At 43.6% G+C, this 72089-nt stretch overlaps 1 protein-coding gene across 2 annotated transcripts; it reads left to right on the top strand.

Annotated features, from left to right (window-relative positions):
• The first annotated feature begins 23139 nt into the window (after positions 1 to 23139).
• On the top strand, positions 23140 to 65564 carry LOC135902233 (gastrula zinc finger protein XlCGF7.1-like). Of its 2 annotated transcripts, XM_065432203.1 has the most exons (6): positions 23301 to 23411; positions 23815 to 24010; positions 37332 to 37455; positions 51009 to 51085; positions 54724 to 55003; positions 65152 to 65564. In XM_065432203.1, the coding sequence occupies exons 3-6, from the start codon at positions 37400 to 37402 to the stop codon at positions 65357 to 65359; spliced, it is 621 nt and encodes a 206-aa protein (XP_065288275.1). In that variant the 5' UTR covers positions 23301 to 23411; positions 23815 to 24010; positions 37332 to 37399; the 3' UTR covers positions 65360 to 65564. The 2 variants fall into 2 exon arrangements, with proteins under 2 accessions (XP_065288274.1, XP_065288275.1); XM_065432202.1 differs by lacking the exons at positions 23301 to 23411; positions 37332 to 37455 and adding an exon at positions 23140 to 23259 and having other exon boundaries at positions 51009 to 51078.
• The last annotated feature ends 6525 nt before the right edge of the window (positions 65565 to 72089 follow it).

Raw genomic sequence — 72089 nt, 5'->3', positions numbered from 1 at the left:
TTGTAACACGAGTACTGAGAGACAAGGATGTACAAAGAACCATGCCAAGCACTTTGTGTGTTGTGCTGTGGGGGTTATCAGCGCAATACCTCTCTGCTGTGGCAAGTCCTATGCAGGTCAGAGGGACTAGTGTCTAAAGGGACACTAAAGGCAATTATTAAGTCAAGCTAAAGTAATAGATTAGTGCTCGAAAACGTCGAAGGCATCACTGTTATTGCGAACAGAGCTTCAGTAATTGATGAACGGAAGTAACTGCAATACACAATTAGAGGCTGCCCCAGCACATTAAAGTACCAGCCCGATGATGAAGGCACTCCTCATTAAAGTTCTGTCGCTAGGACTTATCTACTAGTAATAAAAAGATTGCTGCATTGCATTATAAGATGAAAGAAAATGCTATTCGTCTAGTTCTATTTGATATTTAGAAAAAAGAACCCATTGAGGTTACCCTTGAAAGCATCGCCCACGCTTACATGTTTTAGTAGTTTCGTTATCACATAGTGCTGAGCTGGATTTTCTGGCTCGCGAAACTCGCACAAACTGCAAGTTACAGAGAATTCGATGTTTATGTGATGTTGCGGGATTCCCGAACAGTCCGTGCTACTTGATCAAGAGCAGTTGCAGTGGCGAGTCCAACGTTCTGTCTTGGCTCGGTTGCTACATGGCCGGGCTTACGCATTTTGCGCAGAAAAATGTAGCACCGTCTGTAGGGTACTGTTTTACTCACCAATGGAAGTGAAGGGCAATGATGGCACAATGTCGCTACTCTGTCCTCAGGCGCAGGCAAACTGAATTGCTCTCTAGGTATGCGAACCCTTCAGATGCAATTTTCTCGTAAACTATCTCTTCTTGGCATGGAAGAAGCACTGTGAGGTTTGTGGAATGCTACTTTAATAGGCAACATCTACTTAGTATTTGCCTTTAGTGTCCCATTAAATGGCCATAATAAGAAGCACTCAAACAATTCAAATAAATTTCATGGTGTGCATCTTGGCACGCTTTGCAAGGCCTACTAATGTGAACTGTGCTTTTTGCGTGTTATGATCTTGGGCAGTGCATGAGTTCATGGAGGCATATGTTATTAAAACAATCCTGCATGTGTTAGTTAATATAATTCATTTTAATTGCATGTGACCTTAGAAGCAGGCTAGTAGCCAATAAACTGTTGTATGCTACCCCAAGGCATTTAGGCGGTCAAAGTTGGGGCCGTCGACCATTTGCCTGACCGATTAATGGCAAATCAGTTCTGTGGAAGCCCGCAAAATCAAGGAGGGTTCACGAAAAGGAAAATTCTCATCAACCTGACCTTAGCACAATGTCCTGGGTTCCATCCCAGGACCTGGAGAAAATTTTTTTTCAGCTATGAAGCTTTTTTTTTTTCGAAGAAATCCCTTATGGGCTTTTAAAAAACTGCTTTGGGCTGAGAAACCTATGAAGCCATCATTGTTTTAACATACATCACATGACATAGCCATAGGTACGTACGATTGTATAACACATAATCACTGATAACTTGACAATCCATGCTTCTCTTTCATATGCTCGTCCAGTACACATGTAGAACGCAACAGTCTGCATGTTGTAAGCTGACTTCAAATGGCCGGAGTAGAAATCATGCTGTCAGTGTCACACAATCATAGTCACTGACGTCTTTTTGCTTTTGTTACACACATTGTTCATTTTACACAAACATGTTGGTCCGCATAGCAACACTTCACGTTAATCATAACAATGTTGGGTTACCAGCAAAATGTTACCACAACATTGGTTCCCATAATGCATGGGAATCGCTCCATTTTGATTTCCGACTTGTGTAGTTGTTTAACCCTTTTGCTGGAATTCAAATTAACAAGTCCTCATTGTTAATTACATGAATGCAATAATGACTTGCAGGCTAAGGCAATGTTTTCAGACTTGCGACGGAAGCACTGTGAGCAGAGGTGTATGTACAAAGAAGTTGTGCGAAGGCTAGGTTTGGTCGTCCTGGTCACCAATTTTTGGGAGGCAGCATGAAGAGGTAATTAGGCTTATTCAAGCCAGCCAGCCATGGTGTCACGGGATCTTGGGAGCAGCCGTTCAGGTCGCGTGCACTAGCATGTTCTATTCTTGCTCTGCCTGTGCGTGAGCCCATCTTCTTTGCCTATGTTGGAAGTGATAGCCGCGCGGCTGCCCATCTCCTAGTGCGAAGTGCAATTGAAATAAAGTCCAATGGTAAAGCCCCCAGGTAAAATGTGCAGACGGTGTCGTCATTGGTAGTGTCGGGTTCTCGCAATCTGAGAGATATACACCAGGCAGCACCGGCAGCATAGGTTGTGAGTGAAGCGCAGCCACATATGATACCAAAGTGAGAAATCGCAACCTGCCACAGGCACTCGTAGATGCACAGGCCTGTAGAAGTCGGAGCTCCAAAAGTAGACCATCTGGCAGCTTGGGACTTGCGTGGAGATAGCGCAAGTGTTGGTCACTGATGCTGTTGACTTAGAAGTGATTCTCGAGCTGAAGAAACCAGATGGCAAAGTTGCTCCTGCAAAATTTCGGTAGGCCATGCATCTGCGGAAGATGTGAGCACAACATCGGAAAGCTTGCCTGCTGCTGCTTTCAGTGGAATCTCGAATGCCGATAGCATCAGGGTTGCAGTGGTCACTCAATGCATCACGAAGGTTGTGCCTGTGGCAACGCCGCGCCAGCGAGAGTGAAATTTGCGCCTTGTTGAGTCGGTGGCTGAGCCTCTGAATTGGCGATGAGTGAGTTGCCCCGAGTGTAAAGCGGGCAGCTTGTGGGGACGTCTAAGGAAGAACAGCAACGAGCTGTAAAGTAGCCGAAGGCGCTTGCGTTTAGCCCAGTGTATTTCTTGGAAAGAATCGTCGAGCAGCTGCCTTTGAGCTGGGGGAGGAAGCTCATGGACCACGTAGAGGTTTGATGCTGGGGTCGGCGCATGCCGACGACCGGCACGGGTGGAAGCAGGTGATGTGGGACGACCATATTCAGAATGACACGATAGATGGCGAGAGCTGTTGTGATGGAGCACCAGCTGGAGGAGAGTGAGTGCTCGAGGTGACATAGTGAGCAAGGACGGCTGCCCACGAGTCCTTGTACAAGTCAGAGCAGGGGCTGAGAGCCGGAGCCTGGAACCTTGTTAAGAAGGAAATGGTTCAATTCAATTCAATTCAGTTTATTTTTCATTGATAATAATTTGTACAAAGGAACTGTTGGGCCTGTAGCCAAAGGCTAGTGTAGGCCCATAGTCACATTTGTAGTAGCAGCTACAATGTCATGTGCTTATCTAGTTTTTTAATAATACAACCTAATACAGTTAGGTGGATACATACAATTAAAACCAATAAAAAGAAAAACAGTGCATATCAATAAATGGTAATAAAACAGAAACTGTCAGGAGAATACATGCACATACACAATGAAAAAAACCGAGATAGCATATTCTACGTAGAAGTGACACATTTGCAAGGGTCTGTGTTGAAGTGTTTAGGCTTTCTGAATAGATCCAGCACAGTATGAAACAGGTGGAGCATCAGACTGACAAAAAAATCACGTACTTTTTGATAAGTATAGCTTTTTAACAGCAGACACGAAATTGTTAGCCATTTTTACCTCAAGAGGTACTGTATTCCAAATTTTAGCACCATGAAACTCAAGTAGTCGTTGGCCATACGTGTTACGAGTGATCGGTAGGTTAAAATTTATATTTGTTGCACCCCTTGTATTGCGATTAGGTGTAATAAACAGGCTTGGTGATAATGAGTGATTCCCATGTAAGATATTGTTAATCAAAATGGCAACTTTCATTTCGCATGCCAGAGATAAAGGTAATATACGGAGACGACAGAACAGCATGTCAGTATTATCATGTGGGCTTGTGTATGTCATAATGCGCAAGGCCCTTTTCTGTAAACGAAAAACGGGATCTATGTATGTTTTATATGTGCTAGACCATGATTCAGAACAGTATGTGATGTGAGAGTGAAATATGGAAAAGTAAACAACTTTAGACTTTAGTTGTTTAGCGGGATGAACCAGATGTCCAGCATGTCAATGTAGAATTCCCATGCCCCCTACAATCGCAAGACTTCTGCCAAACCGTGCGAGGCCACGTCACTACTCGCCTTGGTAAAGTCGGTGCGCTCATGCTGGCATGGCAGGGCTCAGTCGTCCTGGTCACCAAGTTGTGGGAAGGCTGGGCTCGGTCAGCTGTGTCATCACTTTGAGGGAGGCAGAGCGAAGAAGTAGCTGCCGTAGCCACTGTTTGTTTAAGCCAGCCATGGTGCCACGGGATCTCGGGGCAGGCTGACACCGCGGCCGCTTTGGTCAAGTGCGCTAGCGTAATCTATTCTCGCACTACCTGCATGTGAGCTCATCTTTTTCGCCTGCGTTAGAGGTGACAGTCATGCCGCTACGAGGTACTAAACATGTTTACTGTTTGAGCATCTCTGAATTGCATGAGCTATTGAATACACCCATCACACAAGTGCAGAGCCCTTCCGTTAAGTCTATCTGGCAGGAGTCTTTTGTCCTGTAAATATTTACGTTTTCCCTGTCCATTGTACAGCTGTATCCTGCTACGTCTACTTGGTTAGATGCCGACGCCAAACTTGGAGGAAAAAGCGAAGCTAGATCCTTATTAAACGACTTCAATGTGATAGAATTTTTACAATTATCAGCATTCAAAATTAGCTCTCATTACAAACCACATTTAAATTTGCAAGAAACTCTCACTAAAAGGCAAAGCTTATACTTTCTGATGAGCCTACCTTGTGCATTTTCATTCCTTAAGAATTTGTGTACTTTTCCTTATAGCTTTTATCTTCAACATTAAGTGAACAGGGTTTTTCAACTTATGGTCAAAAGACATTTACACAAGAACTAAAATTCGTGCTATCTTGTGCTGTCAGGCCAAATTTAAGCTTTTCTGTGTTGTATGTCATCTTGCTTTTGTGTTCTACTTGGCGCTTAATAGACAATTTATGCACAAACAAACCATTTGTATTACAGACTCTTCAACTTTATATGCAAAAAGTATTGCCATTGCAGACAGAAAACACTGAAATATAGTAATTCTGAGAATTGTTTTCCGCGCAAGAAATTTGGTTGGCTTTGGGCAAGGGTCTAAAAATGTTGCATAATTTGGTTTCCTAAAGTCAGTTTTTCCGTAATACAGCTGTAGTCACAGGACATGTGTGTTCCTTAATTACAGACGTGCGCACCACATGTGCTTACACATGTGCTTAAGATACCCCGATAGACATTTTACACACAAACAAACCATTTGTATTACAGACTCCTCAACTTTAAATCCAAAAAGTACTACCATTGCAGACATAAAATACTAAAATATGGCAAAAAATTCTGGGAATTGTTTTCTGCACAAGAAATTCGGTTGACTTTGGGAAGTATCAGTATTTGAAACTCACGCCAAAACCTCGACACAGCTGCATCAGTGTGACGTCAGGGATTTCAAAGTATATTTTTGCATTTGGGCAGCGTTGGCTGAGTAAAAATTCCAGAAACTTCATATTTGGTTCCTTTAGAACACAATGTAGACAGTCTGTACCGCTATGTACTTAAGTAGGCCCTAGAAGATACCATCCAAATCCATGATGTCACAGCGACCAGGTCTGGGAACTTCAAGGAGGTGTCGCCACCCGTCTTTTGTTTTTGCACTTTTTCTGGTCTACCAAGCATCTTATACTGGTAAGAGTGGTGTTTTTGGTGTTGTAGAAAGGTAATTTACTAATGCAGAAGAAATAATTTTTCTCTTTATTGTCACTTTAAGGAACACATTATATGTCCCTGACAGTGGCCCCTTTCCACTTTTATAATATGCTTCGCCGTCGTACATTGCATATGCTTCACTGCATAACAAGACCGTATTGTGGCGAAGCTGATTTTAGGAAACTGAATTATGCAACATTTCTGGGAACCTTACATGGCTTCATTCTGTAGAGGCTCTAGGAAAAGGCACGCTGCTCTATATTCGCAGCAAACATAATCTGCGTCATAGAAAAAAGAAATGTTTGTGATGTTTATGCGCAAAATACTCATGTAACGTCAGCCAAAATATTACCTGCCGTTTTATTGTGGCACTTCTGCCAGTAAGCCTGAATACCTGAGTGGGTCTGAGTAGTCTGGCTCTGAAAATTGCCCATTGATAATATTTGCATTCCGTTAAGATCACTTTTTGCCTTTACTAAGATGCAAATGAAAAAATGTTACTGTGATGTAGCATTTAGCATGACCTTTAATACGTCCCGAAGACATGGTGGACCGATCACACTGAAGGCGCAGTTCAATCTTAAGCTGGGTCCCCACAAGAGATGAAGAACACGATGTGATGATGGTCATGTGCAGATGATGAAGTGCCTAAGAAATGCCCACATTATAATTATTTGTGTCAATAGAAGAATTATAAGCAACCTCTAAAAATCTGACTTGTTGTGATGAAATTGAAAAAGTTGGCAGGTATGTATTATGACATTGATGCAGAAAACATTCATTTTGTCATTAAAGAAAGTCATGTATGCATTCACTTTTTCATCTTCCCTCTTGTGCTTGGGCCTTCATTGGTCTGCATTGTGCAACAGGTAAAATGATAAGAAATATAACTAAAGACAAATAAAATCCTAGCCTGCTAACATACGCCTGCTCAGTACACTATTGACACGCTCTGGTTTATTAAGCGTGCTCACCTGTCAATTCAGGCACAGAAGCAGGTCCTGTTCTTGAGCTGAAACATACACAGCCATGCTTACATAGGAAACAACTTTCAGGAGGCCAATTATTGACACGCATTGCAGATAGTACTATGGATCAAGCATGAAGCTGACCACAATGCCCTCGAACTCTTCCCAACATACATATATTTTCTAGCATCCTGGGCCAACCTTCTGGCCATGCTTTGAAGCTGCTGTCAGGTTTCAAACCAAGCCCAATCTTTCTGGCTTTGTTGTCCTCCTTGTCGTACCATTTCCCCCCTCATTTATGTTTGTCTTATTGAGATAGATATTATGTGATGCTTTTTCATTTGTGTGTAGTTTGGGCAAAATCAATTTCGAATAAAACAAGCCACCCAGCTATTTTTATGGCCTAATTGTTTTTGCGCTCATTGATCATGGAGACCTACCTGCACGGTTGCATGTATATGGCAACTAAGTTCTCGTCAGATGTTATGTGAATATTTAATTAATAAACTTCATTTACATTTCTGCGCAGCACAGACCCATTGTGGCTGCAACTATACTGAGCTGCATGGCTGTTCACAGCATCATTACGGAATAAAATCTGCCACTCTTTATTTAATAAACAGTCAACATAGTGAATAACCGAATACTATTTTGTATATTCTAAATTTAAGTACTTTATGGCTTGCACTGTCGTGTTCTTATAACTTTGGCAGGCCTAAAAATCTCAACAGACCATCTAACTATGTGGGGTGATTTTTTAGCCATTGCATATTCATTGCGTTTGCTTGTTTTCCACATGGCTACCAATAATCAGTAGATATCATGTCGGTTATTTATATTTGGAATTGGTGACTTTCCGAAAACCTCATAGTACCCCCCCCCCCAAACACAAAAATCCATCGCATACATGCAATAAAGGTTTAATGCACCCATGGAAGGGGAAGTAAATCGTAAAGATTTAAGTTAGAAGCTGAGAGTAAGATGGTATTTCGACGTGAACAGCAGACTACAACAAATAAAGCAGTGGCACAAAACAAAGCGAATGAAAAAAGTATTGTTCAGCCAATAAAAACATTTCACTGTTGCTGCAAGGTGAGAAGAGGCAAGCAGCCCTGCACTCACCCCAGCAACTACAGGCTTGACCGAAGGGTCCAAGACATCTCGAACATAATGTCCACACTTGGCCAAAGAAGCGGGAACCATATCGAGAAGCTTGTGTTCTGGCCACAGAAGCGGGAGCTCACAGGCCTTGTGTTAGAATTCTGTAGCCTGGTGAAGTTACAAACCGTACTCTTGTAGCGATGTGTTGACCAGGTTTTGACTGGTTGCCCTGGTCCAGTGAAGTCTTGACTGCATGTCTTCAGCACAATCCATGGGGCAACCTTCCTATGTGTCTTTCATCCATGTTCCAGCTATTCCCTTCATTTTTGTCACCCGGGGCTTCGTGGTCTGCAGTGATTAGTCCCTTACTTAATATGTACAAATAGGTCCTTTAATTTTCCTGTTTTCTTGCCTTGAATGCCCTCATACCTATTGCAAACAGAAAAGGAAGAGAGCACCACTCTTCTATCATGATCGTTCACATTAGAGTTCCATTAAAGGAGCAAGATCAGGGTATCCATGGCATCTGTCTCGATTCTTTACATTTTGTGCCATAATACCCAGTGGCTGTAGGCGTCATCTGTAAGTTTGGGAGGTGGGAGCACCTTCTGCTTGCTTCAGCTCCTGTCTGACCTTGCCCTTCAGCACAACAGTCTAAAGTTCACAAAGCCAGGATGCCCCCGGAGGTGAATGACACAACCTGTCAGCCCAGCCCTTGGAGCAGCCAATGACCTGCCTATCGATGCGAAGGACAACTGCAATGACAACTGCAAAGCTTGCAAGGCTGGGACGATAAATTTCTTCAGTGACATCCATCTTGAAGGCCTAGTCCTTGAAGTGAATGGCGCATAGAGTGCAGACTTATCTTGCCACCACAACGATGACTGCTCCATAGCTCACAAGGCTGGAATAGCAAGTCTCATCGGAAAGCTGATCGTGCAGGCCTAGCCCTTGAAACCACCAGCTGTGTGTCTGCCAATAATCTGTGCCTTCATCGTGATGGGCTCTCCAAGGTCTGCAAGGCTGGAACGCTGAGGTCATCCCATCTGAAATTTGGAAGCTTTGCCCTTCAAGCATCCAGTGGGAGGAACTGCAAGGATCACTAGTGTTTACTAACAATTATGTAGCATCCTTGTCTGTGCACTCACAAGTGCCCTAGGGACCTAAAAGACTGAAATATGGGACATTGAGTGGCTGAGAATTATGGGAATATTCTTGCACACTGACATCAAAGAAAAGTAATAGAATACTTACATCTATGTCACAAATAGTTGTTAAGTTCAACTTAGTTTGCTTTCAACGAGAGTGACGTAGAGGCTTGTGAATACTTTGAATTGGACATCTGCTGCAGTAAAGTGAAGCTCGAGGTCCGATTGACCAAATTAGACAAAAAAGCGCGTTACACATCCGCCAAGCCAACAGGGATTTTAATAAGCAGGCCATAGAGCTGGGTTTGTTCACATGACTAGAGGATGCCCATTCATAAAGCTAAGTAACTCGGTCTAAAGAATGCTGCAGGAATTTAACACTACTTTAGTAGCGATATTCTCACAGCAAACAGATGCGTTGCAGAAGCAACAGTCATAGCTCCAGAAGCACAGAAACTCGGAGGCGAATCTGAATTTGTGCCACAAAAGCCATTCTGTTCCCTGTCAGCAGGTCTGCTATGCTGTGTCGGTCAATGGGTGCTGTGTCTGCCCTGAAGACGGCGACAGCTTACCTTTAACTGGGACTGATAGCCCATCTAGCACCACTGCTAAAGTAATGTTAAACATTTATCCTAAAGACAAAAACGCAAAACAAAGCAAGAGGGAGGGGGGGATGAAGCTTGCAGAAAAACGAGACAAGGATTCTTTGAGATAAGGTGTGGCAGTCATGATCAGAACCAGAACGATAAGTCAAAGGAGAGTTTTTGCACTTTCGTGTGTGATCAAACGGATAGGCATCATACTGAAGGCGTCAAGAGGAGCACAAGGATGAAGCAAAGGCACTTGGCAGCTTGGAAAGACAGTCACGCAATTGAATGCAGAAAAATTGCGGGAAACAACTCAAGCACCCGAATGCAAGAAAAGAGTGAAAATAATACGTTATGTTAAAGAAAAAGGATTTCCTTTTGAACACAATATAACACTGCCCCACTGTACGATACATCAAACATTATACACAGCTTCAAAATTGCATAACTGTGCAAACTCAGCCTGAAATAGATGGAATAGAATTTGTTCCTTGTGAGCAAATCGGGATTGTGGCTTGCATAAGCTGAATGTGTGCAGTTTTTGCTTAGCAGAAAGGTTATTAATTAGTCAAACTTCTATAGTGGTGAACAAAATAGGAGTTCGGCAATGGGAAAGAAAAGAACATTAACATTTGTGTGCAGTAGTGTGAGAGTTAACGTGGGCAAAAGTGCAATGTGTAAATAGGGTCTATTTTGGGCAGATATTCCGAGATATAAATTGCACTGGTATTGTACTGAATCAAGTTATCTTGACATGAAGCAATAGCCTGCCCTTTAATTTGCATAGATTTTGCCATACAGTTTGCCAACACTTGCACGGCTGTTAGACTACTGCATACTTTGGCAAAGCCAGATAGCTGTCATGCTAAATGTCATGTATAAGGCAGCCATGTATGTCTATCCACGAGCAGGCATATCTGTATTTTATGACTGTGCGCAAGTTTATTGTTGACAGATATCGTATGTTGTGCATAACATAAAGTATGTCCTTGCATTCATAATGGACGGCAATATTTCTCAGTTCTACCCTGCCCCCTCACTCTAGGTCTTTGTCCAGAGAAGGAATGCCCACTGCTTGAGTGCCCATGACACAGTTGATGCTGCTTCAAGCTTCAACAATTCTTGTGTCAGTTACAGCTATGCAAGCCAATATTTGCACCAAGATGATGTTACTTAGCTCCTTCAGGTTTTTTAAATAAAGTACTTTACCAACAAAAGTATGCCCGGGGGCTGTCCCCCTTCGACTTTTCTTTGGCATTTACAACACATCCTAAGACCATAAATGCTTATTCAAAGCACCCAATACACTTTAGGCCGAACATTGTCTGCAAAGTATATGAAGAGGTACTGACATGATATCTTCAATTATTCCTTTTTTTCTCTCATTAAATTAAGGCTTTAGAGCTCTAAAAATATAATAACAAGCCTTGGAGTGGCGTGATTTAGTATAATAGCTTTCCTAGAGCCCGTTTCAGTTTTGTTTTCTGGGAGGATACTGTGTAGTGATATCACAACACAGTATGTGGTCATGTGAGAAAAGGACATTGCGACGTTTTGACACTCTCTTGAGGCCTCCGGCTAGCTCAGTCGACTTGTGCACTGCAAATTTTGAAGGTCAATGTAGCAGCACAGTGGACGACTGAATGAGCTAGAGCGAGTGTCATAACATCGTAATGTCCTGCTCCCACATGACCATATACTGTGTCGTGATATCAGGGCATAGTATCCTCCTGGAAAACAAAAGTGGCTGTAAAGAGGCTACTATATTAAATTATTTACGGTGTTTTGAGGCTTCACCCCTCAAACGCTGTCTGTCGTCTTCTCTCCGCCCATCTTCAGCACTGATAAATTCCATTATAAACGTGCACTAATCAGCTCAGTTAAGCACACTCGTGCAGTATGTACTACCAAGCGCTTTTTTATCCCCTTCCATGTCGCACTGTTACCCCGATGGAGGCGAAATGAAAAGGCACCCATGTATTGTGCATTTGGCGCATATTAAGGAAACCCAGATGGTCAGAATTAATGCGGAATCCCCCACTACGGTGTGCCTTGTAATCATATCATGGTTTTGGCATGTAAAACCCCATAATTCATTTCATTCTGACGAGAAGTGGCTAATGTATTTTTAGAACCTCAGTTGGCAACGTGTTTTACCTGCTCAGAAAGAATAAATTTGCTTCTTCTTGTGCTGTCCCATGGATTATGCATTGCCTTCGATCAAAAGCCTGACTAAGCATTGAGACACATTTTGGCTTGTCCATGGCAATGCTAGAGAATGCTAAATACTGTTTATGAGCCGAGCTTGTTTTTGGCCGTTTTTAGCAAAAAGCCACGGACGAACCTAGCTCATCGAAGGCACGGAAAATGTTAAACATACCACTATGTGTACAAGTATTTCATTTCAGAATCAAGTAGGGGAACACAAGCTGCACACCTGGCAAGTATTGCTTGTACAATTGACGGAAAGCTAAGTCTACCAATCTTGCTAGAAAGCACGCCTGAAATAATGCACGTCAGCAATTCCAAAACTAGACAGCAAGGACAAAAGTCTAAGAATGCAAGGCATGCGGTGAAAAATGTTGGGTAGCTTTTGCAAAGAAACTGCGGGTAAATTATTAAGCTACTATGAAAATGCCTTTGGCAGACCAGCTCTTTTTAATAAGCTTGATGACACAAATTTGCATTGCTTAGACAAAGGAATACTGTTAAGAGCTTGGGGTCATATGGCTTTCAGTGAAAGGCAATAATGAAGAACAAGTCTTAGCACAGCCACCTACATGCTCTTTTTGTTTGGACAATGATTTAAAGCAAGGGGGCTGGGGGGCTCAGAAGCACATTAAGAATGATGTATGTAGGACATGCCCACACATCATTAACAATGGCAGACGACATCGGTGATATCTCTGGCTCCTGTTCCAAACATTAAAATATGAACCAGATTCTCTCTACAATGACTGCTTTATCATCAGGTTTATAATATTACCCTTTATTATACACCTAAACTGATAAAAAGGAGCTGCAGACAGGCTTCACACAAATCAGGTAGCAATGTCTTTTGACAAATTAGCTTAATAGCATCAGCATTAGACATATACTTCCACAATCCTGTTCATTAAGTACTACTTGGAACATATGCAGAGGAAAGGTCACTTATATTGATATTAATTAGAGCTGCATGAATCTCGGAACTTTCAAGCAACCAGGGGGGCTCCATGCTGTAACGTCTTCCTAGTTGTATTAGTATGTATGGAACACAGGTTTAGTCAGATAAGTACACTAAAGGCAAAACATTTTTATTAGTGACCATGGTTCTTTCTTTTGTGTTTCTTCTTCAACTTGGAAGGAGAGAAATGAGTGCAAGATGATGGTTGTCGGTACATTTAGATTGCCACAACAGAGTGATTAAGAAAAATGGAGTTGCCGTGAACCCGTTAAACGCATATCCAATATATAAAGAAGGGAACCTTAGCAAAGCTGCACAACCATAAGTCAAGTCAGTTCAAGTGCATATACTAGTTAAAAAAACAAGCTTAAAATATAATGTACCAAATATTAATTTAGCCGTCATATATACCACTCATAGGTGCTAGCGTGGCTGAGTTAGTGATCAGAAATGATCCTACAAAAAAACCATTGTTGTAGAAAAAACAAAATCCGTGTTCCTGCTAGGGTTTGAGTTCATGACTTAATTTATAAGCCAGGTGTTCCATACATGACATGGTAGTAGTTTCATTCTTTTCTTTCTAATGTAGACACAATCCAATAATTGTAACCCAGTGTATTTGACCACATTTGAATGTTTCAACAATTCAAATGCTGAACTCTTAAGAGTACTAAAAGTGAAATATTTTTATGTGGGTAGTTCCATCAGTCAATACAGTCATCCTTAGTCCACTATAACTGCTGTTGTCTTAAATATTAAATGATGTGCAATATTGGGAGATGTTGAACAAGTAAGCACCATCGGAAGATAAATAATTTTTGTACACCACAGGTCTTAGAACAGTTACCCATTGACAAAAAGCTAATAAAATTGACATTGTGCTTAAGAAGCCCAAGTATGTTAAAGTGAGCAAAGGCTTTGCAAGTTTAAAAGCTGTCCATCAAGAAAGATGTGTTTTCAGGTAACACTATATCATAGTAAATACAAAGGGCAAGTGGAACAGTAGGAGCTCCAGATTATATTTGGTCATGGCCAGGACATTACGTGAAATGATTATGAGACTTTCAGCTGTCCACAGAGTTGACAGTGCAAGCATTACCTTAATTAGGTTTCCCTAAAAGGCTGCCACAGTAGGTTGACGCCTACTTGTATGTAATGGTTCATTTGAAGTTTTGAGGGTTGTTTTCGTCACCCCACTTGGAAGAACCCTTAGCACACCCCTTTTACTATCGCAAACTAATCCTTGCCTTCAAAGCTTTCCACTTCCCCTTTCCATAGCCTTCATTTTACTCTTACGCACCTGATATCCTCCTCGACCCTTGCGAGCGATGAGCTATGTGGAAATCAGTTTTTAATAAGGCAAGTCCCTTTGTCCAAACATTGACTCCAGGCAGAAGATTCTCTTGTTCAGTGACTGTCAGTCATTTAACTTATTGTGTGGTGATCTACTTTCTCTACACAAAGCCTTGCACAATAAGGTGTAATTTAAAACCACCATTAATTTCTGGCAAAGTGGTACCTTAGTTGGCCAAGTGTGCTGACCAACTAGCTATCTCTAGTTAAGTACAAGGGCATCTCAGTCATTCAAGTGAGTATGGGAAAGAACATTTCAACAATAACTTTGGTTTATTCTCACATAAGAATAAGTTATTCTGACAGGGCTGCCTTTGTGGAATTGCTGGATCAAAAAAGCACACATGCATGGATCACGTGCATGCATACTTTCATATGAAAAGCTGACATTTCTATTGCGTCATTCTTTCACGCTACAAGTAAATGATATATTTCATTAATGTGGAAAGCTGGGCTAGTTGGTGATTAATCATCATACCTTGCAGCTAGTGTCATAAATTCTTAGGTGTCTTCCCCTTGTCCTTGTCAGTGCACTGCTTCACCACCAAGATATGATAATCTATTTCATGTTTCGCAAAGGCTAACTATGAAGCTTTCGATGACAGTAGACACAGAAGTATCAACTGACAACTCTGACTACCTAAAAGATCAGAACACCAACATGATTGGGTAAAAATGAAGCAGAGCAGTTCCTGACTGCCACCTTTGTTTCCTATACCAGCGAACGTGCCACAAATGTCGGACACGTAAATTGGGCAGCCACAACACGACGGCTCCTGAATTTCACAGGTGCAAACACCTCGTCAAAAATTCTAATGTGTAGTGCGGAAAGACATTTTTATAGTGTATTCTGTATGTATTGGTAGTGCGCTATCAAAGAACTGCGGCACACAAAAATCGTGAAGCTATTACGAAATCAGCTATATTTATACATCCTTCACTGCAACCAAGAACGTTATTCCAGAAAGAAGTTCCTGCCGTTTACACATATAACCGAAGACAGATTCAAAACCAGGCATGTTTAGAGTGTTCAAAAAACAGAGCTATCTTAATAAATTTACAAGTACCGCATCGTTAGCCTGCACAACGCCTTGTATTGCATTGGAAATAAGGAAAAAATAAAGGAAATGTAAATATAAAACATAAAAATGAGTAAATCATTGCATATTGTCCAAGTTTCTAAGTACTAACACATACAGCTTTAATGGACGACTGCAAACAGCAGACAGAATGAATCACTGATTGGTAGTGCACACCAAGAGACACGTAGTATGAGCTGAATGAGTACTGATTTGCAGGGACTGTGAGATCACTGTGACCATTGTGAATATGGACAGCAGTTCATGGCGAGAACCACTAATTTGTTAGTCACTGTGCAACGAGTAAAGAATATGTACTTCTGACATGCAGCTTCTTTGCAGTACAAGGTAATAATGAACCTCACTGACAAAAAACTAGAAAGATGGAAACATCTCACTTGCACGAAGACAATAAAACTACGAAACTCAAGCTAAACAGCTATTGGCTTAATTTTGTGGATAATTTATTGTACCAGTGCAGTCGGATATGTATAGTACACGTCGAATACATTTTCACTGCAGCACAAATTTTATGCGATGAAGCCGATAGATTTTGGTGTAAAAGCTAGTTCATCGCAGCCACTGCAACTGCTGAGAACATATCGTAAAAACTTGATTTGCACACACACACACACACACACACACACACACACACACACACACACACACACACACACACACACACACACACACACACACACACAGACACACACACACACACACACACATATATATATATATATATATATATATATATATATATATATATATATATATATATATATATATATATATATATATATATACTGGCTACCTGCGAGACACTGAACATTGCGAAAACATGATGAAGCGCAATGTGTTTACCGGAGTTTAAAATTTTTACGATAGCGCTTCACTGCATAATACTTAATGCTGCTGCAAAGCCCATTCGCAGACAACAATTATGCATTGCAGCGAATAGCTGGGTTTATTGGTTTTATTGTTGTTCACGAGCGGTTGTGTAAAGAGGGTGCAAACAGAGAGGAATCCTGAGGGCAAAAAAACGGCTTAAAACACCACACCAGAAACACCTCTGAATGCATGTCGGTACACATATTAGAGGGTTCAGTGCTCATACTGTGACCGGAGACGACGTGTACGCCCGTGTGTAATTAGGCACTCTTATTATAGTCCCCGTGACAGTTGAACTGAGCCCCCTTTCAATCTCAGTATGCTTCAATGCAGTTTGTATAACTCACCACATAACTTGTCTGTATTGTGGTGAAGATAAAGCAAATCTGTCAACAATCATTAAGAAACACATACAAGACCTTTGCCCACGTGTAGGTGTGTGTGTGTGTGTGTGTGTGTGTGTGTGTGTGTGTGTGTGTGTGTGTGTGTGTGTGTGTGTGTGTGTGTTAGCACATATGCTCCTCTGAACTGCATTTTGTACAATTTAGTCCACAAGATGTCTATGTTGCGGTCAAGTTTGCCCCCTCTGTGTTGTATTTTGTCCCCAAACAATAATCGTCATTTATCTTGCCCACATTTCCTTTCTTTAATGCTGCGAGGCCGGTACTTCCTAGTCACGAACGGCTTGTGCGTAATCAGCTTGACACAGCAGTCTCGACAGTAAAGTATCGAGCACCGAGTTTTCAAGAAAGGAAATATGCAAGTAAGGCAGATATGACGATTATCGCTGTAGGACAAGACAAGCCCGAAAGGGTGTAAACTTTTTTTAGAGTGTACTGTGGACTGTCAGTGGCTGTGAAATCTTCAACGTCTAGCTCTTCTCTCTCTTTCGAGATAAAATTTAATTGCATCTACAGAAGCCCCAGCCCCAGGCTTGGAAAACTATTCTCCATGTTAGACGGCAAGGGACTAAAGAAAGGAAGTGAGAAAAAAAAAAGCACACTGACTTACACTTACATCCGTGCGAAATGCACTATCACAAAATTGATTTTCTCATTGCCTTTGTGGAGCACAGCTCACATATATTTTTGGTTGCATCACAAATCGTGTATTGTGTGGCTACTGAATTCCTAAAGACAGCCCTCACTGTTACAAAGCCTCTGCAAATATAAATCAATGGTCCCTGTTCTAGTTAACACAACAGGCGGGTACATGTATGGCATGCTAGACAAATAATTCTAAATAAATCCCTCTTGAGCTCATGGCCATTAACGAGACCTTTAGCATTTTGAAATGTAAGTTTAGCTCTGAAGTGGTTAAATTGGTGACACAGCCATGGTCTCGAGGTAGCATTTTCTTGAATCTATAGACTGTGTGCAAAACACACTCACGATTGTTGACAGTTGCATTGTTACAATTGCAATCAGCAGAGAGACCTAATCTCGGCCTACATAGCTACACATACTAAAGGGCTCAGAGCACATATTCAACATTCCACCATCTTGCTTGAGTACCATCTCGTTTGCTTGAAAGTGGTGAGCTCTCAGGCTACATTTTCAAGAACCATCGTTACTCACTAGCCTCCACTTTCAAAGATGTTTGCACGTGCTGCAACATCACCATTTCCCCTTCGGGGTGAGAGAAAGCTTTATTAGAACTGTTTATGATATCTGGGCCTTCTTTGTAACCCCTGGTATTTAGAGGCATACTTGATCAAGTGACTTTACAAATTCACTGTCCTTCGTTATTAAATGTGACCACTGTAACTGCAAAAAGACCATTGAACACCTCCCCTGTCAGTCTTTGATGTCCAATGTCAGCCCTTTTAGAGTGTACCCACACAACTGGATAGTCGACCTTTCACAAAGGCTAGGATCCTGGGTGCTTGGCCATATTAATGAAGAAAGCTATGCATACATGCTCTTATGACTTTCTAAAATAAACGAATCTGAAAAGATACTTATAGACACCATCTGTCTTTTGTGCGAGTGAACTGTCTCGACTTGCCTCCTTTTTTTCTTTTAAACCCTCATACCCTCACCCCCATTCAGGGTAGCCAAGTGGATGTACGTCTGGTTAACTTACCCGGCCTTCGTTGTTCCTTTTTTTCTCTCTCAAATGTAAACCCCATGCAGGAAAAGTAAAAACCACACAATATCTAGTCAGCCATACCTGTTGAAACTAAGATGCGACATGCTTAAACAATTTTCAGACGTGTAAATGCACCTAAAATACAAGTACAAAAGAAAGGACAACACACATGTAGCACATGCACTACTGATTCTTGTGCTTTCTTTTAATTGTCCTTGTATCTTATATACTTTACAAGCCTGCAATGCTGAACCAACTCGCCCGACTACCTACATTGCTTAAACCAATTCAATTAATATTTTGGTTAATGTATACCCAAGAATTCGTGCAATGACTGGCAGATTCTTCTCTTGCAGAACTTCATCCGACCAAACACCAGAAAAAAGAGTGATGCTGATTCAGACACACAAGTATTTTTGGCAGTGGAATATGTTAACTGGACAAACTGCTGCAAGCGTTGCATAGCAACATGCATTGAAGCTGGTGAGCAAGTTGAAGTGCATGATCTGCAAATTTTCTGCCAATAATTTGCATTGTCAGACGTCTGTGACGAAGGTGCAGAAAGGATTAATTGCTGGCATCTGGACCAGGTTCTTGCTAAGTTCGTAGCAACTGCTATTACACTGGAGGACAAAATAAAGCAACCACTGTGCCACATGAAGCAGTATTCTCGCTTGTTGCTTAATCCAGCAAGGACAGAAAAAGAGTGGGGAATGCTGCCTTCCAAGCTTAATTACAAGCAATGCAAAATCAACCTTGGAAATCGAATCAACTGCATCATTCTGGGCAGAAATGGGAGAAGTAAAAAGATAGGATGACATGCAAGAGTACAGAAATATTTGTACATTGGCCCAGCACATATTAATTTTATATTATTGCTGCAACTGAAGGAAGCTATGCTAAAAAAAAAAGAGCAGCAGCTGGGCTTGGAGTTGAAAAACTGCATGCCATAATCACAATAATATCAGCTTTTGCCATGACTGGCAGGAGCTATGTCAACGTGTACAAGCATCAATGACCAGCAAATTAAAGTCCACCAAACAGGAAGTGGACTAAACGAGACATTTGCTTGAGCTTTGGCAAAGTGTTATCACCTGGCATTTCTACTTTCATGGCCTCATCAATAAAATAATGTCGCATAAATAATACAATATTGCTTTTGCTGTAATGGACTTTTTATTGTGTATTTGCTTATGTTAGCATACAATTTTTTTATGTAGTTTTATAGGTGCAACAAAGCACAAAATTTTTTGTCATAGTTTGTATTGAAAGATTTCAATAATGGGGTTGTTACTCTTACATGTTTTTATGCCAACCCAGTAGACCAAGTTGTATATTAGCTTGTGCCACTAGGTGTGTGGATGTGTTATGTTTCTGATGCCATCGTGTTCGCTGCGTTGTCGTCATTCCAGCTTTGTCATGCGACTCTCACGCTACCTGCGTTGGAACCAGATGGCTCACATGAAAAGATTCAGGTGTCTCAGCAGCAGCACACCCACTCGTTGTTGGTCACCTCCGTTTGAGATTCAAGAGGAAGTTTCACATGAGTGTTCATTTCGAATCACCGATAGCAATACCTCACCTTGGCATAGCCAACTACCTGTAAAATACTTCACATAACATCAATTTTCACATTGCATGGGATTTACGCAAGTTTATCTCATAGTTTTCATGTAGAGCCTTTTGGACCTTTATGTGGGGGATAATAAAATGGCTTTTCAAGTCTAGCTCCTCTGAAATATATATAATTCGACACCTTGCATGCTAAGCTGCAGCTTCTTAAGTCCCAAACTGGCATCAAGAAAGCCAGGACTGTAAAATGATACTGGGCTGGACAAATCAGTTTCCAAAGATTTATGTTGCGTTCTTGACCTCCTTTCCAGAGTTCCTGTGATAAGTTTGTGTGAAAAGACATTCTCAAAGCTAACATATGTAGAGACCAGGCTGACAAGCTTTATGTCAAGAATGGCTTAGCTGGCTGATGGTGCCTTTGGTGGAGCAATGAATTGCATTTTTTTTTATTATGTTATGAAGATAACACCATAGCATGCAGACTTATGCTGCAGAAAGAAAGCAAGAAGCGAATGAGTAATTGCAAAGTGATCTGCATATTGTATCCCAGCTGTATTGTGCATGCCACATTACCAGAGAATCCTGCTGACCTTTAATTAACCTTTCCAGCGCAACATGTCTTTATCATGCCATACCTTTACATTGGGTTGATATATGCAGGGATGCCCTTTCACCTTCATGTAAGCTTAGCTCTGTCAACAGCAGATGCACTAAAGTTGAACACTCTTGCTACCTACTTCACATATTGCAACTGAAATGAAGGAAACACAAGTCTTAACTGTAAACTTCTAAACAGTGCATTTAAATACTTGTGCAACCTTCTTTTTGGAAAGACCATGTGGTGCCTAGAGATGTAGCTTGACAAGTAAGAAACTGATGTGCTTTTATCTAAAAATAGAACTGATTGATGTTTTGTGGGACAAGGTGCCTGGTGTCTCAATGAGCACACTTTATGGCTGAGAATATTTTTGCCATTGTGTCAGCTTTGAAAACTTGTCAGAATCTTTAATCTTGGTGCATTAGAAAACACCTTGACACAAAATGAATGTAACCCTTGATGTCATTGATAGAACAGTGCTGAAAACAATTCGATGAATACAGCAGAATGAAATGCAGAGAACTTAGGTGGGAAATAGGTAAGCAATTTACCAACCACATTATGAATGCAAGCAGCTGACACTTAACAGAATAAGCCCTAGAGCAAGTCTCTGGCTTGCAGTGCAAGACCTGTGCACACTTATGATGATATTGCAGTATTCATGGCAGGGACGGGACCATTCAACCTTACGCACTGTAACACTCTGTATATCTCTTTGAAATCTTCTTGTACCAACATGTACAAACTGCATTTTGCAAACAGTAAAATAATTGCTATTGTCCTACAGACAGTTTCCATGTTTATTGGATTCTCATTTTAACAGCTGACTTTAAGCTTCCATACTGAGAGCTGGACGAGTTAGTGCGTTTTTGAAAGAGTAGAAACAGTGCACAAAGTATGAAGGACAGTGAAAACGCAACAGGAGCACTGACTTGCAACTGAATTTTTTATTCAGGCATACATACAAGAATAATATGCACACGCCATGCAATGTGAAAAAAGCAAGCAAATGAAGTGCAAACTATTAATCATGATTGACATTGCTAGAAAACACAAGCATGAGTGACGTCGTGAGTTAACTGCGACATCATACTAAATCCAAGCAAAAAACCATGTTAGAAATTACATGGGCATTATGCGATTCAATGAATTCAACAGTATGCTTATAAACTACATATTCTAACATTTTGCTTGAATAAGGTGCTAAGAAGATCAATCTATATATAGCTACAAATGCCTTAGTCACCAGATTTGAAAAGCGGGAGGACTTTCGTTTGTTTCAGAGATGAAAGAATACCTGTTGTGGGAGAAGGCTGAGAAATAACAGCGATACTGAGGAGTCCATTGGGAATAATATAATGTACCAACATGCATTAGGAATTACGTCAGGATCTCCAAATTTATTAAATTTGCAGACATACTTCTATATTTTAACAATATTATTAAGGCATACAAATTTAAAAAAGAAATGCCACTACGTTAGTGTTTGCCACAGCAAATGATTTCCTAGGGGTGCATGTACAATGGTCCCCAATTGAATATTGTACAACTAAAGCTCTACCACATGTGTTTGACCCCTGTTGATTGCAAGCCGCACAAGCCTGCTCCCTTAGTGAGTGAAACTCAGTGAAAGAAACTTGGCCTTCTTTGAAAATGAAACACACAAAGGTAGAGAGGTTTTGGTATCGCCTGTACAGTGAAAGATCCACTCAAGATCCAGGTGCTGTACCGTATCTTCAGAAGATAAAGCATTTATCTAAACACGAGCACAGGGTGTAAATGATCGCACTCCGATGCATGTGATACATAATGACAATCACCACGAAAGCCTATCGCATTACTATTACTTCCACAGGTAATTTTCATGGCTGCTATGGAATGGCTGTCTCACTGCACCACAATCTATAGCAACTAATACACTGGGCATTTCAAATGGTTCATGAAAGCGGGTTGGGCCCTGGCCAGACTGAAGCAGCGGCACTCGAGAGACACTTTTCAACGCCCAGCCTCGTGTGAGTCACTTGACACTCGTTACAGACACTTGCCGACATTGCCTTCAGGCGGGAACAGGCCTTTCTGTTAGATTCACGTTTCACGTCCAGGCTTTCGCTACTAGGCTTCTGCGTGCTTAAGGCGACGCGAAATGTTTGAATGCACTTTGCTCATCGACAAAAGGCGCCCTTACTTTGCACAGCGATTTGGAAATGTGTATGCACCCTACATCGACGTCAATGCCGACGCGCACCACTTCTGCGTTTTCGAGCTCGAGAGCAGTGTGTCGACGTGGTGTCCAAGGCCAAACAGACATCCGACTTTGCCAGAAGGCGTACACACAACTTAAAGAATCGCTACATACGACACACCCTGCAATATGCATGATCCGTGTCGGCACCATATGCAGTCGGCGCTGTGCTACCACGACTCTTCGAAACCGACAGTCCAAATGAGGCGACATGTCGTGCTGTTTTGTGGATGCAGCACAGTTCGTTCGAAGCTTCTGTAGCTTCGTAACGGCAACGTTATTCGTACTCGCCGATATTACACAGTGATTCAATACTACAGTACACACCACACAGCCACAAGGAATCGCAACGGTCCTCCCATTGCGTGCACGCGTGTGTAGGCGTCGACAGTCATTTTCGATTTTAAAACGCAGCACAAAATATATGCTTTATTTATTTAGGCGTAGTGTATTTAACAACAAAACGATAACGTTAGCATTTCATGTATTTTTTACTAAGTGTTCTTTTTGTGACGTCATCATGCGTGGCAGCAGCGGACTCCACTTGGGGTCGTCTGCTGCCACGTGCGTGCACCCAGCGCCGGCCAAAAGTTTTCCATCCTCCAACTACCCGAACGTCTACGTTTACCTATGACGTCACGTCCGCTATAGCCCATGATGTCACATCCGTCATTTGCATGGCGTCTGTCTTTTTGGACTGGTGCCACTGCAACACGGTCCGTGTTCCACTTACAGCGTGAGTAATTTATATTTCCACTCTATATGGGTGTAATAAAACTTGAGGCTTTCAGCTGTTTGAGGCGTTACCGCTACGCATCTTGCGCGCATATTTTGCCTCGTGGCCCCATCAAATTGCAGCCGGCCTGTGCAATGAGCCAGGTGCTCCATGTGAGTGATATTGCCTCCGTCTGGACCGTCAGTGCGCGCACAGAACCATTCACTAGTCTGGTTCAGGGAAGTATGCGCAAAAGAACGAGAACGTAAAAAAATACACTGGCATGTTAGAAGTGCTCAGCCTTTCCATTTGTGGCTTTCAGGGGCAAAATTAATGCATCTTCGGCAACCTTCGTATTTACCAACCTGCCGAAGCAATTCCGATTTCATTAACACTCTCGCGTTGGCAATTAAGGAAAGGCCCATATCCCGAATTTTCTCTCGGTTACGTGTCTCGTGTTTTACAGTAATTTTTATTTCATGTTTTGTTTAGCATAGCCAGATATCAGAAAGTGCCTTAATTCATTTTGGTCTGGCTGTTTGGAGAAAATTCAGAGGATGCTTGCTTTGGTTGCAGTGGTTTGGCGTTGATTCTCGGTCGTTCCAGTGCACCTTCTCAGGGCCGAGCAGCAAGACCACCAGCGGAAAGAGCGGCAAATCCTAACCAGCGCATTCAATGTTCCCAGCTGTGTCTGACAGCTCAACTTCTGGATGAATTGTCCGGCGGCGGTGATGCTGCTGTGCCAGACGTCTTTGAGCGAGCAATCATTGCGGTTACTTGAGCTTCCCCGCATGCTGCCCAGCTCTATGTGCAAGATGGGTGAAGGACCCAGAACTAATGACTAACGGGGAATGCTCACCAACATTCAACACATTATAATTTGCTAGTGAAAAGGAATGCGACACGGGTGACGTTACCACATGCCCCCACCTTGTTCCGCGCGGCGATGGACCGCTAGCCTGTGTGGGCAAGGGCATTTAAGACCGAACCGGCCCATTGTTACATGAGAGAGTTGTCATCGGTCTGGTGCGCTTTTACCGCTATATTTTCGGCTATTTGTACGTATTGTATAAAGCTTTTCGTTTCCTCTTTCTCTGCTGCAAAAGTATGTCTCCCGTCCTCCATCCCAAAGTCGCAACAATAGCCCCTCCCCCCCCCAAAAAAAAAAGAAGAGTAAATAGTACATCCTGGTTCTGCACAGATTCAACCATGCCAATAGGGTGCTGATAAGGAACCCAAAAAGTACATTCCGTTTGAGTTCAGTTCAGGGGGAGTGGTGGGCACAAATGAGCGATTACACCAAAGGGATGCAAAGAATGTAATTAGCATAATTTGTTACGTTGCCTATGGGTTTGGACCAAGATAGAGTACCGAATTATTCGAAGATCACAGGGTCAGAGATTACATGTTAATGAGTATGATAGGACTGCTTGCCGTGAAAAGTAAGAGGGGATTTTTTTTGTGTTCGAAGACATCAACATTTGCTGCACCAAGCTTAAGTTAGTTGGAGGCCAGACAAGAGATGAAACATTGTTATTGTTACTAATTTTGTATAGATTCATCTGCTGGACTTCTATCAACACATATGGCCAGCTCTCTTACCATCGGCTTGGGTCTCTGACGCACCTTCCTATGGGTGTTCATTTTTGAAGACGTATGTATGGCCATATTTGGCGCTGATTTTCTGACCTACTTGGCCCTTAGTGTTGACCTTCGCGCTCATCAGTTCGTGGACACAACTAAGATGTCTATGTGCCTGTGACATCAACAAATAGAACGATACCATAGATACCATCATCTGCATTCACCTCAATTCTGTCAGACTTCCCAGCCATTACGAAACCTTCCAATCTTGAGCTGCCAGTAGGCCACAACATCATGCATCATGTTGTCACCCCAGGCCTCCCAGTGTTCTGCTGACCCAGATGCCTCGCTGGTGACTTCCTTGCCATTGCATAGAGAGAATTCGACCATATGCTGCAACTGGCTATCATTCATCGTTCGTTGAACAGTTGGTCTTCAGCTCTCCACATCGTAGCAAAGCATGACCCAAAGGATTGGCGCCCGTACAGCGACTATCATGCAGTCAACGCAAGCACCGTCCCTGATCGCTATCCAGTCCCTCCCATTCATCACTTTGCAGCCAACCTAGCTGGAACGGTAATATTCAGGAAGCTAGATTTAGTGAAAGCCTACCATCAAATCCTGGTCAAGCCAGCAGACATCTCAGAAACTGCAAGTGCGACACCATTCGAGCTTTTCGAGTACGTTTACATGCCGTTTGGGCTGACAAACGCTGCTCAGACGTTCCACAGGTTTATCAATGAGGTAACCAGAGGATCCCCTTTCATCTTTGCATACCTCGAGGACCTCCTGGTGGTTAGTATTATCCTCGAGCTGCATAGCAACCATTTGTGCCTGCTATTTCCTCAGCTCCAGGAACACACAGTCTTCTCATCAACCCCGCAAAGTGCGTCTTTGGCGCCCACGACATTAAGCTTCTCGCACACCGTGTGACACCCAAAGGAATCAGACCATTGGAAACGAAAGTTCAATCTTTGCGGAAGTTCCTTCACGCAACGTCACTGCAAAAGTTCCGTGAGTTTCTTGGGTTAACTTCCACTGCCATTTTTTTCCCAACATCGCTCGAATTATTATACCACTGACTGAGCTTCTCAAGACCACTAAAAGTCCGTCCGCTCCACTGTCCTGGACGTCTGATAACAAAGCCCTTCCAAGCTGCCAAAAACATATTGGCAGATACCACCCTGCTGGTGCATTCCCCACTAGTTGCAGCAATGCGTCTTATCACTGATGCATCTAGTGCAGCTGTCAGCACCATTTTACAACTGTTCCAGTGCAATGCCTGGTGCCCAGAAGTTTTTCCCCCAGAAGCTGATGCCTGCAGAAACGCGCTACAGGACGTTCGGTCACAAGCTGCTTGCGGTATACTTGGGAGTTCAGCATTTCGGACACCTGCTAGAAGGAACAAGCTTTCACGTCCTCACAGATCACAAGCCTTTGACGTTCACTTTTTTACGGTAATGAGAACACTTGAACAGTGAAACCTTGTTAAACCGAAGTTGGCAGGAGCTCGGGAAAAGTATGTACTAAACGGTAGTACTGCTGAACCGAAATAACGTGAGATCGACCACTTACCTGTCAAAAATGGAACTCAGAGTGAGTTTGATGAAAGGGCAAGAACATACAGTATTTATTCACTTCGTGAGACAAAAGTCTTATTTTTGTTTCATGCCATGGTGGCCTAGCAGCGAAGACAGCAGTCACAACCTCAAAGCTGCGAGCCAGCTTTTCAGCCAGCCCCCTCTTCTCGGCAAACACTTGCATAGCAGATTGCTCATTTGTGTTGCATATTCTTTGTACATGGGCGAGGTAGCACTGTTGAAGTCACGGACCACCTTTTTCTTTGCTGGGTGCTGCTCTTGTCTCGACAATTGCATTCATGAGGGTGACATAACGCATAGCTTCTGCCACTGTCGGGCCTGAATTGCTCGTGCTGTTGCTTTCCGTGTTGTCCTCATCACTGTCGTTAAGTGACGCTTTGGCAACAACAGAGGCAACAATGGCGAAAAGTCGGAACCCCGTAGCCAACATCTTTTTGCTGTCACAGCAGCGCTGCCGAGCAACTTCTTTGCATTCCAAATTCCACACACGGTAGTCAAGGGTAGATCCCTGTTGCGTGCCAGTGCCGATTTCTTCATGCCACGTTGTATAGTAGAACAATGTTCTTTTTTTTTATCTGAGCTTTGGCATGGCGCGAGTCCTGGCTTGCACGGCGCCGCAACCACGGCCACAATGCTCTTTGGCACAGCGCCAAAATAATGTTTATGTGGCATAGAGCACTTGGAGGCCGTTCCGGTCTCTGAGGCTTGTTCTGCCACGCTACCCAATGGGAATGATGTACTGCTGTAAGTGCGTAACAAAAAGTGGAAACACTACGTGCTAGCCGATACGTACGCAATAAGATGGTACGGTTTATGCAGATACAAAACACATTATGTTCAGTGGCTGCTGAGTCAGACACTTCACTTTACTACTTCTAAAACAGAACTATTGTTTAAGCAGGTATGGTTTAACAAGGTTTTACTGTACCGCACGAGAGATATGGCACCTCAATTTCATCTCCAAGTTCACCGTAGACAGATACATTGAAGGCCCAGTCAACTCAGCCGCAGATGCCTTCTCCAATATCTACGCAATATCGATGCCCACATTTGATGTCGAAGAAATTGCCCACGGCACAGCATTCAGATGTCAAGGTTCAGGACCTCTGGTCCTCTAGTACGTCATTAGCGTTGTCCAACATGCCCTTTCCATTTTCTTCAGGCACTATCACTTGCGACATGTCAAGGGGTCGAACATGCCCATTCGTTCCATTCCGACTCCACCATCACGTATTTGGCAAGCTACACGGCGCAAGTCATCCCGGAGTTCGTGCCACCTACCGTCTAATTACTTCCCGCTTTGTGCGACTGAGTGTGAACTGTGACTTGCGCCGCTGCGTTTGCGAATTCCTTTACTGTCAACGCTCCAAGACAACACGACACATGAAGTCGCCAATTCATTCCTTTCATCCACCTGAAGCCTAGTTCGATCACGTTTACATTGATGTTGTTGGCCGATGCTACGTACTCGCTTGTGTAGACCATTATAACCGCTGGCCTTAAACGTTTCTTCTCACTGGCATAACGGCACTTACAGTGGCTTCTGCATTTGTCATTGGTTGGATCTCGCGCTTCAGGTGCCCCAGTGTTGTTACGACCAATCACGGCCGGCAGTTCAAATGGGATCTCTTCCGTGAACTCGTGCCTGCTTGGCGTCCATGATATCCATACTGCCACGTATCGCCAATCGGCAAATAGAATGGTTGGACGCCTTCACCGCCAACTCAAAGCTGCCTTGATGGCCCATCAGGCTCGCTCTTCTACCTGCCTATCGTCCTGCTAGGCGTGCCCTGCTCTTTCAAGGAAGGCCTTCACTGCACAGCTGCGGAACTGGTCTATGGCACAATGCCACAGTTACCAAGTGAACTTTTCGCACCAGCTAGTGTTGCCATGCCCGATCCAGGCAGCTATGTTCAGCGGCTCCACTTAGCGTATACACGCTTGCGTCCTTCGCCTAGTAGGACTGCATCCTAAAGTAATGGTTTTGTCAGCAAAGTGGCACGAAGGCATCCAACCATCTTTTACGTTACCCTATAACGGCCGTTTCAAGGTACTCGAGGGGACAGAAAAGACTGTTACCATTGACCTCAACAGACGTGAAGAAGTCGTGGGGATAAACAGAGTCAAACCAGCCTACCTAGCAACTTCGCCATCATTATTCACTCTCAGTGACTTTGCAACCGCTGAAACGATGGATCTGCCGGATCACCTGGCATCAAAGGCTTTTTCTTAGGCGCCGCTGTAGTGCTGCTCTTCTCCTAAAAGGGGGGGTGCTCCCTAGCAGCCGTTGTCATCTTCCTTGGCCGCCTTTAAAAAAGGCACGTTCCAGCACATTTGTCTCGTGCCTCATGCCGCGAGCTGCAGGTAAAAAAAAAAAAGAGTTGAATAAAAATAGAGCTTCTGCACCTGCCATCAATCTGAGCAGTTCTCGGGCCTTTCGCTCACTGATTCTTGCATTGTTGTAGTGAATATAACCTCGGTCCAAGATCACCTGAATCAGAACTTCACACTGGCCTAGTTGGTGTTTACTGCATATCATATTGACCGCATATAAAGACGGGGACAGCGGGAGAGAACACATACTGTACGTGCTGTTTATGTGTTCTTACCCTCTGTCCCCGTCTTTATTTGCGGTCAATATGATATGAAGATCACCTGAATGTTTCCTGTACACTTTTTGTTTTAAAGAATGGAATACAGTAAAACCCCGTTAATGCGTAGTTGGCAAGGATCAAATAAGCACTAAGCGTTGTACTTATTAACGAACAATGTAAGATGAGCAACTATAGACTTACTGGCCAATAAAATATGTGAATTCTCACTCGAATGCACACGTAGACAAGATTTATTTGCGGGCAGGCAGCAAAAAAATTTAATTTTTACTTGCCATCCCAGCAGCCCTACAGTGAAGGTGGCAGGTCCCACTTCTGTGCGAGCACCCGTGGCATCAATGCACTCGCCACGTCGGAAGGGCCATCACCCACGTCGTCATCCATGACAACGATGGGGAAGGGCTAAAAGCTATGGAAGCAGGAAACACATCGTGACTATCATGTTTCGACGTCACTATTGATGGCAACAGCAGTCTGGGAAAGGTCCATGCGCCGCAGTTTCACCATCTATGGTCTGTGCGCACAACATTTCACCGATTCCTAGCTTGTACATGCCGAAAAATGAACTGAACACTACACACTTACCATTCGGCTTGTGTTAAATGACTGTGGCTTAAGGGGTCAGCATTAGGGTCAATGACGACAGGGCGGGAGATTTGTTACAACTGTATTTAAACTGGGATTACTTTTTAAATGAGTACGTTTAAACGAGGATTTACTGCAACCATGTCATACCTTATGTCCTTCCATTGTAAGTCATGGGCACAAGGTCAGCTTTCGTAAGCAGGTAATGTGTTTATTGGAAGCAGGTTTTCCTCTTGTTGCAATAGCTACTGTCTTGTAATGCTCAGGGGACTACATGTCCCACTTTATACATGGTTGCAAAAAGTACAGAGAATAAGAAGAGTCATACCTTTCATACAATATCTGTCGTATATACTTAAGTTAGTTATTAGTTATCTTCCCTCCTCATTACATGTCCTGCCCATGCCCATTTCTTTTTCTTGACTTCAACTATGACGTCACAAACTCGCGTTTGTTCCCTCACCCAATCTGCCCTTTTCTTATCCCTTAACGTTACACCTATCATTCTTCTTTCCATAGCTCGTTGCGTCGTCCTCAATTTGAGTAGAACCAATTGTACTCGTCTAATTGTTCACAAAATCCTCCCATGACGTCACACCATTCTGCCGGACTCGGCCTACAATATTGCACAATCGCCCCCGCACAAGGCATAACCACGTTGCAATGTGGGAACCTGATGTTGACTCCTTTCTCATGGAAGACGTTGGCCCCTTGCATCAAATAGTTGGCTCTGCGTGACTGTCAGCTTGAAGGGAGCTTCTTCGTTGACCCTTCACAGGCTATGTCGGGCCTCATCATCTAGGCGATGCTGATGGGATGTATTGTGCGCTTAACAAAGCTGATTCGTTGCTGCAAAGCAGTGGAAGCTTGAAAGTTGCTGCACCCGCTCGCCGATGGTAACAAGGCTAACTCGGTAGAGTTCACATGGTGTACTGTGAAGAACAAACTAACATTTTACTTGCTGCCATGTTTTAGCGGCTAGCAGTGTTGCACTGCTAAGCACAAGGTCAAGATCAAATTCAGCAGTGGCGGCTATTCGATGGAGACAAATTGCAGAAATGGCCATGTCCTGTGCATGGGGGGCACGTTAAAGATGGTCACAATTAATCAGGAGTCCCCCACTAAGGCACGCGTCACAACCAAGTCGTGGTTTTGGCACCTGAAACCCCCAGAATTCAATTCAAGCTAGCATTTTCATATAGCAGGCACGTACCCAGGATATTTTTCCGGGGGGGGGGGGGGGGGGGGGGCCAACCCAAGGTAACTTTTCTATGCAAATGAGGGGGGGGGTACCTTTACTAGTACAAATGTCAATAACGCCCACCATTCGCCATAAAAACGTGTAAAGCCACAAAAAAGAAATGAAATAAGGTGTACTTAAGGGTGCGCCTGTGCGATACGCCTCTCCTTTACTTGCAAACAAAGAACCATGCCAAATGGACTCGCGCTGGAAAGAAGTGTAGGAACAACACTGCCAAGAACAAGTAAAGAAGAGAAACCGTAAAATAAAGATTACTTTAGTACAATAGAACTTCAAAACAGCAGTTGGAAACAAAGGCACACGGACCACGCGGAGTTGTATACTCCACCAGCCAATGACAGAAGCAAAAAATATAGTCGTCATGCAGCCTTTTCAACGTGACGTCGTACTTGATACCTCCGGAGCGCTTGCTGTTCTTCAAAAGTCTTTTCATCGGCGGAAACCATGAGGTGTGCAACAGACATGGACAAAATGTATCGAATCTGAGCATTTCACTTTGCAAAAGTCTGCTGTGCAGTTCATTTCACTGCTGAGCCCGTTTTACTCATGAAACTTCACTGCCAACTGGAGTGAAACTTCACAACAAATAGTTGTAGTGAAGCAAGCATGTTATTTCAGTTCAATAATGAATTAGGCATTCGCCATTCCACTATAATAGGCGACGAGAAAGGCATAAAATTACGCGCTAATAATTTTATTTTTATAGTTACCGCCTTATTTGGGTAACAGAAGAGGTTTGAAGTACGAATTATTTGCAGCCTCGCGGAGGAACAGTGGCTGGCGGTTATGAGGGCGCGGGCAAGGCTTCATTGCAGACTTAAGAGGAAGATTTAGCTCGGGTGCTCCTATCTAAATACATGTAAAAGGAGATTTCGCTTTTTCTCAGCAACAACTGCACCAAATTTTACGAGGTTTGTTGCACTTAAAAGAAAAACTTAAACTCTAGGGACTGTTGGTTTCGAATTTTTGCTGTATGTTGTCAATATTTATTAAAAATTATCAAAATAGAAAATTTTTAGAAAGCGAGACTATCAAGTTTACAACTCTCTTTCGGCAACGAAAAATGATATCACAATTCTGTGAATTGCATCTAGTAGTACATTTGAAGCGGACAAAAGTGATATGTTACATATGAATCTCAAAAAAATTAGCAATATGGAAATACACCTTTTGCAGAACCCTTGTAAACAACGTAACAAATTCACATAAGATGTAAAACGATATATCGAATTTGTCCGCTTTGAATGGTCTAATCTATGCCGTTTACAGGACCGCGACATCTGTTCGTGATGCAGAGCTATGGATTTGTAAACGTTGTGCTTCTATTTTTTTCAAACTGTCGAATATATGGAAATATTTTTAACAACATTTTGGCACTAATTAGAAATCCCGCTTCAAGCAGTCACTAGAATTTAACTGTCTCTCTCAAATGCAACAAATTTTATTAAAATCGGTCCAGGGGTTATCTCAGACTAACGTTTTTGCTTTTTACGTGTATTTGAATAGGCCGCCTCAGAGTTGGGCCCGAGCTAAAGCTTCCTCTTAAATTGTACCCCACCATAGTAGCGCTTTTTGAATTATCTCTTGAAGAAATATACAGAAATATATATTTGCAGAACAATCACAGTTCTTTTGGATCCCGCGTTTACTGCTCTGCTAAGTTAAGAGCCACAACCGACTCCTATTGTTATTTGGGAAGTTACGTAACAATGCGTGGCCGCCAGTCGCGTACAACCGCGTATGGCACAGGAAGCTGCGACTCTGCACGTATTGCGCCCACCGCGGAAGGTTAGAAAAACATCTACACAAGCACAGCGGCGAAGTGGCAACGTTAAGCGGCTCGAATGATAACTGTAGAAGCGTCATTCAGAACACAAGGAATAGTCCTCCACTTCCGACAACGTTTTCTCTACTCCCTTTTTAAATTAAAAAAAAATGTTGATCCATAAATATTTTCATAAACAACGGTTGCATTTGTTAATTTTCGCTTTTCCTTCCTGTTTGGCTGTTGCCTTGGTTCTCTCCCTTAGTACATCACTTCATTTCTCAAGTCCTTGCGACTTTTGTTTCCAGTTGGCAATTTTGCACAAAGAGAGCTGTACCATTAGGGAAAAACCGGACGAGTTAACAGGTGATGGTCATATTAATTTGCCTATAAGTTTCAAGATTATTACGGGGATTGATGATGGATGCTATCTCGCATTATTTTCCACCTTATCTAACCCACATCACGGGTATATGGTTCCGCGAATCTGTCCGCGTTGCGGCAAGCCGTCACTCGAGGAAATATTGAAACAAAAAGAAAAGTTTAACGCAATTGGCGTTTTCTCTGGCCGCAACTCGTTCCACGTGCATACGGACCAGCTGACCACGAACTGAATCCCTTTCCTGGTCCCTGGATCAGTCTACACGAAGAAAGTTTAACTTACGAAGCAACAACGATGGGCATGACCGTTGAATAGACGGTAACAACTGAATGCATCTCGAGTTAATCGCGCAGGCACCGAATTGATAAGGAAACTGGCCATCACATCCCAGGAGACGCCGATAACTACTGCCATCCAAAAGGAGTGAAAAAGGCAGCAAAATTTTGACCGCCGATTAACTGTCAAGTCTTAACATTGATTTGGCGGCGCATTCGGAATGTGTTTGAGAAATGGTGGCGTGGGCGGAGGGTATGCGTTTGAATTTCGTGGGGGGCCCGGGCCCCCCCGGGCCCCCCCGGGCCCCCCCTTGGGTACGTGCCTGTTATATAGAAGGGCTAGATCTTTTGAGGTGAGAAATGCAAGTGTTGCATCAACTGGTACTATTCTGATGCATTTTTTCATCTGTCCTGCTGACACAGCATGGAAATGGTGACGGAAACCTACTGGTTTCTGAACAAGCCTTGTTAACTGTCTGTGTGGTGCTGTAGATGGGTAAGTCATCAGCAAACATCAGGATCACCACACTTGCAAAATTATTGAAGCAGCCTAAATGTAGTCGGCCTGCAGTATAGGGGATAGTTTTCATTGGTATTGAATCGGTGCTGCACGTCTTGCTTATTCCTCTGTTTCTGTTTGTGTTCTGCAACATGTACATATTTCTCGTTTGTAATAAACATTCTCGGTTGTAAGTCTGCACTGGTTCATGTGCGCTCTTCCTTATATAACCTCGTGTCAATTTGTGCTGTGATATTTTGGATTTCAGGTAATGTTGGGATTGAATGCATAGATAGAACTGCATGGGGGCATGTTTTTCAATCAATAAATTTCTGTTGCTAGTTGCAGGTTCTCACACCGATGCCTCTATCACAACTGTCAAGTTCCACTTCCAAGCTTTGCCTGGTTCTGAGAATGCAGATAATCTTTTGATACAGCGGTTCTTTGTGCATTAACACTTCACCTTAATTAAGGTCACTTGAGCAGAGATTTCGTTCAAGGAACATATTGTAAAATTCCACAGTGGTGTTACATCAAAAAGAAGAAAGAACTTTCTGTTGAATGAACTCGGTGGGAAGCAAGTCTTAGCTTAACAGACTTACTTGTAACAAGGCAGCACCTGTAAAAAGGGCTGCAACCGAATTGGTGAAGTTGCCCATCAGGAAAGCCTTGGCCAAGGGGACTTGACTTCATCAGAGACCCTTGTCTGAACAATGGCATTGAATGCATGGCTGCACACAATTTGAGGAACACTAAATCACATCAGACTCATGTATAGTACTATTTTGAAACCATGCACTTCACAGTGAGTTGATTTGTGGAAAGGAGAACGAACGTCGTTCTTCCACTCGATACCCCAGCTGGTGCCACCCGTCTCTCACCTAGCGTCTTCCCATGGTATTGGGCAGAAGTATAGGTTTATGGGACAACATTATTTTTTCTTTACTGTCTCTTTAAAATGAAATGTAATCTTTAATTATGAACAGGGCATAAGGGGTCATTTGGAGCTGTATTTCAGCTGTGATAGATTACATTGTTTAGCATTGTTTTCTGAATAGAATTGAATTTTTATTCAACAATGAAGTGTACATCATAAACATATTCAGTCCATATGAGCCCTGTGACTTCTGTGTGGGACTGGGCAATGTCGGCAGAGGAATGCACTGATCCAGCAAAAAGAAAACGAAAAACAGCACTTGTATGCTTGTGCAATCAATAAAATTTAAAAATTCTTTAAATAAAATTTTTAAATAAAATTTAAAAACGCAGGCTGAATGGGAGTACCTGAAGTTCACACAGTTCGTCTAGGGTCACAAAAACGGTGTTTTCGCAATCTCGTTTGTCAGCTTCGATTTGCCAATATTGACTCTTCAGGTCTATGGACGAAAAATACCTGGTTCGCCGCATTCGATCAAATGAATCATCGATCGGCGGAAGCAGATGAATGTCTTCTTTGGTAGCTTGTGGTAGTCAACGCAGAACTGAAACGTTCCGTCTTTCTTTTTGACGAGTACTACCGACGACGACGAAGGGCTTTGGGACAGTTGTGCGATGTCATTGTCAGGCATTTCTTTGACTTGTGCATTAATGATGTGGTGCTCCTTCGCTGAAATGCAGTAAGGCAATTGTCGTATAGGACGAGAATCGTCATACAGGATTATTCAGTGTGTCATGATGGGCGTCTGGAATATAAATAACATGTGCAAGCAAGTGTAGGCGAACGCAGAAAACAAGAGCTAGACCCGGCTCAGGTGACAGTAAAAATTTGTGCCTAGAAATATGTAGACTACACCCAAGTTCTCAAGAATGTTTCCTTGTTACACAGTGCTGGATGGGCAGGCGTAGTACGTGGTTTATTGAAATAAGAGCGAATATTAAAACTGTGAGTTCTTTGGGCATGGTTTGTAAAAATCCGGGGAAGAACATAATGCTCTATTCTTCTTAAGGGGCGTGTTTTGATATTATGAATTTTAAAAGCAGTAGAAATGTAATTTCTTTCAACCACATTGGCAATATATTGTGGGCCAACATCAAGCATGTTGAAATGTTTCGTACTAGTCACGTAATTTTCACCGTGGTACTGCGTGCCATAAGATGAATGTGCTGCAATGTTATGAAGGATAGTGTTCAATGTTTTTAATTTGTAGAGAGAAGCTTGTCCATAAACGGTTAACCCATATCGCATAACCGATTCACCGAGACCTTTGTAAATCATGCATTTTGCAGACACATGACATACAGATTGCAAGACATAAAGATAGGCACAGACATGTCTTAGATATGCCCCAAGATGTATCATCCAGATACAAACTGAGGCATTTTACACTTGAGACTGGTTTTAGCTCAGTAATGTGGAAAGTTGGGCTAGTTAGTGATTGATCATCATGCCTTGCTGGTGAAGCAGCGCACGGACACGGTGAAGACACACAAGGCGACACTCGCTGTGTCGTCTTGTGTGTACGACACTCGCTGGGTCGTCTTGTGTGTCTCCTCTGTGTCCGTGCGCTGCTTCACCAGCAAGGTATGATGACTGGTTTTAGCACTGGCTGTGAACAAACATGGCATCTAGCACCGTGCAGAAAAAGAGGTTCAGGTGCTGTAATTGCTTTGAGTGGACTGTGAAAGCTTCACAAGTTTTAGATTTATTTTTGTATATTTGGTTCCATGGAAACCAAGCTAGGAGGCATTCCGTATCTTCTTGTAGAATGTGGACCCCTTCAATAAAGCTTGTACACAGTAATGCAATTACGGTATCATTGGCTTAAGGAAATACCTTCGATGTGAAAGGTATGGAGGCTAGGTCATTTGTGCACAAGTTAAACAGTAATGGTGCCCAGACTGACCCCCGGGGTACTCTGAATTTAGATGTAAGGATTCGCTATACTCACTGGCAATTATTATGCAATGTACTCTGTCATGAAAATAGTTTTCGAAAAATGTTACGTAAAGGCCTCTATATCTGATGCTTTCATGTTTGTAAATAGTATCTTGTGATCACTTGTGTGAAATGCTTTCTTTAGATCGACAAAACGGGTAAGTACTAGGTTACTCTTATCAATTTCACTGCATATCAGATAATTGAAGTCCTCGGGTAGATTTGTGTTACTGCGTCTTTTACAAAAGCCGTACTGAGCCATGCTAAACAGATTGTGTTTCATGCTGAATCACGCCATGCACAGGTGGACTATTTTTTCTATATGCATTCAATATAGTTGAGTATTGTGATTAGTCCATAGTTGTCATGAACCTTTCTAGAATTCTCTTGGTGTATTGGTCTTACCGTACTAGTTTTCATGCCCTTAGGATCTCACACGTAATGAGTGTTTCATTGATGACGTGAAGCAATATTTCTTTTATACTGTTGAAGTTTCTAACTAAATCTGATACCATCTGTTCTTGGCGATATTGACATGGCCATAACCCGCAATGCCTCCCATAATTCTGACTTGGTGACAGTCGGAAAATAAGTTGATTCGTCCAAAGAATGTGTTTTAAGCTAGGATTCATGTGTCGTGCCTTGTATTTGCAGGATGCTTATGGGCTCTACAAAGTGTCTGTTGAAGGTACGGGCCATGTCCCCGCTATTTACATTTGGGAATGCCTTTCCTGCACTGCAAGATCGATGATCTTTTTTCGCTGACCGACCTACAATGGTATTTACTAGGTTCCTAGTTTTCTTAATGTTACAACTGCAAGCAGAAAACTGATTTATCTCATATCGTTGTTTTCCAAGTTCAGCCTCGGCTGTAACCTAATCCCAAGTTGTCTGAATTCTTCTCTTGCAGCTTTATCATCCGGATAAATATCTGAACGATACGCTTTTTTGTGGCAAAGTTCAGTTATTTTCTTATCTATCCAGGGACTATTTGGATTTCTGCTTAAGTTTCTTTGCACCTTAGAATAAATTACGCCGAATTTTCCTACAATTGTACACTTCGGAGTGGCTGTGGCCTAATAAAAAATTCCACTCAACATATTTTATTTCCTTATCTATCAGATCATTGTTCAAAATCGAGCTGTTCTCAGTGGAGTATTCTACTAGTGTATTAGTGCTGCCTGATAAGGCTACGAAATAATGATCCCTGATAATAATACACGATTGAATGCTTTCTGTGGATATTGTATCCACATGTGATGAATCATTGCTTGCTTCAGTTTCCTTACCAAGGGTCTCCTCTCTAGTGAAGCCTTTTATCTTGTTTTCCAAAACAAAACTTGCCAACAGAGTGAGATACAAGTCTGCACTTTCTTCTTCGGTACTACAGTCCATCCCGGATATATCGAATTATGGCCTATATCGAACAGTTAAAAAATCCCTTTGGGGATCCCATGCAAAAGTATAGCACTAATGTCCGCGTATATAGAACTCCCGTGCACTGGCATATCGATGTATTGAACTCCGTGCTGAGCTGTGCCCCGGCAAGGGCGCTTCTCCCATCGCATCCCACCCCCGCAAATGCACTTCTCCTCGCGATGTTCCCGCGATGTCACGTGCGCCGCCCTGCACTCTAGAGAAAAGAGCGTGAGAGTAAAAGGCACGTTACGAGGAGCACTTAGAGTGCGATTGGGTGTGAAGGGGTGGAGGGAGAAACCAGGCAGGCGCCCGTTTCTTGTGTTTTGGTTGGCTGACACCGCTGGCACAGCGAGACGAACGAGGTCAGTGCAGCTTGGGCTTGTGCTAGTGCAGAGACGTGGAGTGATGCGTCTTTCGATTCGCCTTGTTACTTTTATTCACGAGGCCAACGCGAAAGCTTGAGACTCGTGTGGGGCAGAGCGTTTTTCTTTCCGCTTTTGGCACGTGTTCCAGGGCCATGGCTGCGAAAAATCGCAAGAATTTGGATTTTTCAACAAAGGCGGACGTCATTCGACGGGTGGAGGCTGGCGAGAAAAGTAGAACTCAAGGTGGACCTCCTCGGAGCCATTCAAATGCTGGCTGGTGCTTGGAACGACGTGAAGAAAAGTGCAATTGTGAACTGCTTCTGCAAAGCAGGCTTTGTGGTAGCTGCAGATGACGAATATCTTGACAGTGAAGACAATGACGCTGGATGCCTGGACAGCGAATTTCGCGAGCTCTAGGCATTCCCAGGCGCCATCCCAGGCGGGGTTACAGCACGCGATTTTGTCAGCACTGACAACGGCATGCAAGCTGTAGCGCATTGCACTGATGCGGAGATTGTAGCTGACATCATGAGTGACGAGCATGCAGGCTCGAGCAGGGGCAAAGGTTCCGACAAAGAGGACCAACCACCATGCACTGCATCGGAACTTGCATCAGCTTTCAGTGTCATTTGCCGCTGTTGTGGCACAATGGAAGGAGCTGGCCTTTCTCATTTGGACACTGTCAGCAAGCTTGAGGACAGCGTAATGAACTTGATGGTGCAGAAGAAAAAGCAAGCAAAGGTCACAGATTTTTTTCTTCTGAAATAAAGTGCTCTGGTCATTGCGCTGTGCTTTTGTTTTTTTATGCGCCTTGGAGGCACAGATCGGTAAGTTCCCGTTAGTCACGACATCGGGAAACTGCCTTGAGATCTGTGGAGTTGTTAGAGAAGCTTTTGACATGCATATTTTATATTTCGAATTATCAATATATCGAACTATTTCGCGATCCCCTTCGAGTTCGATATATCCGGGATCGGCTGTATTTGACATGTCAGTGTTGAAACTGCCAGCTAGTTTAGGGCCTACAGAGAAGCAAATCCCTCATTACTAAAAGTTTAGGCTGTTGCTTCAAATTGGTTCAGTGTTTGCCTTCTGTCTCTTTTTAAACACGTGCAGCTTGGCATGCTTACCACGAATGTAGCACCTGTGAAGTAAGGCGCGGCTTCGGTGGATTCTTGACACAAACACACCTCATTGGGTGTGGTTGGTGGCCATGTCGTGGGTAATGTTCAGGCTAAGTTAAAGGAGTGCGGGATATGCATTGTGGGATATTGTTGAAAAATATGCAAATTGTGCTTTGGGGGCTGTGTCGAGCAGCCAGCGCTGTGCGTTCTCAGAACTGTCACACGTAAGCTTGGTAGGAATAGAATGGGTCTGCAGAAAAATTTAAATTGATTCAAAGGTACACGCACACACAGAAATACACCCGAGAAACTTTGAAATTTTGGCTGCTTTGGAGGAGCCATAGGAAATTACCAAATTTGTGCTGGCTGGGGTTCTTGATGTTTTCTGGAAAATTGAAATGTGTGCTGTTTGCAACTAGTAGGTGTGTTGAGATAAAGTTTCATAGAAGTAAAATATGCGTTTAGGGGAAAATGATCTAAGCATTTAAATGTTGTAGGAATGTTCTGTTGGAAATACAGTGAAACCTCGTTAAACCATAGTTGGCCGGAGCTCGAAAAAAGTACGTACTAAATCGTAGTACTGCTTAACTGAAATAGCATGAGATCGCCCACTTACCTGTTAAAAACGGTACTCAGAGAGAGTGCGATGAAAAGGGAAAAAGACGTGCAATATTTATTCACTTCGCACGACAAAAGTGTTATTTTCGTTTCATGCCACGGTGGCCTAGCAGCGAAGACAGCGGTCACAACCTCAAATCTGCGAGCCAGCTTTTCAGCCAGCCCCCTCTTCTCGGCAAACATGGCAGATTCCTCGTTTGCATTGCATATTCTTTGTACATGGGCGAGGTAGCACTGTAGAAGTCACGGGGCACCCTGAAGAAGTTTTGACCAAGTTCTGCGGAAACCCACAAGGTGGAGAGAAGTAATTAATTACGGAAAAATGAGACATCCACCCAATCGCAGCAATTGCTACAAAGGAAACCCATACGGGCTCCTCAAAAGAAAAGCTTCACAGTTGAAAAAAAATCGTGGACCACCGCCTTTCCGGGGCAGCAGCTCTACCATCGGAGCTAACCATGTGGCTAGCAGATGGCAGGGTGATATGGGTTTCCCGTATGGGTTTCCTTTGTAGCAATTGCTATGATTGGGTGGATGTCTCATTTTCCCTTCATTATGTTTTGACCAACTGGTTGACCGCTGTTGATATGCTGATTGCTACAAAAGGTGCTCCCTGCCACAGTGGTCAGTAACTGACGTGCTGCCTGACAGCAAGTGGTTCCATTCACTGGACATACGCGGCATGAAAGAAAGTGCTCGTATTAAGTGCTGAACTTGCTTTTTGTGGTCAATATAGGTGCTGTAATAAGTTGACTGCACAAAGCTGTGCGTTGATTATAATTTTCTGAAAAAGGCAGAGATGAAAAGCTCTCCAACGTCGTGTTAGGGAAGGTGAAGGTAAGCTGTGTTCCATTAACATTATGCTGGCTGTAGTTAGAGAGAATGGAGCGAGCCGCACTATTCTGGGCTACATAGTTCGACGGGCTGAGTTAGCTTGGCTTGTTTCCCCCAATTGAGACTAATCATGGATTTGGTCGAACGAGTGTTTTTTCATAAGTGAGCAGGTTTAATGGGACAGGTGCCTTATGGAAGTTGTGTCAGAGATACCCTATCTTGGGGGGGTTAGCGCTTCAGATTATCAAATCAGTATGTCGTTTCCAATTGAAGGTATCTGTGACGTGATCTCCTAGGCACTTATATTATGAGGCAGCCTCGAGTGAGGTGTTATTTAAACTGTATTTTGGGAGACAAGTGTTTTGACATGATGAGCACATTATTTTACAATTGATATGTTTTACACTTGAGACGCACAGTATGCATGCGTACAGCAGTCTTGGGAGATGTGGCATCGGTTTGCCCGACTGGGCCACATCACCCGCATACATTGCGTGCTGTGCACGATGAAGGTTGAAAAGGCTGTACTAAACACAGCAGTGTGTGAAATACAGCTACAAACTTGGGTAATAGCAAGACTGAAGTGTCTGCAAAAGTCAGCGATGTTAAGGTTGACAGAGCCATGAATATGGCTACTTCGTTCACTTTGATTTCTCTTAAGAATGCACCGATTTCAAAGCACCACACGAGGAAACAAGACCGAAACACAGGTTGACAGAACAAAGCATGTTTAACCACTTTGTCCTTTAAATTGTAGTGCTTTAAATCGGCGCATTGTTGAAAGAAAGTTTGGGTTAAGCTCCATTTCCCATGTTTCGCACCAAATTTCACTTGAATCATGGTCGGCTTTTAAATCGGCGCATTGTTGAAAGAAAGTTTGGGTTAAACTCCATTTCCCATGTTTCGCACCAAATTTCACTTGAATCATGGTCGGCTTGTAGATCGGCACATTGTTGAAAGAAAGTTTGGGTTAAGCTCCATTTCCCATGTTTCACACCAAATTTCACTTGAATCATGGTCGGCTTGTAGAGCCTGCTCGTTAACAATATCATGAATCTCGCGATGAACGGTGCTGTCATTAGTGTATAAGTATGTGGAGGAAGATACTTGACTAGTTAAGTTATTTATGTAATTCAGAATAAGTAGCCGACCTAAACTGAGGAACGTTAGACGTGGTCATTGATAGCAACATACCGAGGGAAAGAAAGCATTTGATCCTGACGAGCAGTCAAGATTATGCAGAGAGAGGTAGTTAGATGTTATGGTTTAGCTGATTGAATGCTTTGTGCTTTGGCAGAATTGAAAACATGTAGGCAGTGCAGGAATTTCTGCCTAGCATAGCATGTAATGAATGTGTTAAAAGAAGCTGTTTCACAAGAAAAAAAGTATGTCGAAAGCCATGTTGTGCAGATGTAAAGAAAGCATTAGATTCAAGAAAGTTACAAAGCTGCAAATATAATTATCTGAAAGGAAGTTAGGGGTTAGGAAAGCGAGTCTGTTACCTGATGTACATGATGGAACCACTTCCTACTCCATGTTCAGAGATTGCTGAAAAAGTTTTGCCAGAAAGGTGTAACAGGTTTTTCTTTCAAGAACATTTAGTTGATGCTATTGGGACCACAGGATAATGACAGTTTGAAAGAATTGATTATATTTTTAATCCCAGCAGAATCAATCGAAACGGGAAACATCGTGCAGAAATCATGGTTTGAAGCACCAAGCACTGTCGAAACTGGGGGGCAAAATTTACTGAAGAAAGTTTAAAAAAATGGAAGGGATCTCATTTGGTAAATATGGCTAACCAGATTCATTACAAGAAGAAATGTTGCAGTTATCTTTTCTGTTTGCATAGGACCAGAACTTTTTAAATTATTTCGCAGCGTATTTGGTATTGTGTGGTGAGTGAGTGAGTGAAGAAACTTTGTGATGAATGCCTGCAGAGCGGTTAGCTGGCAGAACAGACTGCATTGGCGTATTCTGTGTCTGCCGCAAAATGTGCATACCACATGTATTAGTTTTACGGAACTTGGCAAGATTTATTAGGCTCTATTTTTTTTATTTCGAAGATGGATGAGTACTCCAGCATACCAAGGTGCCCTAGCAATAGCTTGAATATTTCTTGAAGGTACTTGTGCATGAATGAGTTCCTTGATTTTCACGCAAAATAAATCCCAGTTTTCCTGGATGGATTGCTGATCGAAATCGGCCACATATGCGTAGAAGTACTCATTGGTACCGTAAAAGTTGGCACTGAATAAGTTTAATTTTGCTGGGTCATGTGTTCTGAAAAATCTTAAATAGAACTTTAACGCGCCATGGTCGCTTAGACCAGGCAGTATTTCGGTATTAGATGGCAGTTGAGGATGAGTTGACAATATTAAGTCTAATGTATTTGCAGACTTTTTGGTTCATCTAATTGACTTTGTTCATTAATTTGAAACTTAATTTTAAGCAGCAACACATTCATTGGTGTCATGTAACAGCTGTGGCTTTGCGCATCATGCCAAGGTGTGCACAAGGACTGTGAAAAAAGTTTTCTGGAACCACGATGCCTCTGCAAGGAAAACATTTGAATGCCGTAACAAAAAGTGCACCAGCCAACACAGTGTGTTGGAAAACGCATTGCTGTAGTTTATGCTGTAATTCTGCGGGGTTACACAAGTCCACTGGTCTTATAATAACTTGTTCACCCTTGAAAGTTTTCTATAATGTTATGTGATTGTCAGTTGTTGACCTTATAACAGCAAAAAGCGATGAGAGTGATGATACTATGTGCAAGAAGACAAAACACATTCCAGCACCTTCACCCATGCTCTTCGGTTCAGGAAGGAAGCGTACATTTGTGATCCACGAGGCCCCATTGTGCCCAGCTGCAAATAGTATGTGCAGTCATGGCTTGGGGTTGTTTTTTGTTTTGTTTTGTTTTTTTATGGCGATACATCGCACATCATGATTAACGTCCCTCCCCTGAATTCTTTCTCACTCGCCGCCGTGGCTTAGCGGCTGTGGTGTTGCGCTGCAAAGCACGCGGTTGCGGGATCAAATCCCGGCCATGGCAGCCGCATTTCGGTGGGGGTGAAATGTGGAAACATCCGTGTCCCGTGCATTGGGGGCACGTTAAAGACCCGATGGCGGTCAAAATTATAAACCAAAGTCCCCCACTATGACGTGCCTCATAATGAAATCCTGGTTTTGGCACATAAAACCCCAGAATTCATCCATACCTGAATTCTCTGAGACATGCGCAGGTTCCATAATGTGAAAAACAAGAAGCACATCACAGGTGACACGTCTTGGCTACTTTCTGCCATAGTTCTTCTGAAAGTGCGATGCTCGCAGTAGAGAGAGCTGCATTTACTCTCTCCTTGTTGTAAAGCATGCATTCAATGGTATGGCAAAGGAACGGTGAGCACTGTGTGAGCCCTTTCTCTTCAGGCACATGGTAGAGTACTTCTTGTTATGTCGTAAAGCATTTGAAAAGAAAGTGCATTGCTGGCAAAGATGTCCTGGTGTGACCATTTGCACAAATTACCTGTTCCTCATGCCTGTTCGAACTCGAGATGTGAGAGGATCTCGCAAGTATCCTCATCTTGTGCTGTAATTGAGCCCTGCTGCCCTCACCTTGCTTCTGAATGGCACTTTTTTTTGCCCCCTTCTTCATACTGCGATAGTCTATTCCTTTGGGTTTGCAGTGTTTGTCACAATGAAATGTTTTGTTATTTTTGTACCATGAAATGACTTCTGGTATGAACTACACATATAGGATATTCAGTGTAAGTTCTATTCCTCCATTCTGTTTCTGATGTGAATATTTAGTTTTGAAGATTTGACAATTTGAGTGAATTGTATGTAATTTTACTATGTTAATACTGACTGAAGTCTGACCTAGCGCTGTCCAAGTTGCAGGGATTCAGAGCTGCCTAAGCTCTGAATTCAGGCTGTCTAGGGAACACCATTTTCTCTCACCCCTCATGTACATCTAAAGTATGAAGAAGCCCATTTTCTGCTTTTGTGCCTTTTGCTATTAGCTCTGCCATTTCAGGCAGCCATATTGTTCTGAAGTTGCTTGCACCATCGCTAAATTTTTCCAAGGAGTACCAGTAATGAAGAAAGAGTAATTTTTCAGGGTAAGAAGATGCTGTAAATCCCTCACGCTTAGCACCTGGTTTTCACTCTTAGAACTTGATGCAGAATTGCTTTGTTAAGTTTCATTTTTGTTTCGGTGCTGCCTCCATTGGCTGCATACTGCATCTGCGACAAATTGGAACGTGTCGCGTTTAGAATGAACAGACCATTGACACTCATGTTTTCACATCATCTTAGTGGATTTGGCACAAAACAAGATGACAAGTAATACTAGACAGGACAGGTTCTACTTTTATTTGTCGTTTTGGGCCATTTATGCTAGGGTGAACCAGCACCAACTAGGCCAATATGTCCTATTTAAGTTTAAACATCTATTAATTTGTGTCTATATGGGTGTGTGTGCATGTAAATGAAGAGCTGCTCAATCGCACTGTTGCACAGGCTGTCTTGATAATCAATATACAGTAAGGGATTTGTTTCTTTATTTAGTCCACTCAGGTTTTATTTTGCAGCATTTGAAACATCAGCATAAGTATGTTCACTGTTATTCGCTTTGATGTTTTTTTAATGCTTAGAAGTGGTAAGGAGCTTTACCAAAGTTAGAAAAATTGTAATGTGGATACATTTTTTCTTGGTATGCATATACTTAATAAATTCATCTGTTATTAATGCTTTAAGTGATTTTTAATTGTATAAAAAGTTGCAGTTTCGCCTGAAAGGCAAAGCATTGATTGCAATTGCAAATTATTAAACAGTTCTACGAAATAAAGATAGTAGTTTTATCAGCCGTCCAAACTCGTAAACATTCGATTACTAACTAAATGAATAAGCACGGTGTCACATGCTCACCGGCAAACACAAACACATTTCACTCGATGACTGCAGACACTCTGAGGAAGAGCTGCAGTAGCAGTGAGCGAATTTACCTTCGTGCTGCCGCTAGCTTCAACGCAAACTAAGTGGCAAGAACACAGCGCACATAAAGCTACCAGTGCTCGGCACGCCTAGACTCTCTACTCCTCGCAGATCGCTTTCAAATGTAGGGCCCGTGCCACGTGCAGACACCACCACAGTGGAATCCTTCCCTTCCCCCCTTGCACGTTCGAGATTGAGCAACCATGCTCGGCTCACCCTCGCATACTTTCACTGGCACTTGCAGCACACAGTACGCGGCCACAATGTTATCGCACTGGGACTTTACACGAAACATTACGGCTACAACGATGGTAGAAATGCACGTGGAGTGTCCATATTGTAATAAAATGTATTTCGTGTTTTCGGTTATCTTGGTGACGTTTGCAAGGGTTCGGTACATGTATTATGCAGTAGAATGTTTAGAAGTGGTAAGGAGCTTTACCAAAGTTGGGAAAATCATAATGTGGATACATCTTTTCTTGGTATGTGTATAGTTAATAAATTTATCTGTTATTAGGGCTTTAAATGATTTTTAATTGTATAAAGGGAACTTCAAGATATCGAAGAATGTAGTTCCACTTAACACGAGTTCCATTTACTGAGACAGGTGCAGCAATATGTGCAACACTCGCTTAATACCGTTCTAAGGAATTTTAAGAACCAGGAAATGAACGTAGCTGATCATCTTTCAAAAATCTGAGAAAAAGAACAAAGGGCTTTTGGCACTGTATTCATAAAATTTCTGATGCAGCTACTCACTGTGCATTAAAAAATGCTTCAATTTTTGCTTGGTTTAGTCATTGCCACCACTTTCTTTAGGATTGCATTCTCCATAAAGCAAGCTTTGGAAAGACATTTCAGATCCTGGTTATATCTAAAAAAAAACAACTCTTGCAAGTCTGCACGGCTAATTGCGGTCTTTGAGGTGTAGCAGTATCTTGCTGCCTCTTGAGGTGCCTCTTGGTAATTTGCAACAGCACTGTCAGTGTGCACGTACTCATTAGTCCAGTGCAATGTTCCTTAATGCACATTGCTCCTACAAGCCCTGCTTCTCAGTGGCATCCTCTTCACTTCTTCATCTTCACTAATAGTTCTTTCACTATTACATCCGGGCAAATCCTGCATATCAGAGGCCTGGACATCCAAAGGAAACGTCGCATGCCTGAAGCAATTAGCTGTAGTACTTGCTGTCAGTTGCATCCTGGCATCATCAGTGAGGCAAATGGCATGAAGAATGTCCACCTTGTATTCTTTGTCCCGGTTCATGCATACCAGCATCCTCTGCAGCAGACTCTTGTGGCAGTGGGCTTTGAGGGCTTGAATGAGCACTTGATCAGTGGGCTGTAACAGTGCCGTGGTGTCGGCCAGCATGATTCAACTGTGGTACGGTTGCAGTTCCATGTCTAGGCAGTCAACACGGAAGAGGACTTTCTTTTTCTGTCGCAGAAATTGCATGTCCTCTCTGTGGACCCACTCGCTGAAGAGAACCTGCGTCATTCACAGTTTTGTATTTGACTTGTACAAGAAGGGTGAGATTGTAATGCCCTAAAGCAGTGAAGATTTTCTTACTTCCTGATGAATAAGTGCTTCAACTTGTCGCTCCGAGACGTGTTCGCACCGACGACAACAATTAGCCTCTCTTTGCTAAGTTTTTTACCTGTGCACCGCTTACCTCTATAGATGAGAGAGTTCAACTGCAGGAGCTCGAAAAAAAGGACTGTTTTATCTATGTTGTAGATATCATCTGGCGTGAATGGCTTGAAGCCATTGCTCATGCCAGTCATGGCATGCAGTGGTTTTGGCTGGAGCGGTTTCCCCTGAAACAGTATGGCAAACGAGGCCATTTCTTTCTTTAAATCATGTGAATTGGCCTCCACTGCATGAGAAGACCTTCATCCCAAGCTGAAGAACAAATTCTTGGACTTTTGCATGGATTAGCGATTCATTGATGGGGGATGTTCTGGCAACGAACTCTCCATGGCCGTGACACCAGACACTTCTCCAGCTCTACATGGTCGGTGGGTTATAGTGTTTTCCTTTGAGGCCTGAATCGCAAACTTTCGAAGGTGCCCCTCAGCCGCTCTTTCTTGGGCAGAATCCTTGGTGGGCTGCTTTATCGAAACCCCGTGTTTCATCCTGAGCACCGATTTCGTGTAACAGCCGCTTTCGAAGTGGTCCACAATCTCCACAGTTCGTTTTCCAGAGGAGGTGCATGGTGTGTGCACTTCTGTCTGACCATTGCAGCAGCCTAGCAGGCCTCGTACCAGCACTCACCGGTCAGGTTATGATGGAGTTCCCTACGCTATGCTAGAGAGAACTCTGGCGCTGCATTCGTTGAGCCACCACAGGAATGCATTCATCTCATATTCGTGAATTCAGGCGTTCTTGTGGATTCGTTTATTACACTTTGCATGCCTTCATTGTTATAAATTTCAGAGCAATCTATACTTTTCCAAGTGCAGAAAACACTGCGAACATGCACGATCACTACTAATTACAATGGTTCAGGTTGTCGAGGTGGCCAAATTGAAAAGCGCCAAACGTCTCAAGGCATTGGCTTGTGCGCTATAAATTGGTAAGGGCATTTTATGTTGCTTGTTGATGCCTATGTCCGTGGCGTAATGGTTTCAATATTGGCTGTCTGTGCTAGAGGTCCTGTGTTCAAATCCTGCAGCCAGACAGTTTTAATAATGTTTACTTAAATATTCATTATGCAGTGCATTGTTGAAAATGATGAGTTTACAAAGTTGTTTGAAGCCAGAAAGAAGGACAAAATTTAGGCAAATGCATGTGCTCCCCATAATTCCCGTGCTGGTACCACCGCTCTCATTGCAGCTCCCGTATACACTAGCGCCAGAGTTCCCTCTGGTACTTACTGTATGAAGCTCTGTGGTTGCAAGTTAATTGAAGCTCATGGCGATTGGTCTTAACAAGTTGACGAGCACAACTGTTTTCAACATTTTAGTTCCATTTTTGGTTTTGTTTACTCAGTGATGTGGAAATTTTGGATCTCATTACCAAAAGTTTATTTGCATTACCTAAATACAAAAGCTACCAGTTGAAAGTCAGTTGTTCTCTTTAAGCGGCAATTCTGTTTAAGCGATTTCTGTTTACCGAGATTTTATTGTATTTCCTGAACTTCTGTATTACTAATACTCGAAATGATTTCTCAACATAAAAATAGCGAATTACCATCATTCATCAATATATTGTATTGCATTTGAAGGTGGCATGGCTCCACTAGTGACTTTCCTGCTTCTAGCCATCTCTTCTGAGACAATATTGTCTAGAATAAATGTAAATAAAGAAAGCAAAGTGCAGTTCAGCCTATTCTGGTTCATCCTTGGTTGACTTGCACAAGTAGACACAATGTCAAGGTAAACAGATTTTAAAAATCCCAATTCCCTCACCTAATAGCTGAAGCTGAGCAAATTTACTGTTTCAAAAACACATGTATCAGTAAAATTCCTTAACCTTGACTGACAAAGAATTTAATTTTCTGTGCATGCCATGACGGTTTGACTTTTCTGAGTTCTTCTATGGCTTTGTTTTCTCTTTATTGCGATAGGAATTATGTGGACACTCCAGCGCATTTCACTGTTGCTATGAGGTTCCATATAAAGTCCAAGAGTGATAAAATCGTCGCTCCGCCCTGTAGGCTGTATGTGCGAGAGGGAGCTGGCAATCGCGACTCAATCTCGCGCATGCAAGGGAGGGAAGCGTGGAGGAAGTGCACAGGGTAGGGAGGGAGAGAACCACTGTATCCTGAAGGCCATCCGTTGCTTAGTTCGCATTGATGCGAGACACAGCACGAAGTTCAATTCAAGAAGATGCATTCATGTTTATTTGTGCACACCTGGCACCATGCTTATTGATTTGGTTAGTTTGCCTATGTTTACAAGTTGATGCAGCTGCTAAAACTGCTACCCTTACTTTGCTATGGCTGTCCACTGATTTGCTATGGCAATTGATGCTTCCTCTTTAAACTGCGACTTCTTTGGATAGGAGCACCTGCAATGTTGCTATTTTTATGACAGTAAAGTGATTCACGTGATCCGTGACATCATTCACTGAAGGCAGTTTTGTTCAGCGAGCAAAGAAATGAAACATCAGTGTTGTTAGTGTAGCGCCAGTGTGCCTTCGTTTGTCCTCGTGTTTTCCTGCGCTCAAAGCACATTTAGTCAAGATGCACCAACAAGTTCGCATCGCCACCCTTGTCGCCTAAATTGCACTTTTCATTATTCACTTTATGAGGCACGTTGAAATTGAGATATTGAAGCTGAGACCTATTGAAGGCTGAATTTTAAAACCATCTCCACCTTTGAAATAGAAGTTCTTAAAATGTACTACATTGGCACTTCAGTTAACATTTTCACAAATGGTGACTGAGGGTGGTTAGCTGGGCTAGCAGGTATTTCGTCATTCGAAAATTACAAGCACTTGTATCTCTCTTCTTTATTCATGCTTCATTGTCACGGTACTCTAGCTTCCTTATGATCTGTCTAATGGTTAAGAATGGTATAAACTGGACCACTGATGCAACTGTAACTACATTTGGGGGTAAATACCACGAAATTGGTCCTAGTCTTAGAATTTGCACTTAGTGGATGTGATTTCATAGTTGTAGTTATCTTTTCAACCACCTACTTCGACCTCAATTTCTCATGCAAGTAATTTTGGCCTCCTCAAAAATCCACCTGTAAATGCTACTTTTCTTCTTGGCAGGAATGGCACCGAGTCAACAGGGCAGGTCCCATGCCATTTACTCATATTTTCCATCTTGTGTTGTGCCATAGAGGCCAATAACAGGTTCCACTCAATGCTACCGCTCGCAAGTGATTTTGTTAGCCCAGGCAATGTTAAATTAGTTAGCTAGCCCACGTATCTTGATAGCTCATTCATGCTAATTGATGCAGATAGAAAACTGGTTATTTGCTGAGCCTAAGCCTTTTGTGTTTTCCTCCTTTCAGGGGGAGTGGCAAGGGACGACTGTTTGCCTCACAAGTTCAACAAGCTCTGTTCTCGGCTGCTGCTGCTGCTGTCATGAGTTTTGCAGTTTTGACAGTTCTATGTTTTGCAATATCACTAGTCGGTCGCTCTCAATTCTTTGCGGTGTTTTAAAAGCAATCCTCACTTCAATAATGACACTTATTATTCATGCTCATAAATGTGCCTCTACTAGTTGAATATGATGTTATTCATATACTTGTGTTATATGTTGGTGTAGAATCCATTGCGATTGATGGAAAAATTGCCAGTTTTCAAAATTTGTGTGCTGAAGGTTTCCTCGCTTTATCCTTTGCTATATATTAGGAATAGCATAAGGCCACAGCTTAATTTGGCAAGCAGTGATCAGGGGCAGCTCCTTGATGTTTCAGTGAAGTAATTGAATTAGCTAAGAGAAAAAGATCATTCATGCTGGCAGATATGCACAGTTGTTTGGTAGCCAACTCATGAATTGGATGGTATTTATTAATTTTAACCAACTGCAAGAGGCTACATGCTGCAAACGCAAAGTTGAAGGCATTCACTTTTGGCAACCTTAATTCTGTACTTGCGGACAGCTGCCGAGGCATACATGTGAAAGGTGGAAATGCCAGGCATAGTCCGTAATTTGGCTGCTGCCGTTTACACAATAAAATGTGAGAGCTGTTTTATTTTGAAACATTTGTTCTTCTTTTTTACATTCCTGAACGTATTGTATGCCAGTGTCCAAAGATAAAGAAATAATGTAGACACTGCAAAAAAATAAATCCTGTCATTAGAATACAAACTCGCCATTGTTATCAAACTGCGTGTTGAGCAAATTGCACCGCTGAACTCTGAGCATGCTCTAAATGTCAGTCAGTAGCAGTGGACTGGCACACTACCTGGCAGCGTCAAAATGAAACTTCGCTTAGGTACATCACCGCCTAATTAGAAGCACTGAAAATGCGAATCTCCTAAAAAAAAAGGTGCCGAGTAGAAATTCTGGTTATGACTATGCTTATGGTGCATTTGTGGATTCACAACTTTGAGGTACATAGGCGCATTGAATGGATTTTTCTTACTTCAACATAGGTGGCAGTAAACATTCTGGCATTCTCTCTTCAGTTGGGTAGAATCTTTCATGCTAGATAGTGGTGCGCATTCCTTGCACACCTTACCTGCAAGCATTTAAAACAAACGTGGGATCTTCCATGTGGCGTGGAAATCGGGCAACCTGCCCAAGGCTGGCGGTCAAAGCAACGAAGGTGGTGACAGTGTGTTTCACTCTTCAAGTTAGGACGACAGCGATGACACTTTTATGCCCGCAAATCGCAAGTCCCATGCTATGAGTGCTATCTCCAGTACTTAGCAGCTTTGAAGACGCACAATCATTCAAAATAGTCTTATTCACAAATACCATCAGAAGTCAACAAACACTGACACCAAGGACAACATAGAGAAAATTACTTGTGCTCAATATATGAACTAAAGAAACGATAAATTAATGGAAATGAAAGTGGATGAAAAAACAAATTGCCGCAGGTGGGGAACGGTCCCGCAAGCTTTGCGGTTCCCTTGGTTAACCCCCTTTCTTCTCCCTCGTTCAGAAAGTGTCAAGGAGGGAACTGAGTGATTCAATATAAATTAATGTCTGCTATTTAACGTGCAAGACTTGAACTCGTATTTCTGTTTTTTAGCTATGTTGGTGAAAGAAGTATTTGTCATAAAAACGGAAGCTGGTGTGGTATCTTTTCTCTCTCTCTTTTGGCTAGCCCTTATTCATTTGATTGCACAGATATCAGAATTGCTTGTCTCACCAGTGCACTGCTTATGAGTTTGGTTTTTGTGGTATGCCATTGCCATTGCTCAGTGATTACTGTCGGCACTTTGCATGCACTTATAATCGGGAAAGCTCACTATTGACGAAGTTTTGTTTAAACCTTTGTCATTCCTTTTCTGAAGTAAGCACGCTGGGTATCTGTGATGGTAAGCTTTCATTTTGTAAAAAAAACTTGAGGTTCTTAAACATTACCCCTGAAAGCTGCATGTGTAACTAGTGAGTTAATCTTCGAGTACTGTTCAGAAGTAGAAAACATGCCTGGGAAATTGCGTTTTCCCGAGTGCCCAAGCACAAAACTAATTGTGCACAATATGTGCAGTGCTGTTCATTCCCAGGTTCTTTTCTTTCTTTTTCACTTTAGCGGGTAAAAATTTCGGTTTCATTTTTAGTGAGGATAAAAACTGAGGTTCTGTTGTATGGCAGGTTAAATTTTGTGTCTTCTCTGGTAACTTTGTAGAAACGATTAACACATACAGTGGTCTCCTTTCTCTAACACAAACATTTTATTATATCAATGATATACTCTCAGTAACATGTAATTGCAAAGAAAGTTTGTTGCAAATCATGCGACGAACTCGAAGCCATGTTGTTGGACATTATTAGTGCATATCGAGAAAACAAAATGAGCAAACACTGGTGGCCATCTCTTTTGTTAGCAAAGTGATGTAGCGCACGCAGCCACACTTCACAAGAGGTCTTGCCCACCCTTGCGGGCACCTAGACCTGTCGGGCCCTTCGTCCTTGTCTGTTGGGGTCCTATTTTGCTGTTTCCCAGTGTATGTGCTCTTGCAACAGAACTAGACAAATCAGGTACGCTTCTTTAAACGGCAAATAGCTGCGTAACCTTGCAACGTAAACGCTCCCATTCGCAATGCAGAGCAATGTTAATTTGCTTCGTAGTGCATTACTGTCATTCGCATAATGCAACTTGTGGGGAATAGAACGCAATAAGTCATTGACATGTTTGTGTAAACACAGCTCCTGAGAAAGCAACAAGCTTTCGTTTACTGAACACTGGCAGGCACTGATATATATAGGCCAGTTCATGCTTGAGTGTTAAGCAAAAACGAGACATATACCATGTTCATATGTTAGTATTAGATAGGATATATAATGACCACTTGCGCACGTAAAGTGGGCAGCATTCTTTAGATTTGTGACACCTGCATTTATTATTATCCTTTATGAGAAGGCAAACTTTATGAGATGGAAAATGGGGCTTAACACAATTTTCATAAATTTTGTTTCACTGCAATTACTGGAAATTATTGAGTTTTACCTGAAATCGAAGGACCCTAAATATGTGCCTCTTCTGCAGTAAGTGGCAAAAAGCTGATCCTTGCCTGCATGGGGATGTCGCAACAATGTTTGGCATTCGGGTGAATCACTGTCTCATACGCCTCTCTTGGCTTGCGCAACGGTGCTCAGAATCAGTGGTACAATTTAGGCACACCAACAAACCAAATCTGTATAATGGACAGTATGCAGTTTTATCTGGAGCCTTATTTATCGCAAATTCATTGTATTGAAATGGTTAGCCTAATTTAGCATCAAATTTCTGCCAGCAAACTACTTTGAGAGAGGCACAACTAGAAAACAAACTATTTAAAATGTAGACAATAATCGCCCATAGTGCATGCTATCGTCCTGTTGTCATCAAAGTGTATGCACTGGGAATGGTGGCAGAATGAATGAATCCTGAGCATAAGGCACTCAACGGCACATAGGAAATGTGTAACTGGAACATAGCCTGGCTGTACAACAAGGAGCCATCAACAGCAGTGTTCTTCCTCGGTGAAGCGCACTGCGTAATGGCACAGGTGTGTTCTGCAATGAAGACAGTTCTCGGAGTGCAGTGGTGTTTGTGCGTCCTGCAGGGTCTGGCGGCAAGCGACGTTCATTCCCCTGCAACCAGTGCCCCTTTGTGGCGACCGACCGGGTCGGGCACGAGCGGCACCAGCGCACGCACACGGGGGAGCAGCCATTTGCGTGCCCGCTGTGCGGCCGCCGCTTCAACCACAAGTCCAACATGGCGACACACATGCGCCGGCACACGGGTGAGAAGCCGTTCCCGTGCGACGCATGCGGCCGCCAGTTTGGCTTCAAGGTGGCGCTCGTGAAGCACATGCAAGAAGAGCACGGCACCGAGCCACTCAGGTAGGCGGGAGCCAGGAGCACTTGCAATCAGTCGTGGCAGCCACACTTCATTTCCACTTTCTGTTTGAATGTGTCCAGATTCAAAGCACCATGCTGTTAAAGTGAGGTGATGGCATAGAGTTGAGGTAGAACATTGGGTTCCTATGCTCAAGGACCCAAGTTAGAATACTAGCCCAGGCCACAATGTTTTCAGGCTTGGAGTGGTGCGTGAAACCGACAAAAACAAAAAAATGCTGAGAGCCAGTTGTGCTCTACTAGTCCAGGTGCAACCATATTGGAAAGGACCACTGAGCTTCTGCAAAGACACTCCCTCACCTGAACAGGAGTGGGCTTCTCTGGTGCAGTATTCGACCACTACCTCCCTCGTGACTCTTACAATGAACCCCAGTGCCTGCAGCGCATCTGGCCAAGGCGTTGCTCACACCTACGATGCAGCAGAGGGTTTTAAGAATCTCTGGATCCATTCGGGCTGCCACTGGCTATTGGCAACGTTTAACACACGAACCTCCTTGGGTGAAGCTAGCTTACCTTGAGGAATTATCAGTACGAGTGTGTAAATACTTGAATATCACCGAATTGAATAGAGTTCTAATAATTCTGTTAGCAAATGTAATATCTGCTATTCGATTTTTCTAATAATCGATAAATCCAGTGTAGAGACCCGTGCAGTGCCACATGACGAGTGTGCCGCAGAATCCAGCGTGCTCAATGCTGCCCGAGCGAGTGTTCCATTTGGTTTACGGCACAGAAGGAGCACCGAGCATGGCGTGGATGGGCCGCCACCCCAGCTGACGCAGTAGCAAAACTGTGAGCGTTCCCCGACGTCGGCTCGATGTGGGGATCGCACCCGCAGCACTCGGAACGCCGCTATTCGCAGTACGATACCTCTGGGTGTGCCGCTGTCGGTGCAAAGTCTGTCCCGGTTGACGGGACCGATCACAATGATAATGCGACGTTGACAGACAGACAATGGCAACAAAAACCGTGCGTACTTTGGAAAGTGTGAAAGCATGTGTGAAGGTGAGGCCGATTAGGCGCCATTGGGCACGCAGACCGAGTTAGATGCACGGCGGCTAATTTCTGACCACTGCAAGAACCGTCAATGCAAACCGCAATTGTGATCTTGGGATCGAATGCTAATGAGTCATCTGTTTGGACATATAAGTGGCAAGCATTCCGCAATGGCTTGCAGCCTGTTACCACGTTGGCCAGTGCCAAATTTTCGTCACGGCCACATTGCCTAGGCCGTTAGGCCTAATCGCCGCTGCTTTATCGGGCATTGGCAACTGAAATTACAGTGTGGTGTCGAATCGGCGCAGATCTATTCGCAGCAGCCATGCAACATTCCAAAAGCTGACAAACTGCCTTGAAAAAAGAAGTTAGTACACAGGATGACAACGAAGTTGTTCATGGCCACCATCTTTGCAACATCGTTAAGGTAATAAAATGAAATGAGACACACCATACGGTGGCTTCTCGCTTCCGACGCTCTTCGTCACTGCACATTGGTCTCTTTTTTTGTCGCTTCGACCAACCTGTTGCAAGACTGGCTTTAGATTTACACAGTAGGGATGAAAGCGTTGTGGCTGATTGCTGCATTTGCGCAGACGGTGGATAAATGAGGGAGAGGTGGCGGGGAGCCAGCGTCGTATGTCTAGATGTCCAGAATCTGTGACAGGAAGCAAATCGTGCCGAACCTGACAAGGAAACGGCGCGAATGACACCAGCTACGCACGGAGCAGTGATCGGGTCGCATGATGCGTGGCTCTTTCGTTGCATAGATTGGCCTTACAATAGCCTGCCTGCCATAAAGTTGGGATGGCTGTTCTGTCGTGTGGGAAAAGAAAGCTACGAAGTAAAACTTCTTAATTAGGCAAATAATAAAAGGTTGCTCCAAAAATTAGGTCCTCTATTAGACTGAGAACCTCATTGGTATTCAGTACAACATAACGTCACTAATTCATTAGTTTCAAGAAAAAAGAAGCACATGATTCTATTTAACAAAAATTATATTGATAAAAAAATTTCCGGACCTTCATATGCTAGGACTGAGCTGTAATCAGTGCTGGTGTAATGTGAGCGGACCGTACTGCATCGCCACACGATGTCATTCTTGTTCTGCAATGCTCTTGAGCACGTGCAGCACGCTGTTTTCTTGCACAATGTTTGTAAGCATTAAATCACGAGAAAAATTTTCTGATATTCAATTAGGAATCAACTATTCGGTATTCGTGCACCCCTGGTAATAAATGGAAGAAACTATACTCATTTCAGAAGCAGCAATTGAATTGATAGGTAAGGCACCGATGCAACCTACGGGTAAGCTCTTTCAAGTAACAAAGTTCCTAATAATAAAAATTTACAATAGGGCATAAAAGTCTGCAACTCAAGAAAAGAATATAGATTTTACTGAACTTTTATTGCTGATAAACAAGAAGTGATATTCAAAATTGGAATGTCAGAAAGATTGCAGAAGCGCTAAAATATGGTGGCGGCATGAATTCAGTGACAAGGAAGCTTGGCATAGTACAAGGCAAGATGTATGCAGTGAAAGGCAAGTGGGGTAATGTCATTAGCAGTTCGATAGCATAGTAGAGGATTTCTATGCTGATGTGTACTGTACCCTGAGCAGCCACGCAACCTTCATTACAAGTAGTGACGAACAGGAGGCTCCTACCACTGCCATCAATGAGGTTAGAAAGACTTTGCAAGACATCAAAGGAAAAAGCAGCAGATTAAGAGGGAATAGCATTTAATTAAATATAGAAGGGATATTAAAACTTGAAAAGCTTCCAGCCTTTTGTATGCAATGCCTCATGACTTCAAGTGTGCCAAAAAATGGGGAAACTGCCAACATTATACAAATCTGTAAAAAGGGAGATGTTAGAAAATTTAATAAATATAGGCTGTTAGCTTGCTTTCAGTATTGTACAAAATATTCACCAAGATAATTTCCAGTAGAATCAAGGTAATACTTCAGTCAACCAAGAGAACAGGTTGGCTTTAGGAAGGAATATTCTACAATAGTTCAAATGCGTGTCATCAATCAGGTGATTGAGAGATCTGCAGAGTGCAACCAACCTCTCTATATGACTTTCATAGATTATGAAAAGCCATTTGATTTAGCAGAGATACTAGCAGTCATGAAGGCAATGCGTAATCAAGGTGTACAGGAGGCATATGTGAATATTTTCGTACATATCTACAAAGACTACACAGGTGCCTTAATTCTACACAAGAGAAGTGGGAAAATACCTATCCAGAAAGGGGTCGTACAAGTTAGACACACTCTCTGCAATGCTTAGAAGTATTCCAGCTATTGGACAGGGAAGGATTATGAACGAGAATCAGTGGTTAGCTGACCTGTGCACCTGTGCTATGCAGGTGGCCTGTTCAGTTCATTATGACGGCAGCACAGAAGCGATGCTGGCCCAGTGAGAAGAAGCACACAAGTCAATTTTAGACTACAGTGCGGAGCGGGACAGGGGACACGGGAAGAAACGAGGGCAAGCGCTTACTTCACACAGGGCTTCAAGGAAGATCAAGGAAGAGCACATAGGGGTGCTCTTCCTTGATATCGAACGAGCTTGTGTGGAGCAGAATGCACGCTCACCGATTTTTTTGTCGATGGGCAATTTGATGCTTGTATGGAATCACTGCGACCTTGCGGTCCTTTTCTGTGGGCTGCTCTTTGGTGACCACGGCTTCGCCGTTAGGTTTTCTTCTTTTTCTACGGATTGCCTCAGCTACTGAGACGAGTAATCCGTCGGGACAGCTTAGGGCTTCCCAGCATGTAACTTGTGCTGGAGAACTGCCATTTAGTCTGTGATGGCAGGACTAGTCGAATGTATTAGAGAAGCAGGCGTGAACAGTAGCCCTCTTTACTAGTTTACTGTGTGCCAGTGAGAAGGGCAGGAGTGGTTTGTGTGCACGGGGTTCTTCTTGGCTACTAGGTGCGAAAACACACACGACACAAGGAAGGGGACGGGACAGGAGGCGCTCTGTCTCGTCCCCTTCCTTGTGTCGTGTGTGTTTTCGCGCCTAGTAGCCAAGATGAATTGTGACCAACTCGCCCAACAAGACGTCCTTTTAAGCACGGGGTTCATATGTCCAGCAAACATGATCATTAGAAAACACGAGGTTGAGGTCAAGAAAATGGAGGGAATCATCCTGTGGCATAGGTAAAGTTGCGCACGTCTCGATTTCTGGCGCGTGTCTCGGCCGTGGCTGCGCAGGTCTGTAAGTGCAGCTGAGTGCATACGCAGCCTCGCCCAACTTTAGAGGTAATCTGCCGCCTGTGCGAAGAGTGGGCGTGCCGAGACAGCGTGGCATCATGTAAGCTGTCTTCTCGCACGTTTAGTGTCGGAGATTGCATAATCTCGAGTTTCGGTGACCCGTTGGAGAGAGAGGCAGACAAAGCATTCGCTCCCTGCTGTCGGTGCTTTTCATCAGAGCGTCGTCCCAGTGCGGGGGACACCATCAGCCGCAGGGCTGGAGTGCATGCAGAAAGAAATTTGGAGGACACTTAAGCTTTGCCTTTAAGAGCGGAACGCAATAGCATTAGAAAATCCTTGAGTAGTCCTCACGCTTCCCAGCAACTGCATAACCGCAATGTTTACCGGGGAACACTGGCGGAGAACGCTGTGCGCGAAGGCGAGTTTTGTAGTTCTTCTTATGATAGTGTGCAAGGAACCAAGGTGGCCTCGCCACTCCTACTATGATAGACCTCAAACGGCAGCTGGCAAATGTCGCGTTAAAAGATGTGCATGTTTGAGTTTCCGCATAACAAAATGATGTTTCTTATATATTCAAATTACAATCCAACGAAGCACGCACATTGACAATAAATTATTAACTAGTATAGTAATTTTTATGTCAAATGCCTCATTGATTCACATAAAGCCGGCTCTGTTATATTTATTGACTATTTCAATTAAACTTGACGCCATCTGGTATTTAGATGTATGTTTGCCACTGCACCAAATGGGCTTTTCACTGTGCCAAATCAGCGTTTTGCCTGCGCCTGGATGTGACCCAAAAGGCTGTTCCGCCACTGCACATGTGAGAGAAGGCCTTTCAGGTGCTCTCGCTGCAACAAGTGCTGATTTGTTGGATTAAGGATGCAAAGCTGAATTCAGGAATGAAAGCACTGTGCCATCCTGCTCCAAAACACCATTTTATGCCAAAACTGCTTCATCCCGGCTGCCTCGATGTTTTGCCATCAAATTAAACCTGATGCACCGTAAGCGACCGTGAGAAGTGCAGTCAGTTTAGCACATCTGTACGCTGCTTCCGCTAGATGCCGGTGGCCTGGGCATGAGCACAAGTAAGTGTATTGAAGTTCTGGCTCCCAGTTGAAAAATTCGGCCATTGAATTATGAGTTGACTGGAACCTGAAGTAGGCTCAGATACTGAAAAAGAAATGGAGCTGTGGACACCAATTTAGGAAAAGGCATTCTATGGCTTTTTTTATGGCCTGCACACAGTACCTTGCCTGAAGGTTACTTTTTCTACTTTTGAACAACAAGGTGCTGCTTCACATCAGGTTCCTGAAGCTTGGTGCAGCAGGAACAGTACGAATGCCCTACCACCAGTGATCCCTCCCAACAAAGTCAACTGATGAGCGCCTCACTTGTGAAACGTCCAACCGGAAAATTCCGACCAGTGTGGTTGCACATTGGGCGAATGTGTTCACACTGAAAATGGCCCCGAATAGTCCCAGACTAGGAAAGCTCACAAAGGCTGTGATTTCCTTGCCGCATGCAGACTGTGAGGGATAGGCGACAACAAGCAGGCACTTCACCATTGAGCCTCTTTGTCAATAACAAACACTTTTGTCACACAAAAACATACTTGAGGCATTATGTGGGCGACACCACGAAGGTGCCAATCACTAATGACCTTCTTGAGTGTGTCATACAGGGCCTATCTCCGACATGGTGGAAGCCACAGTGCTACTAAAACGAAAATGTGAAGAGCCACTGGCAGGAGGAGGAAACGGCTATCCTTACCGACCAAGCAAGATGTGCTGCTCGTTGATGGGAACTGCCTGTGCTGCTTCAGTGCGTCAAAGTGATAAGCTCCACGCTTGAATCTATCATGTCAAAATGAGCTAATCAAACTTTGTGTTCAGTTATCCAGTGCACAACCAAACATTTTGTTTTCAGCTAGTCTGTTCCGAATCATTGATCAGGTCAGCTGTGATTTTTTGAACACCTGTACACATTTTGGCCGCCTGTCTTGTCTAGTCATAGATGCGTATGTTGTCAGCAAAAAGTATTGAGTGTTGAATAAAAAGCAATCACACTGTAGTTTTTTTGCATGTCATGAATAGGAAAATTGCAATTATCAAGGTGTCTGACCCTAGACACATTCTTCAAAGCGTAACTATAATGCTCCAAAACTCTCCTTTTATTGCTCCAAAGCTGCTCCAAAATGGCATTATCACTGCTCCTTGAATGCCTCCAATAGCCCGAGCCCACTTCCACCCCTGTGCATAGTATAAAATGTTGGAAACTTGGAAACAGAAATCTAATTTGAAGCTTCAATTTTTTTTGAAATGTTGCTCAAAGTAGGTACCGTATTTTCCAATTATAAGTTGCGGTTTCTTTCTGTATTTTTCGTTGGTGCATCTTACGTTGGATGCTATCGCCGCGCCCTTTGTATCAAGCAGTCATCAAATGATGCTCCATCGCACATCACCTTCAGTCATGCACAGCAAATACACTTGCTGGATGAAAAAGGCACTAAAGCCAACCAAAGACACAGCCTTGTCCGAGCCATACACGTAGCCCTTAGGGATCAGCCCATCGAAACAGTTACCAAACAACTAATTGACAAATACCTACCAGTTAGAAATGAGCAGGACCAGCCACTTCCATCAGAATACAGGGGAGCCGCTCAACCGGAACTCGACCAACCCTTCACCATATCCGAAATCCGGAGGGTGTTAAGTGAACTAAATCGAAATTCAGCCCCCAGTCCTGATGGAGTAACAAACAGATCACTTAGAAATCTCTATGAGCCGTCCATTGAATCGCTGACAGACTTCATTAATGAAGCATGGATCTCAGGCGAAGTCCCAGAAGAATGGAAAACTTCACAGGTTATACTAATACCCAAACCGGGTAAACCTCCAAGCTTGGACAACTTAAGGCCAATATCACTTACATCATGCGTGGGGAAGGTCGCTGAACACGCAATCCTTAACAGGCTAAAAGACCACTTAGAAGACAATAATATATACACTCACAACATGCTGGGTTTTAGGTCTGCACTTTCCACGCAGGATGCCATGAAGCAAATTAAACACCACATACTCGACGGATATTCTAGAAATACTAAGGCCATATTGGGATTAGACTTGGAAAAAGCATTCGACAGAATCAAGCATGAGTACATCCTCAGAACGATAGAAGACATTGGACTCGGGTTGAGGATGTTTAAATACATCAAATCCTTTCTCGAAGCACGCACGGCGAAGATAAAGGTCGGAGACACAAACTCGGAAGTGGTTCAGCTCGGAGATCGAGGAACCCCCCAAGGATCGGTGATCTCTCCCGTCCTTTTCAACCTGTGCATGATTGGTCTGTCCAGAAAGCTGGGCAAGATTAACGGCATTGACCATACCATATATGCTGATGATCTCACTGTATGGTGTGCTGGTGGCACTGAAGGGCAGATACGGGACGCACTGACTGAAGCGATCAAGACGGTGGAAGAATACCTGAGGCCCACTGGACTCAGGTGCTCCCCCCACAAATCGGAGTTACTACTTTATAGACGTGAAAAGGGGGGCAGGCCTAAGGGCTGGAAACCTCTATCGGAAAGCAATATACACCTACATACAGAAAATGGTGCCAATATACCCAGAGTCAACGTGATCAGGGTACTAGGCTTTTTCATTGATGCAAACGGTGGAAACCATACCGAGGTGAAGAAAATCACCCTTAAAACGGATAACGCGTGCAGGATGATCAGGCGCCTGGCAGGAAGACACAAGGGCATGAAAGAAGATAACCTCATCAGGATAATCAACTCATTCGTACTCTGTCATATATCATACGTCGCTGCCATGTACAATTGGACGCAGTTTCAACTCAAAAAGCTTGACGCAGTGATCAAGAAGGTTGTTAAAAGCGCATTGGGGCTCCCAATTCGAACCAGCACTGCAAAACTGCTCAAATTAGGAATACACAACACGACCATGGAGATCGCGGAGGCTCAAGAAACATCACAAATAGCGAGACTATCTACAACCAGCACGAGAAGATCAATCCTGGACAAGATCATGATCAACCCCATTACGGATTCAGCACAGTACGTTAAAGTTAATCAAGAATTCGCAGACAACATAATTGTCGCACCTCTACCCAGGAATATGCACCCAAAACATAATATCAACAGGAGAGTCGCACGAGCCAGGGCGTTAATTGAGAAAATGGATAAAGGGGGCAGAGGAGCCTGCTTTGTCGATTCGGCTGCCTACAAAGATCTAACTAAGTTCGCGGCGGTGGTAGTGGATCATCAGGGCAATTGCACAAACTGCGCCACGGTCTACACTAACAAACCTGAAGACGCTGAACAAGTTGCCATTGCATTGGCACTAACAGACGATAGATTCATCGAAATATATAGCGACTCGAAAACGGCTATTAGAGCTTTCAATAGGGGAAAGATTGCCCCGCAGGCTGCGAGAATAATTAACAAAAGGCAAACAAATGTTACACGTTACATTTATTGGTTCCCGGCGCACCTTGGTTCACTTGATGGTATTCCTGTCAATCCAAATGAATCGGCCAACAGCGTCGCCCGCGACCTTACAGACCGGGCCGCTTTTACATATGGTTTTGATTCTGCTGGATTGGAGAACTTACATAGAGATACGCTCATTACATACAATGAAATTACAAAACATTACTACATGGGAAGGAGGGAGTTTCCAGCCCCTCACTATAGGCTAAACAGAGCACAAGCAGTTACCCTTAGACAATTACAGACAGAGTCTTATTATTCACCTGCACAAATAAAGAAATGGTATAACATTGCAGACATGAATATTATATGCAAAGCATGCAAAAAGGAGATGTGCACGCTTGAACATCTGCTCTGGGAGTGTGGGTCGCTCGGCCCTGGCATTTCCCGGAATCGGTTTTTAGGAATGATCAGATCTCCTGATCATATCCCTCAAGTCCTGGCTGTCCAGTACGCCCGTGATAGGGCTAGGAGGCTTGACCTCCCGGTCCCAACATGGGTATAGCCAGGCAGGTGGCAACACCTTGTACAGGACCAGAATAAAGTTTTTTCTCCTCCTCCTCCTCCTCGTTGCTGTTGGTGCTGCATGCTTCGTGTGTGTCGTTGCAGCCTCGCTAGCCACGGCACAGCATGCGAAGCAAAGTCGGTGAAGTCACGACTTTCGAGAAGTGACTAAATGGATTAGTGAGACATGGAACTCAATTGCTGAGGAAATGATGGTGGCAGGGGTTCGCAAGGCTGGGTTGATGCCGTTCACGACTGATGGTGATGTTGGTAAGTTGGACACCAGTGAATCAGAAGACGACAGTGATGTGCCAGTGGAACTCCAACCTAAAATAGCTGCATTGTTTGTAAGGTATTCGGAGAAGGACGACTTGCATGGCTTTGACTAAACGCCGTCACGTAAGCTATCAATAGCATCGTTGATGCAATTGGAATAAAATACTTTTGAAAAATATTGTCTAGACGTTGGAAGGCACTTGCATGCATGTCAGCACTGCCTACAACAGGATGCATGCAGCATCTATTTTCATCACATTTTCTCATGACCTGATCCTCAACGAGTTTTTAAATCGTTTACCGTACAAACAGGTGTGTCTTATACACTATAAGACTTATAGATGACTTATGTACATTATTTTCGTCAAAACTGCCGTTTTGAGGGGGGTGCAACTTGTACAAATGTGCGACTTATAGAACGGAAAATACGGTAATTGTTTTTCAGAAATTTGGAACAAGAAGCTTAGAACTGTGCATCAAACACAAATACTGATATTCTAATGCCAGTCATGACGGGCACAAGACTCGTTTTTGTTGTTGCTCTGTACCCACAGAAAAGGGGATCTGTTAGCTTTGCTTACATGGTCTCACAGTCTTGTGGCTCTGCCCACCAGGTGCGTCATCTGCTCGGCGGTGTTTGCCAGCCAGGGCGGACTGGACGCGCATTCCAGGGGCCACACCGAGGAGCCCCGGTTCCTGTGCAGCCTGTGCATGCGTCCCTTCAAGCACAAGCGCAACCTGGCACGCCACATGGAGCTCCACGCCTGGGAGGAGAGGCAGCGAGCCGGCGGCCACAGTCGGCCACCGGTCTACGAGGACTGAGCCGTCTTCCGATGGGTCTGGGTTCATTTATTTTCTGTTCCCTAAGGATGGCTGTTCTGGCATATGGGTGCACACCCATCCCGAGTAGCATTGATGATACAAGTAAATCAAGTATACAGCTATATCACAACAAAACAAACATCTCACTTCATAACGCCATTTTATGTCAGGTTAAGCTGCAGTAAAACCTCGTTAATACACAACGGTCAAGATGTACTCGTGGCGAGCCCCCATTCCATCCTTGCATCTGTTGTTGGCTGATGATCACTTGGGTGGCAATGTCATGTGTGCCTGCAGTTACCGCAATCACCTTTTTTTTATGCAAAAGATCTTCTATCTTTTTGCAATGCACTGAGACAGGTCTATGTCAATTGTGTTGGAATCGATGCAGCTATGCTTGTACGGATAAGCTCTGGAAATATGTGGTGGCACGACGGCAGTTTTGGCAAAAAGCATGCCACAAGAAACGGAATATAGGTTGAGACCGGGCTTTGAGGTGAATAAAAATTTTTTGTTACATTCTTCAATGCAGCTAACTACAAAAGCTCATTTGTCGCCATAAGCTGCATTTATGAATGCCACAGAAGCATATTGTTTCAACTTTCTAGTGTGTCGCATCGCACACAAACGAGGTAATTCGCTCGGAAGGCATATGGCATCAAACATGCCCAACAGGGCTAGCTTTAGAGGGAAGGTGCACATTTCATTGGCGCATGTAAACAGAAGGTTATCATATTGGGAATTGTGACAACCGCACTGTGGGACATGGAAACAAAAATAACGGCTGGCAGAACAGGTGGCACGCAATTTCTTTTCACTCGTGATGAGTACAATGTGCATGTTGAAACAATGTCTTCCTCGTCAATGAGATCAACATTGGCAAGTTGCTTGATTTGTGGCATCACTGTAACCATGACGAGACAGCAGCGCTCGGTTACCACTGGACGTGTCAACAGTTGCAGACCACGGACATGCTGGGATGTTTTCATATGCACAATACCGCACGTTTCCGCAAGATAAAGGCTGTGCCCATGTGGACAAAGGAAGGAGGACCTGATGGAATAGTGCAGCCTGCAGGCACTTGAGGTGTGCAGTGGAACCCGCTTATAACAATATTCAACTGCCACGAAAATTTCGTTGTTGTACGCAATAATTGTTATAACCGGGTTGCATGAAAAAAGAAAAATTGGGGATGGCATACCTGTTCCAAGAAAACTACTATATTTACTCGAATCTAGGCCGACCCCGTTTCTAAGCCAACCCCCTAAAGTCAGAAGCCAACAAAAAAATATATATATATTACCTCGAATGTAGGCCGAACAAAAAAAGCGAGGACAGCGTTCACAAAATGCAAACCGGATTTATTTAATCTTAATGTGCAGAGCTCATTCAACGTTGTTGTCGCTGTGTTCCTTGTCACTGTCACCTTCAAACAGTGCACTATCTTCGGTACCGTCAAGCGCATTAGATATGCTGCATTTTTTAAGGGCACGCACGATCAAAGTACCTGGCATGTCGTCCCACGCTGCAGCCCGCCAACTGCGATAGCGATGCACGTTTGATGCGGCCCGTTGCCATTAGCATGGGGTCTTCGTCAGTCAACCAGTCCATGTAATATTTCCGCAGACGACAAGGAGTGAGTTCTTTGTCAAAAGGGCTTATGGACGCCGTCGCCACACAATCTTAACCCGCTCTTCCACTATCGCACCCGTCATCCACCCGTTCTCATTTGCCCGCACAATGACATTTCTTGGGAAAGTTTCTTGAGCAGGCGGTGTCTTCCTTTTAAATATCATATAAGGAGGGAGTTTATGTCCATCAGCAGTGCAGCACAGCATCACAGTTGCGCGCTGCTTCTCGTAGCCTGCAGAGCTCACCTTCGCCTCCTTAGCACCCTTTTCATTCACGGTGTACGCCACTGGCATATCAAAATACACAGCCGGCCCTCCAGTCGGCGTTGCCGATTTGCCCAAGGTTCTAGCCTGCCACTTCTCTCTTTCACAGCACATAGCGCTGAAAAGCTATCAGCTTTTCTTTGAAATCGCTTGGCAGCTTCTGGGTGATTGAAGTGTGATGTTGGAGGCTGAAGCCGAAGCGCTTCATGAATTTCTGAAGCCAGCCCCGGTTGGCTTTGAAATCCTTTGGCTTTAGGCCTTGCTTCCTCGAAAGTTGGCTAGCTTTCGCTTGGAGCACTTCTGTTGTCACTGGAAGGGCAGCTGCTCTCTGCATCCAAACAAAGTCGGCCAAAACTGTCTCCACTTCGTGGTGACGGCCTTTCTTTGGTCTGCTAAATGCCATCCTCGTTGCGGCACATGCAAAAAGCTGCTGTCGTTGTCCCCTCCAACGATGGACATTTTTCACGTCGATGTCGAAGTCCCGCCCGGCTCGAAGGTTCGACGATGCCTCTGCGGCTATTGCAACTTTTCGCTTGAAAGCGGCACTGTAGTGGCATCTCCTGCTTGGTGTTATCGCGATAACACCACGCCACACACCGATACGTCCGACACGACACAGGTCAAAATGGCGACCTCGCTTGTGTACGGTTGGCTACTGGCGCGGCTAGTAGCGGCTGCGATACTGACCTTTCTAGATGGCGCTAGCTATGTACCATATTTAGCAGTTTCAATGAAAAACTGGCGCCTTTTTTAAGATCCACGAATCTAAGCCAACCCTAGAGTTTCGAATGTGATTATGTGAAAAAAAAACTATCGGCCTAAATTCAAATAAATACGGTATAATGGCGGGAAGGCCACTTCCCCACCACTTTCCTCCATCCAGCTTCTGATTGTTTTGACCGGTTTAACTGTTTTACTCTGCTTCTTGTGCGCTCTTGATCGCATAATAAGCCACGGCTGTCAGCATTCAAGAATGGCACTGCTATTACAACTGCAAAGAAGGGTCATGGGCAGCAAGTGACATACGAGCTCCGCCGAGGCATCGCTTTGGCGACCCCAAAAGGCGCCCTTTAAATGGGTGGAGACATCAAAATTTTCGTTCATGCGTTTGTTGATTCAAACGTTGCGTCATGCTTCAGGGAGCACGATACACACAGTGGGATTCATATATATCCGATAAATGATTTAATAATAGCATTATTATACCGAGCGATTTCGGTTTCGATTTCGGGGCTCCAGGGGATGCTATGACGTCACAGAGGAGGAAACTCAACATGGCTTGGTCACGTGGGCCACAAAAAATAGTGACGTAAAACGATGCTGCGTCGTCTGCTCGCGCGTACGCGTGCTCTCCCAGCAGAGGTAAACAAGTGGCGACTCGAAGCGCATGTCGCGATGTCCGACGAATCATACTTCACCGAAAGCACGTCCTCCTCCGAGTCGGAGTCATACGAGGACACAGACTTGTTTTGTTATGACGACAGTGAATGTGACGAAAACAGCGCGGTCCAAAATCCAGAAAACCATTTTAGATTCGATCCGCTTGCCAGCGATGAAGAAGAGGAGAATGTCATGCCTGCCGTTCACGAGCAGCAAGTTGAGCGGAGCGGCAACGTTGACTGGTAAGATACGCTCGTTATGTTTTTATAGGCTTTCCTATATATCTGAACGTAGATGGCGTATCCTATATCACGTAAGCTAGGTTTTCTGCCCTTTGTCTTGTCGTGCTCTGAATTCCATTCGGGTTTCAGGCAGCGCTTCGCCGGGATCCCAAAGTTGGCCGCATACTGACTACGGTACGAGTCCGCCGAAAAGTGCAGTGAGCAAACCGCACTAGTCTTTCTCGGCGTCCAATAGTGTCACCCTGTAGCACGAACAAAGTCTGTCCACGCGTCCCTTTGCGCACCGTCCCGAGGGAACTTGTGAAAGGTCGCGCCGTCTCCGACTCTGCTAGGGCAGAAATCCACAACGCAGTACTTCAAAGGCATGGCGGTAGTTGTGCTCCACAGCTACCGTCCGGATGCCTCGAACGGCTCCAACAGAAAGCGCTCGCACGATGAACGTCGCCGGTTTGCGTGACGATGTGAAGCTACGATTACACGTTGGGAAACGCAAAGTTGAACAAAAGACCACGCCGAGCTGCCGAACTATGCGACTCGCAGATGCAGCGCTGCGTCTCGGTTAGCCGGTTAGCCAGGGAGGGCTAGCGGCATTTCATCGCTACTCGTCATACGTCACGGTTTTGTGCTGGTATGCTATGACGTCAATATTTTCGTTCCTCCACTGTGACGTCATGACAGCCGCGCTAGCGATGGGTCTCGATCACGAGAAGGAGCTTTTATTGACTTTTTGGAGCTGAATCAAAATTACTTTGAAATGTTTGCAGCGTCCAATACCTCGTTGTTGGTGTCCTCGCATACAGAAGCAGCCTACAACAGGCTTTTTGGAGCCTCAAAATTTGGTGTCTCAACCCCTTTCAAAAATGCGGTAAGGTTGCTGTGGCATCTACTCAGCTTGAGAAATCCAGAAGGAACACTGGAGCGAGGTCGCCACAGGCATCTCACCGCGTACTTGCCACTGGCTTGCACGAGAACACCGCGTGTCCGTCAGCCTTGCTTTGCTTTACGCGAAGCTTTCCGACATTCTTCTCAAGGCATCCAGCTGCTCCACATTGTAAAGCGGAAGGTCCCTCGTGAAAACAAACCCGTGATGGACTGAACTGTCTGCAGGACCTACAGGACGAAACCTTTAGACCGCCCGCGTCGTTTTCAAGAGTAATTTCAATTAGTTCTTATTTCTAAAAATGAAATAGAACTGTACAAGTAGCATTTTATTTCATCTTATGATACAATACAGTGATGTTTTTTGCGACGAGTGGTTGAGTACTAGTGACAGAACTTAACCGACGAGTGCTTTCGTCATCGGGCAAGTACTTGAATGCCCTGAATTTACCTCAGTTTCTCGATTACTAAGGCCCTGTTCGCTATATTATTGAAGCCTTAGAGATTCTCAAGCTCTAATCTATCACTTCAGCTTGACTTGATAGTTGCCTTTAGTGTACCTTTAAGGACCACGCGAAGAACGATGGAACAGAGCATGCTAGGCTTAACCTTAAAAGACAGAAAGAGAGCAGTTTGAATCGGAGAGTAAACAGGGAAAGCCGATATTTCAATCAATATTAAGAGAAAAGAATGGAGCTGGGCAGGTCATTCAATGCGCCGGTTAGATAACCGTTGGACCTATAGGGTTAACACAATGGGTACCAAGAGAAGGGAAGTGCAGTTGAGGACAGCAGAAGACTAGGTGGGGCGATGAAATTAGGAAATTCGCAGGCACTAGTTTGAATCACTTGATGCAGGACAGGGTAATTGTAGATCTCAGGGAGAAGCCTTCGACCTGCAGGGGACGTGAAATAGGCTAATGGTGATGTGATGATGATGATTAAATTAATACGATACACTTCTAGCATATCGATGCTGTAGATGAAAATCACATGTGAGTTGTCACAATTTTCATCCATGGATAGCCACTAATTACTTACGACATACGACAGTGCATTATTGATGATGTTCAAGGCAATTGCTATGCCTTGGACATGCATGTATAACGTCATCTGAACAGGGATTTGCAAGCCGACGATCATTGCAGCTAACCTGTAGGTGTTTGGTGGCACAATAGTAGCTTGAGGTCTTTCGTGCCATTTTAGCGGTGGCCGACAAGACGTCTCTTTCGTGCTGACAATTGGTCCCAGTTGTTCTTCCTTAACAGTGTCATTGCAAAGTGCTGAAAGATCTTGCAGATGCATCTCCACCAGCAAAGAGTCGTGCCCTCTCACTTAAAGAACCTTGTGAGCAAATTGTGACCACTTGTGAGCAAATTCAACTGCCATTTCAGGGTATCCAATTTTCTGTTATCTTGGCAGAACTTGTACACGGAGCTCGTGAAGTGATTCTCCTACGGTGTCTTCAAGTTCAGCACTGGTTGTGCAGTAAAGTTCTCGGTGAAAATCAACAGCGGCACCGCATCACTCTCTGTTTGTAGAAGCCCCAAAAACGGTGCAGTACTGCCATGCTCCCGTCCGTCACCACGCATTCTGTCACACTGTTTTCGAATGCAGCACTGAAGTTAAGTTTAGAGCTGCAAATGTTGCACTTCGAGACACTAGTAAACACATTTGCACAGAGTTCACAAAGCTTGTGCATTTCCAATGGCAACAAAAAATGGCGACGCTTTCTTTGTTTATATTTTTTTTACTGCGAAGCTGTTAGCCTCTCATTGGTCGGCATTTTTGATGTCCGTCCGCGAGCAGAAATTATCATCATCATCAATGGCTTGTACCCCCTAAGCAAGCAAAAATGCAATGGCTCATCCTCCTCGAATTGCAGAGGCTACAAGCACTCTGCAAAGTGAAGCAAACAGTGCATACATTAATAATTGAAATCACCCATACAGTGCACATTTCAATACAGGTCAAAACAACCATCTGAACCATAACTTATGCAACAGCTTCGCTGGACATCCACTTTCTCAGGGCTGGGATGGCAAGGTTCTCTTTTTTTTTTTTCCTCTTGCGCTATAATGGCCAGACAACAATTTAAATTGTGTATGTAAGATGAGGTGGTACATTACTGCGAACTTTTTTGGAAGAAAAACTATTTTTTTTTATTTATGTTAGCCACAGAGAAGCCTGCCTGTGTGACCTACCGCTGGCAACGCCATAGCAAGAAGCATGCCTCTTCACTGTCTGCTTGGCAGTGCACCGAGTGCATTTAGTGTATTGCATCGTAGCATTGGACGTGTGTCTAGTCAATAATTGGAAGCCTTTAATAGTAGAT

Source organism: Dermacentor albipictus, chromosome 6 (assembly GCF_038994185.2).
Source record: "Dermacentor albipictus isolate Rhodes 1998 colony chromosome 6, USDA_Dalb.pri_finalv2, whole genome shotgun sequence".
Taxonomy (NCBI): Eukaryota; Metazoa; Arthropoda; class Arachnida; order Ixodida; family Ixodidae; genus Dermacentor; species Dermacentor albipictus.
This window is presented reverse-complemented; position numbering and strand designations above follow the sequence as displayed.

Coding starts and splice junctions, on each gene's coding strand:
- LOC135902233 (XM_065432202.1), top strand. CDS start 23,201: ATGGCGTCTGTCTTTTTGGACTGGTGCCACTGCAACACGGTCCGTGTT. Junction 23,260..23,814: donor GTCCGTGTTCCACTTACAGC/GTGAGTAATTTA, acceptor CTTTGGTTGCAG/TGGTTTGGCGTTGATTCTCG. Junction 24,011..51,008: donor TTGAGCGAGCAATCATTGCG/GTTACTTGAGCT, acceptor TCCTCCTTTCAG/GGGGAGTGGCAAGGGACGAC.